General features: G+C 43.8%; 2 protein-coding genes across 30 annotated transcripts; one reads left to right on the forward strand and one right to left on the reverse strand.

The window, feature by feature from the left end:
* Positions 1–8,101: 8,101 nt before the first annotated feature.
* LOC136498340 (small ribosomal subunit protein eS8-like) lies at positions 8,102–35,209 on the forward strand. Of its 29 annotated transcripts, XR_010769595.1 has the most exons (12): positions 8,102–8,221; positions 8,344–8,416; positions 9,046–9,379; positions 10,126–10,301; positions 28,123–29,540; positions 29,646–29,881; positions 29,991–30,028; positions 30,118–30,331; positions 30,432–30,516; positions 30,961–30,982; positions 33,361–34,284; positions 34,588–35,209. XR_010769595.1 is itself a non-coding variant. In XM_066494285.1 (5 exons), exons 1-4 carry the CDS (start codon positions 8,218–8,220, stop codon positions 10,291–10,293), a joined length of 579 nt encoding a protein of 192 aa, XP_066350382.1. In that variant the 5' UTR covers positions 8,102–8,217; the 3' UTR covers positions 10,294–10,301; positions 15,621–15,745. The 29 variants fall into 29 exon arrangements, 3 of the variants coding, with proteins under 3 accessions (XP_066350382.1, XP_066350381.1, XP_066350380.1); XR_010769589.1 differs by having other exon boundaries at positions 30,118–30,982; positions 33,361–33,489; positions 34,175–34,284; XR_010769594.1 differs by having other exon boundaries at positions 30,118–30,516; positions 30,927–30,982.
* On the reverse strand, positions 10,802–12,786 carry LOC136495634 (uncharacterized). The gene is made up of 5 exons (XM_066491513.1): positions 11,943–12,786; positions 11,666–11,836; positions 11,460–11,578; positions 11,178–11,342; positions 10,802–10,969 (listed from the first exon to the last, which is right to left on the reverse strand). The coding sequence occupies exons 1-5, from the start codon at positions 12,784–12,786 to the stop codon at positions 10,802–10,804; spliced, it is 1,467 nt and encodes a 488-aa protein (XP_066347610.1).
* Positions 35,210–72,089: the final 36,880 nt, after the last annotated feature.

Below are 72,089 nucleotides of genomic sequence, written 5' to 3' on the forward strand. Positions count from 1 at the left end.
AACGATTATAAGCAAACTCAACATGAGGCAAGCACTCTTCCCACATTTTTATGTTCTTTTTCAAAACAGCCCTAAGCAAAGTAGATAATGTTCTATTGACAACCTCAGTTTGTCCATTAGTTTGGGGATGACAAGTAGTGGAAAATAAAAGCTTAGTCCCTAGCTTAGCCCACAAAGTTCTCCAAAAATGACTAAGAAATTTTGCATCCCGATCAGAAATAATGGTGTTAGGCACACTGTGCAATCGAACAATCTCACGAAAGAACAAATCAGCAACATGTGTAGCATCATCGCTCTTATGACATGGTATGAAATGTGCCATTTTAGAAAATTTGTCCACAACAACAAACACACTATCCTTCCCCTTCTTTGTTCTAGGCAGTCCTAAAACAAAGTCCATTGAAATATCTTCCCATGGTGCACTTGGAACAGGAAGAGGCATGTATAAACCATGAGGATTAAGGCGTGACTTAGCTTTCTAGCATGTTGTGCAGCGAGCAACGAACCTCTCCACGTCTCTCCTCATCTTGGGCCAAAAGAAATGACCAACAAGGATGTCCTCTATCTTTTTCACACCAAAATGTCCCATGAGTCCTCCTCCATGTGCTTCCTGCAACAATAACAAACGCACACAGCTAGCTGGAATGCATAGCTTGTTAGCTCTAAAGACAAACCCATCGGTGAGGACGAATCTATTCCATGTTTTCCCCTCTTGGCAATTCAGCAATACATCTTTGAAATCATTGTCATGTGCATATTGTTCCTTAATAGTTTCCAAACCAAAGATTTTAAAGTCAAGTTGTGAAAGCATGGTGTAACGTCTAGACAAAGCATCAGCAATTATATTTTCCTTCCCCTTTTTGTGTTTGATGACATAAGGAAAGGACTCGATGAATTCAACCCACTTGGCATGTCTACGGTTCAGTTTTGCTTAACTACGGATGTATTTCAAAGATTCATGATCAGAATGTATGACAAACTCTTTAGGCCATAAATAATGTTGCCATGTTTCCAAAGTCCGAACTAGAGCAAGCAATTCCTTATCATAAGTAGAATAGTTCAAACTAGGGCCACTCAACTTTTCACTAAAATATGCCATAGGTTTTCCCTCTTGTAACAGCACACCACCCAACCCAATTCCACTAGCATCACATTCAAGCTCAAAGGTTTTGTTGAAATCAGGAAGTTGGAGTAAAGGTGCATGTGTTAACTTATCTTTTAGCATGTCGAATGCATTCCTATGTGTTGCAGCCCAAGTGAATGCCACACCCTTCTTTGTGAGCTCATGTAGTGGAGCTGCAATGGTGCTGAAGTCCCTCACAAAGCGGCGATAGAACCCGCAAGTCCTAGAAAACTTCTTATTTGTGTGATCGTAGTGGGAACTGGCCAGCTATGAATTGCCTCGACCTTGGCTTGATCAACTTCAATACCCTGTGGCGTCACAACATAGCCAAGGAAAGAGACTCGATCTGTGCAAAACGTGCACTTCTCAAGATTACTAAATAATTGAGCATTACGTAAAGCATCAAAAATAGCACGTAAATGATCAAGATGTTCCTCCAAAGTTTTGCTATATATTAGAATGTCATCAAAGTATACAACCACAAATCTGCCAATGAAAGCATGTAAAACTTCATTCATTAATCTCATGAAAGTGCTGGGTGCATTAGTGAGGCCAAAAGGCATGACTAACCAATCATATAGACCGAACTTTGTTTTAAATGCTATTTTCCATTCATCTCCTAACTTCATGCGAATCTGGTGGTAACCACTACGCAAATCAATTTTAGAGAACACAATTGAGCTGCTCAATTCATCAAGCATATCATCTAGTCTATGAATTGGATGATGATATCTAATTGTGATATTATTAATCACTCTACAATCCACACACATGCGCTAGGATCCATCTTTCTTAGGAACTAAAAGTACAGGAACAACGCAAGGGCTAAGAGACTCACGCACATAACCTTTGTCAAGCAATTCTTGCACTTGGCGCTATATCTCTTTAGTTTCCTCCGAGTTGGTCCTATAAGGAGCATGATTTGGCAAGGAGGCCCCAGGAATGAGGTCAATCTAGTGCTCAATTCCCCAAATTGGTGGCAGTCCCAGTGGTACCTCCTTTGGGAAAACATCGGTGTACTCCTACAAAAGGTTAGTGATAGCAGGAGGCAAAGAAATAGGAATATCCTCAAGTGAAAACAAAGTTTCTTTGCAAACCAAAGCATAGCATATAGTATTGCAAGTATCAATCTCATCCAAATCAGATTTTGTGGCAAAGTAACAAGAGCCTTTTAGCTTGATCTCATTTTTATTATGATGAACAGATTTGCTAGACTTCTTCTTATGTTTCTCAAGTTCATTAGCGACAATCTGATTTTCACTAGCAATAGCCTGATTCTTAAGTTTGCTAGCTCTAGCAAGTTCATCTCTTAGAATAGCCTCAGGGGACATGGGGTGCAACACAATCTTCTTGTCATTATGCACAAAAGAGTATTGATTTGTTTTACCAAAGTGCAAGGAATCTTTATCAAACTGCCATGGTCTACCTAACAACATAGAGCATGCTTGCATAGGCACAACATCGCAGTCAATGGAATCATGATAAGAACCAATGGCAAACTCTACCCTTACCAATCGTGTTACCTTCACCTTGTTGCTGCTGTTAAGCCACTAAATGTAGTAAGGCTGCGGGTGTGGTTTTGTGCTCAACGAAAGCTTCTCCACCATTTTAGCACTTGCCAAGTTGTTGTAGCTTCCTCCATCTATGATCGCACGGCAAGAGCGTTCCTTGATCACACACTTGGTTTGAAACAAAGTGTGGTGCTGATTTTGTTCAGCCCTCTCCATTTGGGCACTTAGCACCCGCTACACCATAAGGCTCTCATAGTGCTCAGCAGCTTTAGCCCCAATGTGCTCTTCATCTTGTTGGAAATCATCTCCTTCCGCTACATTATTAGCAGCAAGCAAAGCATATGTTTCTTCATCAAAATCACTAGCAGAGGAGTACCCACCATCAGCTCACACAACCATCACACGTGTGCTTGGGCAGTCCTTGCGTACGTGGCCATATCCTTTGCAGCGTAGGCACTGAATATCCCTTGTTCTCCCCATGGATACCATCGAGGATGAACTCTTGGCAGATGTAGCCGTTGCTCCTCTAGTTGGTTCACTTGGGCATGGTACAGAATTTGTTGTAGAGGAGCGTGGCTTGATGGTCGAGGAAGATTGTGTGGGAGCACATGTTGATGGTGCAGCTGCATTGGAGGGTGTCCACAGGCTAGCATGACCTGCAGGAATGTTAGCCCTCATGCTAGCTCATCGTCCCTACACTTCTCGTTCAGCTTTACAAGCAAGGTGAAATAAATGATTGACAGAAATATATTCCTTGTAAGCTAGAATGTCCTGAATCTCCCAGTTCAGCCCACCCATAAATCTAGCTATGGCACCATCCTCATTTTCCTCTAGCCCACAACGAAGCATACCCATTTGTAGCTCTTGATAGTACTCTTCTACAGATTTGGATCCTTGCCTCAATTGTTGCAACTTATGTAAAAGATCACGGGCATAATAAGAAGGAACAAATCTAGCCCGCATGACCCGTTTCAAAGCATCCCAAGTTGGTGTGTTATTTGGGTTCTTACAATGGTATTCAGACCACCAAACAGAGGCAAAGTCAGTAAACTCACTAGTGGCAGCCCTAACACGTTTGTCCTCAGGGAAATCATGGCAAGTAAATTTTTGATCAACAGCTAATTCCCAACTAAGGTACATATCAGGATTATACCCGCCATCAAAAGCAGGTATGGTGAATTTAATCTTGCCAAATGAGTCATTGGCACATACCTCTTGCCATGGTGGACGAGGACCTATCTCATGGCGGCGGCGATGTTGTTCGATGCGTCGATGACCATTCACCTCCTCATCTAGCTCAGTGTCCGCTGCATATTCTTCTTCATCATGACCAGCAGCACTGCCCATGGTGTTGTTGTTGTGATTGTGTCATTCGAAACCATCACAGCGATTCTGTTCCATCCTCCAATCGCTCCAAGACACCTACAAGAGATGTATTAACAGAACCAAGAGTGCCTTCCAAGGAAGCCAACTTGGTGTTGGTCTCAATCTAAGCCATCTCCAATTGACCAAGGCGCTCATTGGTGACACGAACATCCTCATCAAGGTGTTCAGCATGGAGCCTCACTTTGCGTTCAAAGTGTTGCAGCAAGGCTTTCGATCGAGGTGATTGTGGAGGGGTCCTTTCACCTTCTCCTGCCATGGTTAGTATGTAGCAAGGGAAGCACAAGAAAATATGTCCTACCAACTAACTGAATTAGGTGACAATAATTTTCATTCTCTCAGCATGTGCAACCGAGTTCTTACATGTCCTTACCTTGCTATGCAGATGGTGTTGGCGACGACAAGAACAACACAAGTAGTAGCAAGTAGAACCATGTGACGTTGTAGATAATTTGTGGAGCTGTAGGTGGCTTAAAAAATCAAGGTACAGCTGGAACCACGTTAGTCAATGCAAGTTGAATAAGTGTTCAAAGATAGTACCATGCTGGTCCTAGGCTAACCCGTGCTAGAGACACGAGCCTAGACACAAATGTTGTCACCGGATAGTAGCAAACAATGGAAATGATGAGAGTAAATAGCATCAACTTAACCCTTCTTTTTTTGTTTCTTTCTTTCCTCCTTTTCCTTTCTTTTTCTTTTCTATTTTCTATTGTGTTTTCTTTTTTTTCTTTTCTTTTCGACAAGCAGCACAAACTGAACTTTTGTAATATGATTATAAGAAGAATGCAACAAGTAGCATAGACTTTCTTTTACTAGGGATAAGGATTGCAACAAGTAGTACAAATATGCAATTTGAACTCTCTTATTTTCAAAACTGAGTGTACTCAGATTTGCACCAAAAGGGTAGGTGCATAAGGTAGTGTTTGTGTAGGCGCGGCTAAAGGTGATGGTGGTGAGGGTTTCAGCGAAAAGGTCAAGAGAGCAGCGGTGCTTTTGGTGGTGGTGTGGTGGTATTGGTGGAGATTGCAGTGGCTGAAGTGGGGGGAAAGGCAACAATGGATTGTGTGGTGACTGAAACATGACAAGAACTCGAAACTCTAAAGGATTAGAACCTAAGAACCAGCACTTAACACCATGATGTAAACCACAAACAAAGAACTAAGCAGATCAGCAAGGGCTCAAACTTGTGTTTGGAATTTTAGTTCTATCCTATTTTTATATTTTTGGACGATAGGTAAAGTAATGAACAGTAAATCACTCACTAAAGAACCTTGCTCTGATACCACATGATGGGACAAGGGGTTGTTCCTGATCTTTTGGTGAGTGTGGATAAACTCGATTTGGGGTGGATTCGACGTTGGCTGTCCGACTACAACGACCACAAGGTTGTTGCGCCTTAGCAACAGGTACACCGGCTCCGATTGTGATGTTCTTGCCATGCCAAGAACACCATGAACCTACAAGCAACCAAGAACAAGCAAGAACAAGATGAACAAGCAAATAACTCACGGATTTAAGCCAAAGGCTAAATCTGAATCACAAGTTGGGGTTTTGAAACAAGCAAATCGGGTGGTCTAGTTGACACACGCGTTTACAAGGAAGAAGCAGCAGCTATCTTGCATCTAAACAAAACCCATCCTCATTCTGATGGCTGCTGGTTCTATTTATAAGGAGGAGAGCACAAGAGGGAGTGGGAAACCCTAATATGGGCATCCCTCAATGGGTTGTAGTCAGTATAAGACCTAGGCCCAAGCTATAGGTCTATGCGTCCTTTTGCTTGCTGCGCACAGCTTTGGTAGATTCTAATAGTGGGGTTGGACCCATCTGAAAGAGGACGATGCGCTCTTTCCAACAAGTCAAAACCTAGCTTCATTGGATCTCGTATCAAGGAGTTATGGTACTTTTGATGGAGTGTCTCCTGCTGTCTCGAGATGAGCTGAGCGCCCCATTAATGATGATTCCCACTTGTTCGGCTGTTCCATCCTCATCGTGGGGTCTAAACATGAGGCAATGGGGTCTTGACCAACATTCCTAAGAATAAGACAATCACCACCATGAGTTAGTAGCATCCAATTCTGAGACGAGTTTGTATGAATAGCGAGGAACGACTTTACCTGATAATTAAGTTGTCGTGCTCGAGCTCTTGTCATTGGATCTTGTTGTGCAGCAGGTGTGGTTGTATCAATGGAAGGGATGTCCTCATCAGATCCCAAGTCTCTGGTGGAAAAATCGAATGGGGTTGATGCTGAGATGTTTAGGTGTTATCTCCTATCGTCTCCTGGAAGCCTCCCCTTCCAGGGGTGTCCTGCTTCCCCTTTTATAGATGTAGGGGAAGATACATGTTACACGAGAGAGAGAGACATAAGCGAGAGGGAAGAAGGCTTCTGGCATTATGGCACCCTTCATTTCCTTCATGCGGGTCCCGCTGACCCTGTAGATCATGATGGGGACGGCACCATGTCGTTACTCTGTTCATCACTAGCGTTGTACGCTGATGTTGTCTGCTAGTTGTGGCGCTCCATCCCGTGCGGCGGGCGACATGGTTAACGGACACCCTCGCCGGAGGCCGTACGAGGATTAGGTAGCACAGCACCGGCACGCCGGACGCTGTTGACGATGTGTGCCCTTAAGTATGGCCTATCGTGGTTGCGGGTCATGTCAGGACGCGCCTACTCCCTTTTCGGTGTCTGGAGTTTGACCCAGGGTCTGTGCTCTAAGACCCATAGTGGTTGGGGACGGTACGGACCCCATCGAGCGAGGCAGAGTCCCCCTTCGAGGGGTCTAGCGAAGCAAAGTCTCTGCTCGAGGGACCTAACGGAACGAAACCCGTGTCCTCAGGGTCGGGGCGAGTCATAGCCCGCACCCTAGGGTCAGGCGAGATGGAGCCCACGTCCTCGGGGTCAGGCGCGACGTAGCCCGCACCCTCGAGGTCAGACGAGATGGAGCCCGTACCCTCGGGGCCGGGCGAGACCAAGATATGCTCTTGACCATCCGAGGAAGTTAACGTTCGTGGCCATCGGTAATCCTGATACCCGACAGATCTCTTGTATTCGTTTTTGATAAATCAATTGAAGTAGAAATATTTGACACATTGGAATTCTTCTTAGAAATAATAGCTGAATCTTGAGGAGCCATGGGCTCATCACAAACCCGGCATTGGATTAATGGTTGAGAGTGCTCCAAAGTGTGTTTCTCCTCTTTGCACGTGGCAGGACTAGGTGGGCATTGGGTTACCCAAGGTGGGGGCGCGTCGAACCCACCAAGTGGGCCCTGACCTCCCTGCCATGTCCACTTGCTTGTCCAACTTGAATTTGATGAATTTTTGAGCAAATTTGCTGCATTCGAATATTTTCAAGTAAAAGTGGAACTAGGTCATTTATAAACATTTATTTTCTACTTTTAATGTTGATTTACCTTCACTTTGGTGGAATGTTGATGATCATCATTGGTGTTTAGTGACCATCAACAATGATCAACATTGACTTACAATAGATAACAAAACTACTACCAAATAAGCAACAAAATGAGTCCGTCAAGATTCAAATAATTTCAAGCTACGGACCATAGGACAAAGCATGATTTTAGAAGAAAAATCAGAAAGTAGTTTCATAATTTTTGAGGTAAAACAAAATTTTAATGAATTTTTAAACTTAATGAAAATTTTAAGATTTTTAATCATGTTACTTTTCCATGTAAAATATTTGGATAAATTATTGCAAATTTACTTTTATGAATGTTTAGATATTTTTTCAAAATATTTCTAGTCCAATTTACTTCCCTGAACTTTGAACTTAGTCCGATTTAGAGGTTGTGGCATTACATCATCAAAACCATTTAAGTTGCAAAAATAAATTGTTTTAAAAGTTGAAGAAGATCAGAAAAATAATGTGTAGTTTAGAGAGAAACGGAGGGAAATTAGTTCTTTTTCTAATAATAAAATAGTACGTTTGTACTTGTCACAGGCCTGCTGGGCCGCTGCAACCTAAGAATGCCAGTCTCGTCATCTCCACCGTCAGATGAGCACACCCACCTGTTAATAAACCCTAACCCGCGGCCGCCGCCCCTATATAACTCGACGCCCCATGATTTAGCTCTCCTCTTAGGCTCTTCCCATCGAGACTCAACCAGACCAACGGCGGCGCTGGCTGACGAGGAGGCGGAGTAGAGCGGCCGGACTAACACGACATCGCCACCGCCACCATGGGTAGAGCTCCCACACCGTCATCTGCTTCTCGTTTTGCTTGCGCTGGCCTAGTGGCCGTGGTGGTGGTTCGGTTGGGGGCGGTGCTAACGGCGTCGCGGGTTGTTTCGGGTTTGTCCACGCAGGTATCTCGCGTGACTCGATGCACAAGTGCCAGGCCACCGGTGGAAAGCAGAAGGCATGGCGCAAGAAGCGAAAGTAATTGCTTGTCGTTTCTCTTCACTCCTTACATTTCGGTTGGTATGGGTATATCTGTAGATTTGCTAAGTGCTTTGCTGGACCAGGGTTTGGGGTTGGTAGATTTGCATTTCCATCTATCGGTGTGTGGTTGCGGCGGTAGTAATTGATTTGAGTCATTCACTTGACTGGTTACCTTTACCTCCAGTGTTTTATGCGGTTCAGCCTTATAGATTACCCCTTCAATCCTTAAATCATAACGTGATGCTTCTAATGGAACAGCAAACTACTTAAATTGTGGAAATGATGTATGTATTGTAATGAATTGTTACAAGGATCACTGTGGTCAATATTATGTATCTCTCCGTTTGAGGTTTTAATTTGGAATCTTTATTTTGTGTTATTATTACTAGTTATTCTAGTAGTACAGTTGTGATTTCTATGATGTGTTGAGGCAGGATTGTTTGCATATCAGACGTCTCTTTTATATATAAAGATAAAGATTGGACATGTAAGTTTTGTTAATGTGAATTGGTTCGGTCAGCTCATAGTGCAACTGCAAGCTAATAACTGTTGTATATTGTGTTAACCTTTTTGCTTGGTTATTGTGAGTTTCAGAAGTTAATTCAAGATTCTTGTTTGTCATAAAGGTATGAGCTTGGCCGCCAGCCTGCCAACACCAAACTGTCTAGCAATAAGACAGTGAGGAGGGTCCATGTCCGTGGAGGCAATGTGAAGTGGAGGGCTCTCCGCTTGGATACAGGTAACTACTCATGGGGAAGTGAGGCTCTTACATTCAAGATCCGCATCCTGGATGTGGTCTATAATGCATCAAACAATGAGCTTGTGAGGACTCAGACTCTTGTGAAGAGCGCCATTGTACAAGTTGATGCTGCTCCATTCAAGCAGTGGTACTTCACGCACTATGGAGTGGACATCGGTAGGAAGAAGAAGGCGCCTGTTGCCAAGAAGGATGCAGCCGAGGTATTATTCATGCAATTCAAGGTTTAATTGCTGTTTGCCCTTAGAATAGATTGAATTTAGGTTCATGTATTATTGCATTTGGCGAATAGCTGCTTGCTAGATATCTTACTAATTCATTGTTTTTAACATGTGCATACTATGTACCCCTAGCAGTTCTGTAGCTTGCAGTTTTTCAACGAATCTCTTCTTTTTATGACCAGCATGTTGTATTTCATCAGCTACTTTGTTTATGCTTGTTTTACATTTCTATGTGAAAAAAGACTAAAGTTACTATTTTGATTTTTGCAATCATTATCTTCTGATTCTTGGCGATAATTTTTTTGGAGAAAAAACAATAGTTAAATTAAATTTTCTTTGTGTTGCTCAACTGATAGATTAGGGGTAGCACCAATTGAAGAAAAACTTGTCCAACACCGGTTGAGATGGTTTGGACATGTCCAACGGAGACCTTCAGAGGCATCGGTGCGTAGTGGAATCCTAAGCCAGGATAGTAACGTGAAGAGAAGTAGAGGAAGACTGAAGTTGACTTGAGTAGAGGCAATAAAAGGAGACTTGAAAGGATAGAATATACCCAAAGATTTAGCCTTAGATAGGAGTGCTTGGAAAACAGCTATTCACGTGCTGGGTTTTAACTCTAGCCTACTTCAACTTGTTTGGGACTTAAAGGCTTTGTTGTTGTTGTTGTTGTTGTTGTTGTTGCTGCTCAACTGATGTTTCCTGTAACTGACCATTTATTGTTTGTGTAGGGACAAGAGGGTGAGGCTATAGCTAAGGAAACAAAGAAGAGCAACCATGAGCAGAGGAAGCTTGAGAAGCGCCAGCAGGGGCATGCACTTGACACTCATATTGAAGAGCAATTTGGCAGTGGAAGATTGTTGGCTTGCATTTCTTCCCGCCCTGGACGGTGTGGCTGAGCTGATGGGTAAGGAATACTGGATTTCTTTTGTGCTGTCTTAGACATTAATCCAAGGTTTTTAAGGCGGTAAAGCGAGGCGAGGCGACCAACTACCGCCTTACGCTAAAGCGAGTAAGGCGTAAGGCGAGGCGACGCCTTACGGCCATCCAACAGTAGTATAGACTAGAGAACTGGAAGCATGTCATACCTTGGTGTTGTCCTCTCCTGTGCAGCCCGCAGCCCTAAGTGTGCATCCAACAATACACTGCAATGGAGAGACAATTCAAGTTAGTACCTAGGTATTTCATAGGGAATATGGCACCAGCAAAAATAGAAATTAGTTGAGGGATAGGTAAAGATTAACGAGTAGATAAACACACTGCCACAAATAAAACCATTACATAAATAGTTCAACAATAGTCCACTAAACAAGATAACTAGAGTGCTCAGTGAGCACATTCCACAATACTACAATACTAGTGCATAAATAGTCTGGCACAAATACTCAACTCTCAAGCATCATTAAGTCAATAGAAGTCATCCTCCATCACAAAAGGATCTGAATTGCCACCACCAGCGGCAGCTTGATCACTTTCGTCAGCAACAATAGGTGCAATTTCACCATAGTCATCAACTTCCACATTATCAATCAGATATTCTTCATCAGAGTTATCATCTTTCATGTCTTCATCCTCCTGTGGTTCATAAGTCCTAATTGGGGCAGTAACTGCTGCAGACCGCCTACGAGTATAAGTTCTATCAATATTAGTTGCATCGTCGCGAGCTGCCCTAGGGAAATTACGACTACGATACATTTGGGATGCACCAACAGCCTCATCAACTTGATCCCATGTAATTTCAAGTCCACAGCCATTATGGACTGGTTCCGCATCCACATCAAACCCATTCATTGTTCCAATCAAAGTCTTCCAAACACAAAGGATCAAAGCTGCCTGCTCCTTTCTCATGTCGCTTTTGAAACCTCACTGCCATCTTTCGGTTGTATTGAACATAGACCAAATCATTAAGCCTTTTATGCTCTAACCTGTTTCTTTTCTTAGTATGAATCTGCAATGGTAAAAATGCAAACAAAAGAAATATTCAACAAGCATTAATAGATAGTAGATTTTATTTATTCCTTAAACTGGGATAATTGAGTACTTATGTAATTGACATATTACTTACTGACTCAAATGTGCTCCAACAACGCTCACAACCTGAAGCTGAAGCACAAAGCCCAACAACACGTTTTGCAAATCTTTGAAGCTCTACGGCTTTGCCACCATATGAACGCCACCATTCAACTAGATCAAGTGACCAAATAAACATTTTCATGTTAGAAATTAGGAAAGACTAAAAAAGTCAGATTGTACAGTCAGTGAATAACTTACTAGGAGACTTGATTTTGATGTTGTTGATTGCAATTTTGTTGCTGAAGCTACCCCTTAAGTCCTCATATTCCAAAGCTTGGTCATCAATCTTGTTTTGAAGATCTTGGTCAGGCACCATTTTTGAAAGAACCTCAGTAAATGCAGACCTTAGCTTACCAGCCATAACATCATCTGTTTTCAGGTCAAAATACTTGTTTGGGGTTCAAATATAGTGTTGCCCCATATAATGGTTGGTCCACTTGATCTTCCCAACGCTTCTCAATGATTGCCAAGATACGCTTAAGCAAGTCTGCCTTTTCCCTAATAGGGAAATTTTCTTTAATCTTTTTCTTTGCATATTCCATACAAAACTGAACCTCTAGCATTGCTGGCCTCTCATCCCCATCAACTATTCTCAGCAAAACAATAAGGGGCTGTGATGCTCTCAGGCAGTCCTCAACTGAGTTCCAAAATTCGGTTGAAAGAATGGTGTCATGTACTTTCTTTCTTGCTTCTGTTCTTGCCAATTTGGACTTAGTCCAGTCATCACTTACAAATAGAAATTTCAGAGCATCCTTATGAGTGTGTAGGCTGCGCAAAGTGAGGAAAGCAGTAGCAAAACGAGTTACTCCTGGTCTAACAAGATCTCTACCTCCTGTCTTCTCCCTCATTGCATCAAGAAGCCTCCCGTGCCTATAAATAAAGGTAGTAACTTGTCTTGCACGTGCAATAGGCTTGCTAAACTCCTTCATTTTGCTAATGTCCTCTAGCATGAGGTCCAAACAGTGTGTTGCACAAGGGGTCCAGAACAGTGTTGGAATTCTTTCCATAAGAAGCTTGCAAGCTGCCTTATAATTAGCATCGTTGTTAGTGACCACTTGAACAACCTTGTCTCCTCCAATTAGATCAATTCTCTGCTGTAGTAAATCTGTCAACATTGGTGCATCATGTACTTCACTGGATGCATCAACAGACTCCAAGAAGAAAGTCCCCTCTGGACTATTGACTAGGAAATTAATGAGGTGACGGCTATCTGTCCACCCATCTGACATTAGTGTACAGCCATATTGCTTCCAAGTAGCCTCATGCTTCTCCTTTATTTTGTTGACCTGTTCCATAGCCTTTCCAAGCAATGGCACCATCGCCTCATGGTAGCTAGGAGGTCTATATCCAGGTCCATACTGCCCAATGGCCTCACACATAATCTCAAGGCTCCTTGAGTTGATAGCATTGAGTGGTATTCTACACTCATAGAAGAAATTGGCCACATGCATATTGACTTCATCTCTTTCTTCCTTGGTCCTGATCCTTCCCTCCACACTGCTTTGTGCAGGTCCATAGAATGCCTTTCCTCAACCACTTCCTCAGGTTTTTTCGGAAGCATGGTAATCACTGACTTTTCTTTCTCTTTTGGTCTAGGTGGTAGATTTGCAAATTTGAGAGCAGATTGCTTCCTTTTGGATGCTGTCCCTAAACTTAGATGTTGCACAGTTGTACCAGATGACTGAGAGGCAGCATTAGCATTGTTTTGAACCTCCACCACTTGAACACCATCATCATCATCATCTAGGTTTAGCGCTCTCCTTCCCTAAACTAGTGCTGCTTCCATTTCAACAGCAATTGCTGTTGTTGTCTTCTCACATTTGAGAGCATCTCCATATCCACCTACAAGATGCTCCTTCAATCTCTTGATTCCAGACTTTACTTGAGTTCCACAGAGGATACACTCAACCAAATCTCTGTTGCCAATTTTTAGCCAGAAGCCATACTTCCACCCAGGATCACCAGACCTGGCCTTCCTTTTTGGACCTGTCCTTAGATCATATTCAGCAGTACCTGAGCCTACACTTTATGGACTTACAGTGTCTTCTGTTGCCATTTAGATGGACTCCTGTGAAACACGACAAGCAAAGTAATTATTAATTAACATTATGCACTAATGGACAACTGGACAGTGGATGAAAGCATCTAGGCCCCTAGTTGGATTTCGGTGATTAATGTCAATACAAAGATTACTATGACTAACGTGTGTTTTGCAGAGACAAGTAAGTTAGGTCATGGTAATGGAGATCGATTGGGCAATCGAGGTTGTCATGCCCCTACGATGGAAATCGTTTCGGTTTTCAAAGGATGGACGACAAGGTTAAGGATGACTAGTTCTAAGTGTCGATTGGAGTTGGAGAGACACTTAGAGTAGTTTAGGACTTTGTTTTTCCTTTGGCCGTACTATGAAGGGGGGTATGAACGGGTAGCTTGACCTAGTTGAGTCTAGTGAGTTAGGTGTGGTGCACACTTGTTAAAACTAGCTCTAGGTAGCTCCTATGAATGCCCAAGATCCTTTGAAGCAAACTTCATTCACATATGTTCGGAAGTTGGAAGTGAATGGAGGGTCAAATACTGATCGGACGCTGGCTCCGGTGCGATCGGACGCTGGCCGCAGGGTCCGGTCAGTTCATTTGACCGAGAAGATCAAGTCTGGTGTGACCGGACGCTGGGAGGTCATGTGATCGGACGCTGAGGGCCAGCGTCCGGTCAACTCCAGTAAGGGTCCAGACTTGGAAAAGTGTGACCGGACCCTGAGTATCCAGCGTCCGGTCGTTTACAGTAAGCATCCAAGAGCGACCGGACGCGTCCGGTCGGTACTGACCGGACCCTGACAGCGTCCGGTCATCACTTGAATGCTGGTTCGCGGGTTGAACTGACCGGAGCGTCCGGTCATCACGACCGGAGCGTCCGGTCATCCCGCAGAAGCTCATAACGGTTCATTTTTCAGGCTGGCTTATAAATAGAAGCTCCACTCGTGAGTGGAGTATCCTTTGCTCATTCCAACAGCTGAGAAACACGTTTGTGAGTGCCAAGAAGAGCAAGATCCTAGTGAGGTGTTTATGATTTGAGAATCCAAGAGAGTAGCCTCACTAGCAAATCAAGAGTAGCAAAGTGTGCATCCATCTTCTCATTAGGCTTCGCGTGGTCAAGTGAGAGTTCGTGCTTGTTACGCTTGGTGATCGCCATCACCTAGACGGCTTGGTGGTGATTGGGAGTTTGGTGTTCACCCGGCGGAGTTTGTGGGTGACCCAACTCAAGTTGTGAGCGGCTTTGGGTGATTCGCCGCGACGGAGTGTCGAAGAATCAACCCGTAGAGAGCACTTGATCCTTGCGTGGATCAAGGGGGAGCTACACCCTTGCGCGGGTGCTCCAACGAGGACTAGTGGGGAGTGGCGACTCTCCGATACCTCGGCAAAACATCGCCGCGTTCCTTTCTCTCTCTACTTACTTTGAGCACTTACTTTGAGTATTTACTTTGAGCAATTCAATACTTGTTTTACATCCATAGAATTGCTTGCTAGAGTAAGTTTGGAACATAGGTTGAGAGGTTGTTGTGCATTAGTTTGATATAAACACTTTTTTAGGCACAAGGGGTTAATTGGGCTATTCGTAGGATTTGATTATTGCAAGAGAATTTAGAATTAGCCCAATTCACCCCCCTTTTGGGCATCTTGATCCTTTCAATTGGTATCAGAGCCTCGTGCTCACTTTTTAAGCTTAATCGCTTAGAGCAAGATGTCTCACGGGGATGGACCTCCTCCTATCTTTGAGGGAGATGATTTTCCATATTGGAAAATCCGCATGGAGGCATACTTAGAAGCTCTAGATGTTGGAATTCTTAGAGCCGTCTCTCAAGGGTTCCCCGCACCTAGGAATGCTGCACAACTTCAAGGGGATGAAGTGAATTATGAGAAATGGAATGCAAAGGCTCGCAACACCATTTTTAGAGGCCTTTGCAAAGAAGTGTTCAATCGTGTAAGGAACCACAAAGACGCCCATGCTCTATGGTCGGACGTTTGTGCGCTCTATGAGGGAACCAAGAGTGAGCGTGAGGAGCGCTATCATCTTGTGATTAAAAAGCTAAATTCTTTTGAGATGTTTCCCAAAGAAAGTGCTAATGAGATGTATTCTCGATTAAATGTTCTTGTAGAGGAAGTCAATGGGCTTGGACTTACTCAAATGTCACCATCCGATGTTGTGAGAAAAATCTTGAGTGTCCTCCCCATTGATAAATATGGACACATTGTGACCGTGCTACTCAAGGTGATCTTTCCACCGCTACACCCACATAAATCTTGGAAAAGATCAATGCTTATGAGTTGTACATGCACATCACACCACAAGATGGCTCATCCTCTACAAAGAAGAAAGAGAAGGACTTAGCATTCAAAGCGAGCCAAGACAAGGGCAAAGCAAGACTTGAGTATGAGAGCTCAAGTAATGAAGATGATGAAGAAAGCCTTGCCCTCATGGTGAAGAAGACCACAAAGATGCTAAAAAGGCTAAACAAGAGTGGCATCAAGTTCGACGGCAAGAAGAAAAAGTTCTTCACAAGCTCAAGAAGAAAGCCAATCTTCGAGATGGATTGCTACAATTGTGGTGAACTTGGCCACTTAGCTCATCAATGCACAAAGCCCAAGAAAGACAAGTTCAAGAACAAGGGCAAGAAAGATGATTCAAGTGATGAAGATGAAAAGAAAAAGAACAAGCCATACAAGAAGAGAGATGGCAAAAAGAGGGACTTCTACAAGAAGAAGAAGAGTGGCAAGACCTACATTGTCGGTGATTGGCTCACGGACATTGATTCATCAAGTGGATCATCCGATGATGATAGTGACGATGAAAAGGTGGCCGCCATTGCTATTGATCTTGCATCTTCACCGCCACCATCGCCATCATCCTCTACACACCTATGCCTTATGGCCAAAGGTGAACGCAAGGTAACTAAGAGTGATGATAGTAGTGATGATGAACATGCTAGTGATGATGATAGTGATAGCGATGATGATGACTCACCCACTTATGATGATCTTGTCAAAATACTAAGAAAATATACTAAGATCATTAGAAAGAGTAGAGCTACAAATGAAAAACTTGATGCTAAAAATGATTCACTTTTAGCTAAGTGTGATACATTAGAAAAGGCTAATGATGAGCTCAAAGAAACAAATGATTCTATATCATCCAAACTCAAGGAGCTCAAATCTTCTAAGAAAGAGCTTAAAGATAAAAATGATAAACTTGAGTGGGTGCACAATGAGCTTGTCACTAGTCACCATAAGCTAAAAGATGAATATACAACTCTAAAGATCAATTATGATACCCTTATTATTGCACAAGAATTCTTACCAAATGAGCCACATGATGCTACTAACCATGTTGTTAAGATTGATATAGCTACCTCATGTGATGATTTAATTGATGAAAGCATTGAGCATGGATCTAGTAGCAAGGGCAAGTAAGTGGTTGAGTGCAATGACTATGATGAGTATGTCAAGCTCAAGAGTGACAATGAGAAGCTCATGAAAGATCTTAAAGAGATGAAAAGTCACAACACCATTGTGCTAGAAACTCTTGATCATGACAAAGAGGTGATCCTTGAGAATGAGAAGCTAAAAGAAGAAATCAAGAAACTCAAGGAGGAGAAGAACAATGATATTCTCAAGGAAGAGAACAAAAAGCTCAAGATGGAGAAAGAGCATCTCAAAGTGGGATTGAGCAAGTTTGCTAGAGGCAAGCATCTCCAAAGTAAGCTACTCATGAATACCGTCATGAAGATGGATAGAAGTGGCATTGGATATATGGCAAGTGTAGAGAAGAAGAAGGCTCAAGCTCAACACCAACAATCAAAGCCAAAGCCAAAGCCAAAGAGATGTTTTGAGTGTGGACAAGAAGGTCACTTTGCTCATGAGTGTCAAACTCCACCACCACAACCCTTGCCCAAGCATGCTAGACCCTTTGCTTTCAATGCTCACTACATGCTTAGAAAAGATTCGAGTGGAAAGATGAAAGTCATGTTCTTAGGTCCCCCCAACAAGAGTAGGCCTAAGAAAGTTTGGGTGGCTAAGTCACTTGTTGAGAAGGTGAAGGGCCCTCAACAAGCTTGGATCTCTAAAGCTTGAATCTCTTGTGTGTAGGTGAACTACAAGACCGGTGGAAGTCATTGGGTTATTGATAGTGGTTGCACTCAACATATGACCGGTGATCCTCGTATGTTCACCTCACTAGATGAAGAGGTAGATGGACAAGAGAAAATAACATTTGGAGATAATTCAAAGGGCAAGGTTAAAGGATTGGGCAAAGTGGCAATATCAAATGATCATTCCATCTCCAATGTGCTCTATGTTGCTTCATTGAGCTTCAACTTGCTATCCGTTGGGCAATTGTGTGATCTTGGCTTTCAATGCTTATTCACTGAGAAGGAGGTGGTTGTATCCAAGGTTGATGACAATCAAGTGATATTCAATGAATTTAGATACAACAACTTATATCTAGTTGACTTCACCTCCGAAGATGCAAACTTGAAGACTTGCCTATTCACCAAAACAACACTTGGGTGGCTATGGCATAGAAGACTTGCTCATGTTGGGATGAGCTCACTCAAGAAGCTTATGAAGAATGATTTGGTGAGAGGGTTGAAGGATGTGAAGTTTGAGAAGGACAAGCTTTATAGTGCATGTCAAGCCGGCAAGCAAGTTGCAAACACTCATCCAACCAAAGCTTTCATGTCAACCACAAGAGTGCTAGAACTCCTACACATGGATTTATTTGGACCAACAACATACAAGAGTTTGGGAGGAAATCTCTATTGTCTTGTGATTGTGGATGACTATTCAAGATATACATGGGTGTTCTTCCTTCATGACAAATCTGAAGTTGCATCTTGTTTCAAGAAGTTTGCCAAGAGAGCTCAAAATGAATTTGAAGTGAAGCTCAAGAAGATAAGAAGTGACAATGGCAAAGAGTTTGACAACACAAATATAGAAGCTTATTGTGATGAAGTTGGAATCAAACATGAAGTCTCCGCAACCTATACTCCTCAACAAAATAGTGTAGTTGAGAGGAAGAACCGGACTTTGATCACTCTTGCAAGGACAATGCTAGATGAGTACAACACCCCCGAAGCTCTATGGGCGGAAGCAATCAACACCGCATGTTATGCATCCAATCGCCTATTTCTTCAAAAGTTCCTTGTCAAGACTCCATATGAGTTGCTCAATGGGAAGAAGCCGGACGTCTCCTTCTTTAGGGTGTTTGGTTGCAAGTGCTACATCTACAAGAAACGGCAACACCTAGGAAAGTTTCAAAGGCGTTGTGATATAGGTTTTCTTGTTGGTTACTCATTGAAGTCCAAAGCATATAGAGTATTTAATCATGCCACCGGCTTGGTTGAAGAAACATATGATGTGGAATTTGATGAATCTAACGGCTCCCAAGGAGTACATGAGAATCTTGATGATGTAGGTGATGAACCATTGAGGGAGGCTATGAAGAATATTCCGGTGGGAGACATCAAGCCAAAAGATGATGAAGATGATGTACAAGTCATTAATCAACCCTCTTCATCAAATGTACTACAAGATGGTGAAAAAGTTGGAAGAGTAGAAAATGAAGATACTCATATCTCCCATGAGCAAATGGTGGTACAAGCACAAGATGTTGATGCCCCACAACCTCCTCCTCAAGTGGTCAATAGAAGAAATACACCTCTCCTACAAGATCATCCTCAAGATCTCATCATAGGGAGTCCAACGAAGGGGGTGATGACTCGATCTTAAAAACTTACCTCATTTATTGCTCATCACTCTATTGTCTCTTGCTATGAGCCTACCAAGGTAGAAGAAGCTTTCAAAGATCCGGATTGGATCAATGCCATGCATGAAGAGTTGAACAACTTCACTCGCAATGAAGTTTGGAATCTTGAAGAGCGACCAAAAGGAGCAAGAGTCATTGGAACGAAGTGGGTGTTCCGCAACAAGCAAGATGATCAAGGTGTTGTTGTGAGGAACAAGGCAAGACTAGTAGCAAAGGGGTTCTCTCAAGTTAAAGGTTTAGATTTTGGAGAAACCTTTGCACCGGTTGCAAGATTAGAAGCCATCCGTATCCTTCTTGCATATGCATCACATCATGAAATGAAACTATATCAAATGGATGTGAAAAGTGCATTCTTAAATGGCTTTATTAATGAACTAGTCTATGTTGATCAACCTCTCGGGTTTGAAGACCCTAGATATCCTAATTATGTTTATAGGTTGTCCAAGGCACTATATGGGCTTAAGCAAGCCCCAAGAGCTTGGTATGAGCGCCTTCGGGACTTCCTTATTGAGAAGGGCTTCACCATTGGGAAGGTCGACACCACACTATTCACCAAGAAGCTTGATGGGCATATCTTCATTTGTCAAGTGTATGTTGATGATATTATCTTTGGATCATCAAATGAAGACTCATGCAAAGAATTTGGTGAATTGATGTCTAAGGAGTTCGAGATGTCAATGATTGGTGAGCTTACATTCTTTCTTGGTTTTCAAGTCAAGCAAATGAAAGAAGGCATCTTCATCTCTCAAGAGAAATACACAAAAGATCTTCTCAAGAGATTCAAGATGGATGAATGTAAGCCAATCAAGACCCTAATGCCTACCAATGGACATCTCGACCTAGATGAGGGAGGTAACTCGGTTGATCAAACTCTCTACCGTTCCATGATTGGTAGCTTGTTATATTTAACCGTATCTAGGCCTGACATCATGTTTAGTGTGTGTATGTGTGCTAGATTTCAAGCTAGTCCTAAGGAAACTCATTTAATTGCCGTAAAAAGAATCCTTAGGTATCTTAAGCACACACCAAGCATTGGCCTTTGGTATCCCAAAGGAGCTTTATTTGAATTAATTAGCTATTCCAATTCGGATTACGCCGGATGCAAAGTTGATAGAAAGAGCACATCCGGAGGGTGCCATTTGCTTGGTAGATCACTTGTCTTGGTCCTCCAAGAAACAAAATAGTGTGGCTTTGTCCACCGCCGAAGCGGAATACATTGCCACGGGTGCTTGTTGTGCACAAATATTATACATGAAACAAACTTTACTAGACTATGGAGTAGCTCTAGAGAAAGTACCTCTTTTGTGCGACAATGAAAGTGCGGTAAAACTTGCAAATAATCCGGTTCAACACTCTCGCACCAAGCATATAGATATCCGCCATCACTTTCTAAGAGATCATGTAGCTAAAAATGATATATCACTAGAAGGTGTAAGATCCGAAGATCAATTAGCGGATATCTTCACTAAACCGCTAGATGAGGCTACATTTTGTAGATTGCGGAACGAGCTCAATGTACTTGATTTTAGTAACTTCACTAAAAATTGAGCTTGTGTTGTCCCTTGCATTCATTGTAATATACAACATGTTTAATTTGTGGCAATGCATATAGGGCTTGTTTAACATGGTTAAGATAACCGCCGAAAAGCGTGTGAAGAAGCTTAACCATGGATCAAACTTGACAAGCAACTAGATTTACTTACAAGCATTACATATGCATGAATGTTGTTTTGTCGTTTTGTTCCATTTGCCCTCTTGTTGCCTAGTTTCTTAAAAAGAATTATAGCCTAAGGCAAAATATTTTGAAAAATATGAGATTTTGAGAGAGGTCACTCACATCAGTCCCAATTGGTGTTTATTTGGATCTTATTCAAGTTGGGACTTGATTGGGAACAGGCAGCGCAAAGGAAGGTTGAAGGATTGCTGGAAAAGGTGCACCGGACGCTGCACCGGACGCTGCTGTCCAGCGTCCGGTCAGTTCACAGGAAGTGAACTGCTGTTGAAGGAGTGACCGGACGCTGCGTCTGTGCGTCCGGTCAGAAAGGGCTCAGCGTCCGGTCGATCGGAGGATGACAAAGTTAAACTGACCGGACCCTGCCTGCGTCCGGTCATGGACCACCGGACGCGTCCGGTCGCGATTCCAGAGGATTTGGACCTCTCTGGAATCGACCGGACGCTGGGTGGTAGCGTCCGGTCGCTACCACCGGAGCGTCCGGTCAGTGGATCTCGCGCGACTTCAAGTCTTTTTTCGGTTTCCTTTTCTGTCGCGTTTGGGGAATTATAAATCCGGACCTTCGGTTCACCTGCCTTACCAGCGCCTCCGTGAGCCCGCAACCAAGCCGCCACCTCCTGCCTAGCCGTGCCGCCGCAGCCTCGCTCGCCAGCCCTAGCCCGAGCAGCCGCACGCCGCCGCAGCCTCGCCGCGTCACCACGCCTGCCCAGCCGTGCGCCTCCGTGCCCCTGTCCCGCGCTACCACCGGTCCGTCGCAGCCAAGCGCCGCCGAGCTCCGGCCCTGCCTTGCCTCTGCTCAGTGCCTCGCCGGCCTCCTCGCGCCCTAGCTCGTTGCTTCATCGTTGCCAAGGCTGCCAATCTTCGCCGCTCTTGCCCTATCCTCCCATTGTTTGGTAAGGCAAATCTTGTGGTTCAATCTTGATCTCCAATTGTGACCTAGATCAAATTCTAAATACATTGATTCCCCATTGCATTCAGGGCGTTTGACCTAACCCTAACCGGTTCCGAGATCCCCCACGTGACGTCTTATCTATTCTCAGATCGCTGATCGTCAGGTAGAAAGCCACTCGATTCAAGTTCGCATCTAAAATTGCTTTCTCTATTAGGATTTCGCATCTATTAGATATATGGTATTTATTTGTATATCCATCTATTCTATCGTGCAGCGAGTCGGTTCCGTTGTGTTTCGTCTGGCAGTTGGCAGTAAACTCGGAGCCAAGCTCGTGAGTAAGGATCGAGGCCAAGCCTCGAAAGCAGCAGTTTGACAGTTGATCTTCATCAGCGACAGTTCACCATCTTGTCAGTTCAGATGGCTCGCACCAAGAATGTTGGTGGTGGCCCAGGTGAAGATGATCGGAGGCCCCCGCCTCGTCAGCCAGCCGGATCCAAGGGCAAATCAACCAAGCAAGTAACATCCAAGAAGTGGAAGTACCCCGACGCAGAGACAGCCAGAGCAGCAGCTGTTGCAGAGGCCGCAGAGCGTGCCGAGAGAGGTGGCACCCGCAGGGGAATTGTCATTGCAGATCAGCCAGTTTCACCCGCAGTCAGAGCTGCGATTGAGGAGGTTGAGCATCGTCATGGTAGTCCAGCTGGGACTGCCACGTTTGCAGGACGACGGGTTGCCATTGAGGAGAGTCCGTCAGCACAGCAGCAGCCTCCACCAGCAGAGCCTCAGCTAGCCTAGGAGACTCAGGAGAGTCAGGAGACCGAGCCGGCACCTCAGCTACGCCGCTCGAGTCGTACTAGTGCTGCAGTTCCACCGAGGCCAGCTACACGGCGCAGGGGTTCACGCCCTCCGCCCAGACCACAGGGTCCGCCTCCAGTGGTTCATCTCGACTTGAGGGCCGCTATAGCCAGGCAGGTTCAGCAGCTGCGGTTTGTTGAGTTTGAGGTTTGGTTCCCTCCGAGGAGGGATGAGAGAGTAGCTGAGGGGTTCTACACGCCACTGCAGGAGGATTTCTACAATGCATATCTAAACAGTGGGGCAGTGTTCAGATCACAGAGGGTCTGTCCGATAGAGTCCATTATGGCAGCAGCCGGAGAGGGCATTCGGCAATACTTGTCATATTTGCCAGGACTGTCAGATCTGATTGGACGGACAGGGATATATGTACCTTCTTGGGTTCGTCAGTTTTATGCCTCGCTCTACATTGATCCTCATCACAGATTCATTCACTTTGCCTTCAACGGCAAAGACTATAGAGTGACGAGTAGCAGGGCCAGAGAGATACTGAGACTATAGGAGCAGCTTGTAAGGTTGCATGAGGTTTGCTATGGACATCAGGAGCCTCTCAGGCGTCCTCATGGAGGGTTGGTGCCCCCTACAGACTTAGTGCGCTATTGCTTCAAGGAGCCGTTTGGTGAGGGGTCGAGCAGGAACCCCAGTGACTTGACTCCTATAGCGAGGATACTAGAGGCCATCATCAGGAGGACATTGCTTCCTAGGTTGGGATACAGGGAGGGCCTGACTCGCTTACAGCTCTGGCTTCTCAATGCCATCATGCAGATGACAGTGTTTGACATCTGGGACCTCCTTCTTTCAGAGATGGAGGATACTATAGCTGAGGGATTCAAGGGTCGCAGGCAGCTTCCCTATGCTCACTGGATCACGTTCCTCATCCGCAGAGTTGTGATTGATAAGCCCCCTGGCATGATGGATGAGTATACAGGTGCCACTACAGAGTTCCCAGCTTACAACCTGTCACAGAGGATCAGACACGCCACTCCTCAGGCACCCAGTCAGCCTAGCCGTCGCCCCGATGTGCCAGTCTGCAGCTCAGCAGGACGAGATCATCAGAGGGATTGCAGCCACTGAGGAGGAGCTAGAGGCACAGCAGGGAGTGAGTGAGTACAGTGACAGCTCTAACGACGACTACCATCCTATACCTCAGATGCCTCCACGCAGACACGATGCAGAGGCCGGTAGCTCCAGTTCTGCTCCACCTGCTCCACAGACAGACCCCGCTCTCATTGCTATTCTTGAGCGGATGCAGCAGGATCAGACACGACAGGCACAGGAGACAGCTACAAACTTCGCTCAGTTTCAGGCTCGTCAGGACGAGTTTCAGCGGCAGCAGCAGCTCCTTCAGCACCAGCAGTTACTCATGCAGCAGCAGCTCATGGGATTCATGCAGCATGTAGTGACAGCCATTGGGATTCCACTGCCACAGACTTCGCCCCAGCTTGCACAGCCTCCTACCACTTCGACGACTCCAGCAGTACAGCCCATCGGGCTTCAGAGTCAAGGACAGCCTCCAGCTCAGTTTACTTCACCTCCTGTACAGGTGTCCCAGTGGTTAGCTTCACCTGGTGTAGTCCCGCAGTTCACTCCTTATCACACGGGTTTCTCACCAGAGCAGACTTCCTCGCTATTCGTGCCTGAGTCGTCAGTCTCCAGGAGTCTTGGAGCATCATTCAGCGAGTTGACCGGCATGCCTACTCCGCCTCACATGCATACTGCCGGTCCGTCTACAGCAGCTCCAGCTATCATGACTACTCAGAGGCTCCCCTCGTCTATCGCCTCGTCAGATCCTACGACAGACATACTTGCAGCTTCACAGGCAGCACCAGCCCCAGCTCAGACCCAGACCGCTTCAGCGACACTTCCTGCTTCAGAGGGTCAGTCAGTTCAGAGCTCAGGGTCAGATGATGATGGCGCCCAGTTCCATCTTGCTCCACGTACTTCAGCGCCCGACTCGTCCGCTGCAGCCCCGTCGACCGACCCTTAGGTTTTGGTGTTTGACGCCAAAGGGGGAGAGGGTTTGTGTATGTAGACTTAGGGGGAGCGAGTTTTAGGGGGAGCTAGTTATCTAGTATTATCTTATTATATATATTTGGAGTTTTATTTGTGTGAGACACTATTACTTATGCATTCGTGTGTTTTCTTTCATGCATACTATTATATATACATGTGATATTGCTATCTACATGATTGTGATATTTGACATATGTGATTTCTACTTTGCTTTATCTATATGTCATATCACTTGTGGAATGCTCATTTGCTTTTGCTTCCGCGTTTTTACTTCGAAGCAAATGAGCCTTTGTTATTAGTACTCATGCTTAATTCATATTCTTTGAGTACATTGTGTTGGCTTGGGTCATATAAGCGTGACTAACTCTCTTGTTCTTATTGACAAAAGCTTATATGAATCAAGCCTGTCAAAAACCTCACTCCATAACATACTCGAGGTGGTATTGTCATCAATCACCAAAAAGGGGGAGATTGAAAGCATCTAGGCCTCTAGTTGGATTTCGGTGATTAATGTCAATACAAAGATTACTATGACTAACGTGTGTTTTGCAGAGACAAGTAAGTTAGGTCATGGTAATGGAGATCGATTGGGCAATCGAGGTTGTCATGCCCCTACGATGGAAATCGTTTCGGTTTTCAAAGGATGGACGACAAGGTTAAGGATGACTAGTTCTAAGTGTCGATTGGAGTTGGAGAGACACTTAGAGTAGTTTAGGACTTTGTTTTTCCTTTGGCCGTACTATGAAGGGGGGTATGAACGGGTAGCTTGACCTAGTTGAGTCTAGTGAGTTAGGTGTGGTGCACACTTGTTAAAACTAGCTCTAGGTAGCTCTTATGAATGCCCAAGATCCTTTGGAGCAAACTTCATTCACATATGTTCGGAAGTTGGAAGTGAATGGAGGGTCAAATACTGACCGGACGCTGGCTCCGGTGCGACCGGACGCTGGCCGCAGGGTCCGGTCAGTTCATTTGACCGAGAAGATCAAGTCTGGTGTGACCGGACGCTGGGAGGTCATGTGACCGGACGCTGAGGGCCAGCGTCCGGTCAACTCCAGTAAGGGTCCAGACTTGGAAAAGTGTGACCGGACGCGTCCGGTCAGTGTGACCGGACCCTGAGTATCCAGCGTCCGGTCGTTTACAGTAAGCATCCAAGAGCGACCGGACGCGTCCGGTCGGTACTGACCGGACCCTGACAGCGTCCGGTCATCACTTGAATGCTGGTTCGCGGGTTGAACTGACCGGAGCGTCCGGTCATCCTGCAGAAGCTCATAACGGTTCGTTTTTCAGGCTGGCTTATAAATAGAAGCTCCACTCGTGAGTGGAGTATCCTTTGCTCATTCCAACAGCTGAGAAACACGTTTGTGAGTGCCAAGAAGAGCAAGATCCTAGTGAGGTGTTTGTGATTTGAGAATCCAAGAGAGTAGCCTCACTAGCAAATCAAGAGTAGCAAAGTGTGCATCCATCTTCTCATTAGGCTTCGCGTGGTCAAGTGAGAGTTCGTGCTTGTTACGCTTGGTGATCGCCATCACCTAGACGGCTTGGTGGTGATTGGGAGTTTGGTGTTCACCCGGCGGAGTTTGTGGGTGACCCAACTCAAGTTGTGAGCAGCTTTGGGTGATTCGCCGCGACGGAGTGTCGAAGAATCAACCCGTAGAGAGCACTTGATCCTTGCGCGGATCAAGGGGGAGCTACACCCTTGCGCGGGTGCTCCAACGAGGACTAGTGGGGAGTGGCGACTCTCCGATACCTCGGCAAAACATCGCCGCATTCCTTTCTCTCTCTACTTACTTTGAGCACTTACTTTGAGTATTTACTTTGAGCAATTCAATACTTGTTTTACATCCATAGAATTGCTTGCTAGAGTAAGTTTGGAACATAGGTTGAGAGGTTGTTGTGCATTAGTTTGATATAAACACTTTTCTAGGCACAAGGGGTTAATTGGGCTATCCGTAGGATTTGATTATTGCAAGAGAATTTAGAATTAGCCCAATTCACCCCCCCTCTTGGGCATCTTGATCCTTTCAGTGGACACAAATAGTTAATTAACACTGAACACTGATCAGAAGAGGCTAAGCAATAAGCACTGAGCAGTGAGCACTGAGCACCAAGCAAAGCAAACATAAACAAATCAGCATGCTGCTGTCCTGCTCGAGAGAAGACAGAAGACGCTAGAAAAATACAGAGCAGAAGCAGAGTACCTGGCTCGAGGGAAGACTGGAGGAGGCAGCTCGGGTCCTGCTCCTGCTCGAGGGAAGACTGGAGGCGGCGGCTTGGGTCCTGCCCCTGCTCGAGGGAAGACTGGAGGAGGCGGCTCGGGTCCTGCTCCTGCTCGATGTTCACCAGAGGAGGCGATGGGGAAACAGCAGTCCGCCGGCGGCTGCTCCTTGCGCGTGTGGGGAAGAGGGAAGGGAGGGGCGAAGCGGCTCGTGTCCTACTCAATGGAGGACCAGAAGAGGCGACGCGGAAACAACAGCCCATCGGCGACTGCTCCTCGCGCGGATAGGGAATAGGGGAGGGGGAGGCGGAGCCTCGGCGGCAGCAGCTTCTACCGGCGGTGCGGGCGAACGCGTTCGCGCGGGTGAGCAGGTAGGTTCGTCTTCCCTGCGAGCGCTCCTCTCTCTGCTCTCTGATTTCTCCTGCGCTCCTCTCTCCCCGCGCGCCTAATCTCCCGCGCGCGTGATGCTTCCCCACGCACCTACACTTTCCCCGTCCTTTCTCCCGCGCCCGCGTTTTCCTACCGTGGCCATCCCCGTATGGCGCCCGCCTTGCTCGATTTCGACGAATCGGACGCCAAATCGACGACTTCCGGACGCCATGGTAGTAAGGCGGACGCCATACCAATCCGAGGCGGGTCGTCCCGCCTGTAGCGCCTTGCCGATTAGGCGACGCCAAAGCGACGCCTTAAAAACATTGCATTAATCCTCATTTTGTGTTTTGGTCCTCACCATATGCTAACCATATGCCATTAGCATATGGAATTGAGATATTGATTAGCATATGGAATTGAGATATTGATGCCTGTGGATCTTATATGTTTGGGACTGCTTCACAACTCTGCTACACAAACTTCACTCTAGAGCAGTTCCAAAGAAAACCTGAAGTTTGTGGAGCACCCCTTTAGGTGCTTTCACCTTTTATGCTGGAGTAGGGTTGTGTAGAGCTAAACCTGTTTGGTTGAAAAATGTGGAGTGAAGCAGTCCTAAACACCCACTAAGGATATGTGCAGCTGCAGCTATGCATTGTCACAATTGGACCATTTCACCTCGCTTAAGTAGCTTATATAGTTTCCACCTGAAATTTCCAGACAGTTGCTGTCAGCTAACCTACAGTGGCATTTCCTTATATTGGCAGCTACATCCTTAGGGTAAAGAGCTCGAGTTCTACATGAAGAAGCTCCAGAGGTAGAAGGGCAAGGGTGCTGCACCTTAGAGCATTCATTTTAAGGCCCCGTTCGTTTCGCTGAAAAAACAAGTCGAAACATTGTTCCGGCTGATTTGTTGTGAGAGAAAAACACTGTTCCGGCTGAAAAAACAAGCTGAAAAAGACGAATTATAAGAGAAGCGGCAGAATATCTTCTACTTGGGTTTTTCTTTTCATGTCATTTGCAGACAAAATGAATACTTTATAAGTGAATCAACTCACTTCAAAGAATTGAGGATTTTCACATGCGGTGGTTGTAATTGTGATAGGTTTGCTGTTTATTGAAGCTTTCTGTCTAAAGCAGTTTTAGTTTACCTTGAACATGGTTGTTAGAAATGGAATTATGAGATCCTATCCAATCTCTATTGTTGTTTGGTTTTCACCTTATAGCTGCTAACATTTGACTAAATTTGTTTGCTATAGGAAGGTGGTGTTTGGATCCAGTGACTAAAATTTAGGAGGTCGAGAGAACGTTGCATTGGATGTTCGGATACTAATAAAAAAATAAATTACATAATTCGTCAGTACTCTATGAGACGAATTTTTTAAGCCTAATTAATCCATCATTAGCACATATTTACTGTAGCATCACATTGTTAAATCATGAACTAATTAGGCTTAAGAGATTCATCTCGTAAATTAGTCGCAAACTATGCACTTAGTTTCGTAATTAGTTTATATTTAATACTCTATGTATGTGTTTAAACATTCGATGGGACAATGACTAAAATTTAGGAGGGACAACCAAACATCACCTAAGAACTGGTGATGCGTCCGACAATATCTGTCATGAGAGACCTAACTAGAGTATTTTTTAGGAACACAGAATTTTATAGGACTTACTCCCTAACTAGAGGTTTTTTACAAAGTGAGGCTAACTTTTTTTTTACTATTATAATACAAAGTTTGGTTAGATTTATAATAAAATGTATTATTGAATTATCATATACTTATAAGTATAAACAATATAATATAAAAATAATGAAAGTGTAATTTGAAAGATTGTGTTATGTTCAACTGTGCTTTATAAAATGTAACGGGGAGTTTGGTAGCACTGTGGTGGCTGATTTGCAGTGTACCTGCAGACATTTTGTGTCTTGCGCTGGCAGGCTGATTTGCAGTGTACCTACAACGCCGGCAGCCACAGCATCCCAGGTGTCGTTCGGCGGGACTGAAAAATAAACCAAAATACTGTTCCGACGGATTGTTGTGAGAGAAAAATATTGTTATGTCTGAAAACACTGTGCAGGTGAACAGTACTTCCGTGAGTGGGCTGGCTAGCCCAGCCCCAGCCGGCCAGCCAGCCGAACACTCAGCCAAACGGCTGGCTTCAAGTGCAAGTGAACAGGGTGGGTCCCCAAGCATTAACGCATCCACCTACGCTCATCTGGCCAATTTCTCTCCAACATTCATCTCTTCTCTTTGACTGTCCCTCTCTTGTACACTCATATTAGAAAAACAACGAAGAAAACATCGAAGATCCTGGCGGTGATCTGCGGCAGCAACTTGTGGTGCAGCGACGTCGGCGGAGCGGGGCGGAGGATCTGGTGTGGCGCCAAATTCTCCCTTGCGGTCAACGGCGATCCGCCACCGCCGCCAACCCTACCAGGGATGGGGACATGCGCTGCAGCGGTCAAGGACTCGTGAAGGGTGATTAATCGGAGACGGAGAGAAGGTGCCACGCTAGAAGGTGAGTCATCAGTTCCTATCTCTTGGAAGATTTTTCGCATCCCCCCAATCACCATGTGAAATGGCTTATTTCGTGTGTTTTTTCTGAGATTTTTGGTGGATATTTGAAGCGCATATCAAGAAGAGCCGAGGATTGAAGGGCATAACGGTGAGTACTCAATTTGTGTGTTTGGGAATTTTTTTTTATGCTTTGCTCATTCAATGTGACATCTGAATTATATTTTGCTCCTCGTGAAGAGCGGCATAGATCAAGAGGAGCAACGCTTAGCAAGTTGAGTACTCGTTTCATGTTAATGGAGATTGATTTCACGAACACTTCCCGCTTAAGCAGATCATCTAATATTCTGTTTGTTGTTATCGAATTTTCTGTGGCGAGGGAAGTTCAAATCAGTGGTTGGGTGACGACAAGCTTGGAGGAGATGCTGCATCCAGTCATATAGGGTTTAGTTTAGTAAGTTATGAATTTGATTAGTTGATTAATCACTGTATGAAGCATTGGCTTATATAATAACCTCTATCGATTTGAATCAGAGCTATTTGTTCATTTCCAGTTTTCCAACTCCCAGTCGTAGCTTCATATGTTCAGCGAAAACTCAAAGCCAGTACGGGCGGCAGATCAAACACCATTTCTATTCAGCTAAGATTCTTATGACTCTTGCTGATGTTTCAACATAGGCGCCATTTCTTTGATTGCATTGTACCATTTAGTGGTCTTAAAGATTGTATCTCAGCGTTCCATGGCATAACAGGACATAAATAGATATGTTAATTTTGTTGCATTATACATTCCCTCAGCGTTCCATGGCATAACAGGACATAAATAGATATGTTAATTTGTTGCATTATACATTCCCTATCCTATTTTACTTTAGCCAGTGATGCAGGTACGTTGATAACTGTTTATTAAATAGCATTTTAAAGTTTTAGCTAAAAAACATTGCAAACCTTATAAAAATTGCATTGCTTGACACAACATGGAATAAAGAGCTATATTAATGTTGTTTTGGCCTACATGCCTTAATATTTTAATTTGCCACCTTGTGTAGCTTTTGGATGATAATATTGTTTCTACGGGTGCAGTCACAAGGGTTGGAAGGCATATGTAAGTGTCTTCTTTGGATTTGGATTTGCTTGCTTTTATGGGTTGGATTTGGATTTGGATTTTACCCGGTTCCGTTGAGCACACCTTAAGGGAGAACCAAAAAATCCTTATTTTTCTATCAGGGTTACAAATGGGAGAATAAAGATTACATGATTCTTAATTATTTCTTACATTACTTTCTATGTAACATCAGAGTATAATATTTATCATTTATAATAGCAAAATATCAACATGTGATCAGAGTTATGAACAATTTAAGTTAACAACAGAATATAAACATATGATCAGAATTATAGCGGAAATAAATATCTATTCATGACATGATGAAGTATTGATATATAAATTATGACAATAGATTATAAAACTTCCATTTATACAAACATTGAGGGAGAGTTATAAATAAAAACTATGATCACAGCGTAAAGAAAATCCTCTCTGAACCCACCAGGAGGAATCCACACACAAAGGTCAGCTCTAGCTTCCACCTGTCACCTGCAACAGGAGGAAATAAAACCCTGAGTACTAAATTGTACTCAACAAGACTTACCCGACAAGGGAAAAGAAAAGACTGCCAAGGATATGCAAGGACTATCTGGCTTGTGGGTTTATTGTATCTGCAGGAAGCATTACTAAGCGTGCGTCCTTATATTCGATTTTATTAGCAGTCATCATTAGTTCATTATCAACCATTCTATATAAGCACATGTGCTACTTTCAAGCAGGTGGTAAGCAATCAAATTTCCTTTTACCATCTTTCATCTTCTAGTTCTTACTACGATGCTAGAGTTTAGACAAGTCGTACCGACACGGCGGCGATCCACGAATTAATGAGCCTAGCTGGATACCCCAAAACACACACCCTGCTTGTACCCCAGGCACAAGCAGGACCAACCCACTACCCTCCTGTCACGGGGTCTATGTCTCCGTCCAAACTAAGACTCCAAGCCTCCGCCCCTAAGTCCTGGACTCAGTGCGGTGCAAGGACCTCCACCCAAAAACTACCCTGACAGTCGGTCCGAAAAGAGTCAGAACCCATGATAAGAGAGTAACAAGTCTTCCATACGCCCATACCCAAGTATGTGCTCGGGATAATAAGTCTGTGACTTGCCTAGAGTCCAATGCAACGATCGGTCCTTAACCTGATATAGACAGGGAAAACAGTGTAACCAAGCTATGCCCCGTTGGCCGCAGGACACAACCTCTTACACCCATCAATACCCAAACCATATCCCTGCCCGGTCTCTATTTTACTTTCCACCATTTTATATATATTCCAAGTGATAATAATACAGTAATATATTTTCTATCTCTCGCGAGTGACAGGCAATTACTCGACTTCTATCGGAGTCCTGTAGCATAGCAATCTATACGATCCTGTCATACTAGTAAGACTCATAGGATAAAGATATATATATGCAAGTGGGTTTCATTTAACTCTTTGAAACTTAATGCACAAATATAATTTAAAGTACAGAAAAGTAGGGATTATGTACCGGGGCTTGCCTGGGTAAGATATATACTAAAAAGTTAGTATCTGCATCTTCAGATCGTCCACCATCAACTGAATAGAAAGCCCATTGCATCATCTCATAAAGAGAATACCATTACACCATCTTCAGATTCCCAATCATCCTTCAATTGATCTGTTGATCCATCATCGTACCTATATGATATGCATTGATACAAATGATGCAACAGATAATTAACAAGGCAACAACAACTCTCAAAACATAGGTCATACTACGAACTAACAAGCTAGCTCTAATGACTAACGTACTAGTCTATGTATCAACATACTAGTATATCTTCAGTGCTGCCTGACCTTGCGGGTATAGTAGGAAGGTGCAGGCCTGGGGAATTTCGTGCACAGCTCAAAGGTGTTTCCCGGTGACTGTCCACTGTCATATGACATACTAGGTATATCCTATATAAATTTAGTTGTTGTGCACTTACATAATTACTAGCCTGCATAGCACAGTCATTGTGCCATTCCTTAATAACTGAGCATGAGTCGTCCATAGCACGTAGCTTGCTCTTCTATGAATTTTTGCTATTCGTATAGTTGCTAGCTGAACCTCAATTTGTCTTGCTCCAAGAGCAAGACCATATGTGTGTGAATGACGATGTGCTAACTGCTAGGTATCTTCATCTGCTGCTCCTGAGTTGTGCCTCTGATTCCACTAACCAGATACTGATTGAGTGCTCAAGAGATGCCTCATGTCAGCATGCCGAATAAAGTGTATAAAACCACTGAGTATATACACTATTATTGACGGAGACTATGTGGCAATGTCATATGCTATGTTTCGATACACCGGTTATCCATCATTTTACTTGCTTATTACACTTATGCATTCATTTCCTTTCTATAAATACAGACAAGATGCAGCTGTTGCTTTATGGGATGATCAAGCAGAGGCCTTTTCAGATAGGGTGGTACATGGATATGGCAACCAAGTATCCTGTCAACTTCCTCTTTGTTGCCACAACATCTCGGTTGTTTCAATGTATTCAGTTAAACTCATGCCAGTGCTACCCTGGATCTATTTATTTCACTGTATAATCTACATGACCTCATATTGTTTGCCAGACTCATTAGCTTCATTTCTAAATAATCCACGGTTTACAGATCATACACTTGATGCGGCTGTTGTATTAACGAATATGTATGTACTAATTTAAATTTTACTATAGGCACTTAATGCTAATTTTTAAGAACTCCATGATCACAACTATGATCTAGACAATTCCGGAGGCTACCTGGAGCCAACAAGAATTGCAGTTAATGAACTTGCCAAAAGTTCACAGTCCGCATACTATCCGCCGATTTTTACATGAATGTTTCATCGTTGTTGCTTTACTTTCCCATTTCTCTATATGCCTTGTGATGTTTCATCTTATCACCGGAAGAACAAAATGTTCTATAAAATGCATGGTCCCATTTAGTGGTTATTATTTTTTGAAACAGTTCTGAAAACACTGTTCTAGAATTTTTTTAATTGGCCGATATGCACTGACTACGCCGAAAAAATCATTTTCTCTGCAGTTTCAGTGCTCTCCAGCACGTAGGCTGCTACTTTTTTTTTTACAATTTCATTATTTTCATTCTGCTTATAACAACTAGATGTAGAACCCTTTAATCGGTGTGCTGTGTTTTTCATGTTATATTTCATTCGGCAAACAACTACACAGATGTTTCTGAGGAAAGACTTGGGCCGCAACTCATTTAGAAGTTGAAAAAGGAAGGTGTTAATCCCAAGCAGTGGAGACTTAGAAATTTCCAGTGCATGTTATGCCCACAGGTATGGAGCATCTGTTCTTTACAATCTTGTTCTACTGCTTCCAGTTTAGTGTCTTTTTCATGAATTATATCAAGCTTTACAATCAAGCAGTCTAATTGATTTAAGACATGAATGATAAGAAATTGCTTCCAAGAAGTGATGCATCTCTAAATCATCCATTCAAATTGACTTGATTCAAGATAACATTGCAACTCACACGCAATACTGTTGTATCATTTCTTTTTAGTGATCCATTGCATTTCGGATCTTTGAGCTATCCAGCGACAAATAACGAACTATAACTTACACCGGCCCTCACGGTAGGTTGTCTGCTATTGCTTCTTACACTGGACAAGACTGGGAGTTCATTGGGGAGCCTGCTTCGACACATCGTGAAGATATTCGGCTAGGAGAGGATAGAGATTTAGATTTTGTTTGTTTCATAAGCTTTTCTGAAATAGACATGTCCTCTACTTGGTGGGGTTGCAGGTGAGGATGCACGCAATCCGGACGGCGCACGAGAACATTGACATGACCATCAAGGCTGCTGACAGCATCCTCTCCCAATTCGACCTTGCCCGTCGTGTGCGTTCGCTGTTCCTCTGTCAATCAAGATGCTAGACGTTTAGCCGAAAATCAGAGTGAATCGGATAAAGTTTTCATGTGGCATGGTGTGGATCTAAGGGCGTTTGAATGAATGTGCAAAAAGGTTAGGTGCTTACGATGATTTATTGTTGAATTATCAAATATTTTGGTAGATTTAAAGGATGGAGTTAATTGATATAACTCCTCTTTAAGGCTTATATGTTGTTTAGGGGAATCACCGTTTATGATATTAGATTGAGTTACCATAATTATAGCGTTTCTATTGAAAGGGATGCAGTTTTGTAAAAAATTCATCTCTAAAAGTGTTAAATTGATGGCTAGCTGAACTCATTGCGTTGAGAATATAGTAATCTTGCAAGTTATTGCTGTTAGCTTTTGGTCAGGCTCAAGTTCAAATGTTACGATTTTGCACCTCCACTTAGTTTGTGTGATTTTTGGCTTCATGCTTTAGGCTTCATTGTATGGCTAAGTGACAAATTAAAATAATATCTCTCTCCCTCTCCCTCCCTAACTCCCTCCCCTTTCTCCCCCTCTCTCTCTCTCCAAGAACCTTATATCTCATTCTATGATTTATACAAAGATATACATTGCCTTTTGCTTATTTGATTTGTATTATTATGAAATATCATGTAGCCTTAGCACGTAAAAGGTCTATACAGTAAGTTTGTGAGCTTGTGACGTCACGCTCTCCGTGATTATTAATTTCACGAACTTTGGTTTTTAAATTAAATGTCATTTTAACAGTCGATATTTAATTTCACAGTATTGTTATCTTATCGTGCGATCCATGTGTTTTTAAGTATAAAAGTTTAGCAGTCCCGTAGCAACGCACGAGCACGCTACCTAGTCTATTACTAACTAAGAGGTAATATGTGAAATATATATTTATTTAATTTTTAATTTTAGGAAAATAGAGTCAATAAAGAAAGTTCTAGATATAAAGATCTTTTTAGATCTAATTGATACATACGAGATCTATTGAATATATGGTAAACCTTTTTTTTTGCAACTTTAGATATAATTTAGTTAGCATATATAAACTATCTACTTTTTATGTATATAACTTGTGCTGACGTGCCAAACATACTAAAACGTGTACGTGCCTAAAGAACGTTGGCGTACGTGCCCAACATACTAAAATGTTGCCACTTTACATGCTCAATATATATACGTGGCAACTACGTGTTTTATTAAAAGGCTCAGTTTTAATTGAGTTAGCTTATATATATGTGTGTGTGTGTGTGTGTGTATATATATATATATATATATATATATATATATATATATATATATATATATATATATATATATATATATATATATATATATATATATAGACACACACACTCTCTCTCTCTCAATTATGTAACGTGTTCCTGGTTCAATTAACACATTATTTGTTAAATATTGTTCATTTATTATGTAACTAATTTTTAACTGAATATGTAACACAATCGGTGTACAATTTTAACATGACTTAAATATTATAAAAAAATTGACCAATTTTAAGTATATAAATAGACTAAAGTATTTACTCAAAGGTATTTAGTTGAATACCCATTATTTTTGCCAAACAATTATATACATATAGTATATTAGCAAAAAAAAAAGAAAATATAACTAAAATAGCAGGGCAGGGTATTCACGTTGAGCACAAAAGGAAGGGGATGTGCGCATGGAAAGGGATGAGAAGGGCCATGCGGTGGATTCTCTGTTCCGTGATGTGAGGATTCGACCATGTATTTTTTTTTCTTTTCTCAGGTTAATTAATTAACCCAAATACTTCTTTCCGGCCGCGCACGCTCATGCTACTTGGCAAGCACACTAATGGGGTGTTTGCATTTAGAGATTAAAGTTTAGTAGAGGTCATGTTAGGTATTTGAATACTAATTAGTAAGACTAAATATAAGCTTAATTAGGTTTAATAGATTTGTTTCGTAAATTAGTCTCAATTTATGCAATTAGTTTTTTAATACTCCATGGCTCTGTTCGCTTATCTTATAATCCGTACTTTTCAGCTTGTTTTTTCAACCGGAACAGTATTTTTCTCTGACAACAAATCAGCCAGAACAATGTTTTGGCTTATTATTTCAGCGAAGCGAATGGGACCCATGTATGTGTCAAACATTCGATGTGACAGGGACTAAATTTTAGTAGGAACCAAACTACTCCTTTGAATCTACGGTTCGTTAGCTGAAAAAGTACGACATATAAATCCAGCGAACAGTGCGCAGGAGCTTTTGGTCTCCATCCACACGGTGGGACCCAGCAGCCGCATGTGCGGCGGCGTCAGATGCCATAGGGATCATCGCTGCTCGCTGATGGCGTCATGTGCGGCACGCACGTACAGATACGAGCGGATGCGTGCGTTGACTTTGGACGATCACAGGTTAATTAGGGGATGAGCAGTTAGCTTAATCGAGCTGCTTCCAGTTATGGTGTAAGGGAAGGAGCGGAAGCAGCTTACCAAAAAGGTAATGTGCAGTCGGATCGTTCAAAAACGCACGCGCAGGCTGTAGTAAAATCCATAATTAATTAGTTAATTCATAAAAGCTACAAATCAATTTTTCTTGTAATTACACAATACGACGTATACATCCACAACACGCTCACGTACGCAAGTCTTACCTCTATAAGCGTATTCGAAGGACTGAGCAAAGCTTACCCCTATGAGTAACTCCGAATGACTGAGCCGGTAGATCTCGAGATTCACGAAGTCACGCCCCACTATCGACGGGGACGTCGCCTACCACTAAAGTATATCGTCATTAAATCCTATAATAAATCCTAGAAAAATACGAGCACTCGTACCAAAGTCGAGAACTTAAATACGGATGGATAGGTTCCACTACAAGAAACCCAACTAACTGATCTATGATCAATGGCTTAGATTTATTTAAGGTATTACTTTTTATTAAGTAAAGAGAGTGCCGTAACATTGTCCTTTAGATATATCCAGGTGCACAAGACACCTCCTAATGATCCACATCTTCAAATAACAACGGAACAAGTATGATTTTATTCACTTTCTACCGACTTGAACTAAGTATAAGTTTTTCTATTTAAAATAATTGCAAACATACAATATTTGTCGGTTGCCATTCGAGTTAATTAAAGAAGGATACATTGCTAATCAAGCACTTGACTTAAGCATAGCCAAACATACCTCGGTGGAATAAAATACATGTGAGGGTTACCTGATATTGTGCTCATCATTGATCAGCAAAAATAATATATAGCTCTTCAAGAATGTCTTATTTTAGCCATTCCAACTATGATACAACAAATGGTGATCCGGATCCCGCAACTATTCTCGTTCCAGCCAATGATATCGATAAAGTTTCAATTCGACGGATGGCATGAAAAGGAAATGGTTTGATTAATTAATAAATGGAAGCATAGGCAAGCACCCACTCAACTAGAAGCTAAATAAGGAATTGCATTTTCTTGTTTAGCGTACCTAGCACTCTGACAACCCATTAGCTGGAAGGCAATCACCAACTTAGCACACTAGAGCATACAACGACCTTTAACAACCTTTTCTCGAGCGAGACTCTAGTAGGTCAAGCCTGCCACAGTTGGGCAAGCCAACAGGGCGGTAATATTATATGTAATACATTACAGTAGGGCAAGCCAAAGTAGTGAAACAGCAGGCTGTGGGTAGGCGCTAAGCGGTATAGCAGTAAGGTCAAGTAAGGTCAAGCGGCAGCCTTGAAGTTCAACACGAATTTCCATCCAGTCGACGAATTACTAAGGGTGTTTGGTTCGAGCTACTAAACTTTAGTAGCTACTAAACGGTTTAGTCACTTTTAGTAACTCCAGAGTCAGTAGAGAGGACTAAAGCCCTTTTAGTCACTTTTAATCATAGTGTTTGGTTAAAAAGTTACTAAAATGACTAAAAGCTACTAAATTTAGTAGCTACTAAACGAACCAAACAGACCCTTACTTTAAGATCACTAGAGATGTTTATCCATAGCGATCGTGTTTGCCCAAGATATGAGATATATTTCTTCTCCAGCTACTATCTAGTTTCTTCTCCTGTTACTCTAAAATAAATCACTTATCTATAGAAATTACTTATTATAAGCTACATAAATAAATAACTTATTCGAATATTTCCCGAGTGTTTAATCAATCCCCAGGCTACTTTTCCTTAAGGATCAGATGAGACCTGTATGTCTTGCTTTGTACTTAGTGCTCGCAGTGGCTCTGGAATTTCAGCTAGACCTTGAGCTTTCCTTCTTTGAGCATGCTTTCCTTCTTCGCTTTTCTTCCTCTGGGCATCAAAGCAGGACGTTGACCCGTTACTTCTTACTATGGTGGAGGGGATGCCATGATTCCAATGCGTATTGACTACATCATAGGAACAGCGATAGCGATTGCGTGGGAACACCTTTCACTCGAGGAGAGTCAATTCAAGAAAACAATACTACCAGTCTTGTCCATGGAATGATACGCAGGTGTTGATTCCTTTATTGCTCTCTATTACCTAGCCATACACACTCCTATTACTCGCTAAAAACACTCCTTTCTTTCCTATGCAAGTATCATTCCAGATGCATGTATTAGCATACATATAAGAAATCTCTTACTTAAATACTGAGATTGCCCTTCTTCGTATATCGATTTGGGAAGTGTTCCAGAACAAAATGAATACTCCTGTTGCTAGTAGGTGGAAAACATGGTCAATTGTGGTTATGTTGATCCATCTGCTTCGGGTGCTTTTGCTAATGAATCTTTTCCTTCTTCGTTCTGATACGACCCGACCCATGCCGTGGATATGATCAATGTAAAGATTGGATTTTCTAGTTGTATACCACATCATTAGATGAACGATATGAGGCAGTTGCCAATTGCACTCTTGTTGCTTGTAAAAGTGAATTCAAATCTAGACACGATTGGACACATATAGCCGAGATACGCTAAGGTTGAGGCAATCTTCTCTTTCTATTCTATAAAAAAGGCTCCAGTATGTAGTCTCACAAGGAGTCCGTCCAGCTTAGTTGTGCACTTTACCTAAACCAATGTAACACATCTTTTTATACCTTTCCCCTATTCCTTGTATACCTATTTCGTGTGCCACTCTCCCTTGCCTATTATGTATTTTTTATTAGAGTCGTCTTCCATTCATTTCGATTTTGGTCTTTCTGCACCATATTTAGATCTTCCCTTTCAACGATCCGAAATTCTCAGCAAATCCTTGACTCCTCGAATACGATGGGATTTCACACCTGACGAACCTTTCACTCTACCTCCTCTGACTAAGACTATAGAATGTTCCTACGAATTATGACCTTTGCCTAGAATGTGAGCAAATATATCATGTCGATTGCTCAACCGTACTTTTGCTATCTTAGGTAGAGCTGAATTAGTTTTTTTTTTTGGTGTTCTCGTCCAAACACGCAGGCATACTCCTTGCTTCTAGGGACATTGATCCGAAGCTCGAGTATGGTCCATGCGCCGTTTTCCTTCTCTGCCATGACGAATCAATTGATTTTTTTTGTAGGCATCCCTCTTTCCTATGTCCTTCCCCCCTTAGCCCTTTCACTAGTAGTTACTCCCGATCCAAAGCACCCCTTTTCCATTCATAGAGAGATCCAATCTTGTTGGAGGTACTAGCCCAAGGAAAAGAAAAGGTGACTTCCGAATCACGGATAATAAATAAAATAGGAACTGGATAAAATCGTATATCGAAAACGACTTCTGGCATCACCGGAGGGATCAAAACCACATTTGTAGGCCGATAGTTTTTCTAGATAGGTCGAACTATTGGAAGCAAATGGAAAAGGAACACCGAGTGGAATCAAAGAAACTAGCGGACTGATCACTAAATAGATACAAATAGGTGCAAATTCCGACATCACCAAAGCCCACTTCGTTCTCTCGCTCTCCTCGCGGCGCTCCTTGCTCGCGGAGCGGCATACCAAAAAAACACTCAGATGTGGATTCGAACCACTGAAGGATTTCAAGGGCAATGCCCCTTGCTCTTCCCACTGAAACAAGCAAAAAAGGATTTTCAGTCCTTTGCTCTAACCAGCTGAGCTACCAGAACCACTTGCCTAAAGTCTCTTTTCTTCATCTATGAGCATCCTACCCGCAGTGGAGGAGCTTGCTTGTTGGTGGTTCTTAGCATAAGCAGAAGGAATCCGCAAGTGCATGGATACACCATTGTAGCACTTTACCCGAAAGTATTCAGGGTATCGTATTTTCCCAAAGGAATAGATGTGTAAGTCTACTAGCTAGTTCACCTAACGAAAACAAGAAGAAGGGTAACTTGGGTAGTGAGGTTTTTCTAAGGATAGATATCTTAAGCGAAGATAACCTTGTCACTATAGACTTGCTTCGGGCACCAGGTAGCACTTGGTCTGCCAAGTGAGCCCGAACTGTAGCTCTACATCGCACCCGAATGTGGGGGATTACAAGGGACGGACATGGCTATCACCACCTACTGCCTACCCCTCAACCGTGGGAAACGAGGCAAATGAAGGTAGGGATGGACAATACTGTCACTACCTGCCGCCTACCCCTCAACCGTGGGGAACGAGGCAAACGAAGGTAGCCTCTAGCCTAGACACCACGTCTACACTATTGACTACTACTCTAGCGCGCTAGCAAGGGTTATCCGTCTTTATTAGGGCCCTTCTACTAGAGCATTTGCCACAAGGACGAACGACGAACCTGCAAGTAAATAATGAACAAAGATAACTTTCTTAAGATATTAGTACCAAAGTAGAACATGAACTTCTTACTTCAAGTAGTAAGACGATCATAGAGGTACAAGTGGAGGAGTCACTAGCTCCGACACTCATTTCGCTAAGTGTAGCGAGTACACTAGGGGAGGTTACCGACAACCCTGGCACTTCTCCAACTCTTCCCTCTCACTCCCTATATTATTCTAGCTAAAAGCTAAGATGAGTGGAGCCCTTCTACTTCTCTTCTTGTGTATTGGAATTGAATGCCTTGTGAAGGAGCCTCCCCCTCGCTTTTATAGCCACCCTACGTCAGTTCATAGGAGGAATATCTCTAGAATACCAGCATGTACCATCTCTACATGGCACCCAGACACCGCCTCACGAAGGAGTGGATGAGCGGCTCCCGGACCCATGGTGCGGCCGCACCCTGACTGGCTCCAATCACCACCGCCTTCACACGGTGGGCTCTTGACTAGACCTGGAGCATGTACCCATGGTACTTTCGGTTCAGTTGTGTCAGGTACATGTCCATTGCTCTTTTTCTCCTTGCTTTGCTTGGGCTGAATTGTGTCGATGTTGTATTTTGGGCCCATCTTGATTTATTTTCATGTTTGTCACTTGCAAACAAATATTTCACCAAAACTTATGGAAATGATTAGTTGATAGTCCTATTTCTAGTTTTGTTGATTGCTTTCGATGAATTTTATACAAGTGTTGGCGGTATAAAAAATGAGTTAAGAACCGCCAACATTGCTCAAGAACTTAGAGATGGCTAGGGACTAGACGACGCTCGTTTGGAAGGTCTTCTTCGCTAGAGACGCCACCAAGAATAAGAAAGGGGCGCTCCGTCCTAGTCACTAAGTAGTGCTATTCTGTCCAATGGCAGACTACATCAATCTGAGGTTCTTTCTCTCACGTAATTTCACCCACCCATTCAACTTATGTGCTAGAGGAAATGGGATTCGAACCCACAATACAATCTTCTTGTATGTCGATTTAGCAAACCAATGCCTTAAGCCACTCAGCCATACCTCCATCCAAGTTGTTGATCGGAATTGGATCAATTTGGTTGCCCGAAGATCCACTGCGTAAGCCGTAGCGCGCGTACTCTTCTTTACTGAGCGAGAAAGACTCTATCCAGATCTATGGATCTCCCCAGCGTCCAAGCGAGACGAGACCCCATCCAAACCAAATCCGCCACTCGTTGGGCGAGGCCTTGCTTTCTATGAACACCTCACCACTGAATGAGAAACTTAGCCTCCGACCCGACCAAGAGAGAAGACAGGGTCAAGCCGATGTCGCCCTTCCTCACCTGCTTGAATGGAATGAATATCTCCTACATCTAGTCGAGAAGGGAAAAATCTCGGCGGGGAACTAGACCGTGACTCTTCTAAACCATTACATGACGAAGAAGTCCATTCTCGTCATGATCGATCCATGTCCTACCATAAGTGCTTGGAGAACCAGCTTGCTTAGATTACCAAGCTAGCTTACTAAGCTAAGCGCGAAGGAATTTTTCTAAGATGGTAGAGCTAGCTAGAAGGTAGCCTAGCTTGCTTCTAGAAGATTCTATAGTGATCTATAGGAATCGATCTCAAGTGATGCCTCCCTAGTTATCGAAATATTTCATCCCTCGGTCGTTAAGGAGCAAGAGGATGCGTGTTAGCGCAATGACTTTCGCGCTAGTTGCTCAATCCGTTGCTTGTTTGGTTCGAGGTTGAGCTCACCTGCCGCCCTACGTCAGTAGTCTTCCTAACTTCTATTCCCTCTTTTTGCTCTAAGGTAAGGTCCTTCAAGAACAGCATTGCGGTCGCAACTGGGGCTCTAGGTGAATATTGTTCGCCCAGTATGAGCCAGGCTATGAATATTTATTGGCCGGGGTCTTTACTGAAAAACCACAATACGACACTACAACAATTTTAAGAAATCCTCAAGTGACTATAATTTGAATTCACTAGTCGTGTTGAGTTGAGGCTTATTTCAATATAACAAATCTACCAATCTCGATATTCCCACATTTCATTTTGGTCCAGTGTCCATTCCTAAATGAAAGAAATGAGCTTTTTTGCCCCTTCAGTCACTTCTGAATGACTCCTTTAGGACTCCTTTTTTATATAAAAATAGATACAGTTTACCTTTACCATACCTTCCAACCAAGCAAGAGTGTTTTGCAAGCTTTTTATAGCTGCTCTTCCTAGGGCAGGGCAGCAAGTCTCTTATCCATATTAAAAGCAGAAGTTTGAAAGTTTTGATAACAGGTTCTATGAAAAGCTAGCAATCCTGTGAGTTTTCCAAAAGTGAGGCTAACAATAAGTCTACTCTTATGGAGATGATTGAGTGGAAGTTGGATAAGGATTGGAGTCAGATAGGGTGGGCAGTAGGTCCAGCCGAGAGGACCATAGGAGTGGTCTAGACGAGCTTACTCTTAGCCATTGGAAGTAGTTGCTGATGGAAAAGTAAGAGTTGCTTAGGTTTAGTGTTAACTATTATGTTTTACTCTAACTTGAAATTCAATCTTTAGAAATCACAACTAGAGGGTTAGTAGTTGGATCGAACTCTCGGCTTTGGGGCATTTTTTCTACCTTGGGTGACCTAAGGACAAAGAGTGATCATCAGTCTGAGCTATGGTTCCTACATTGAAAGGATTCAAATAACGTACAAGAATATGTACAATGACATCTTCATTATCTGTCTATATTGGAAGAATTACTGTCAAGGACTTACCTTTTCTTTCTGAACTCATTCTTTTCTTCCCTAGTACTGTGCATTGGATCAATTAGAACAACAAATGTGCTTCATCTTTTGTAGGTTCTGGGATTGCTATTCTATTTGAAAGAGGATGGAACAATGGACAAACTTGTCATGCTTTTTGATCAAGATCACGTACACCCACATACTTATGCTATTCCTACACTGGGAATACGCAACCACATGCTTTCCATATATTATTGCTCTATGAGAATCAAAGTTACCTCTCTAGCTATTTTTCATCAAAAGAGAGGCATGGGCTATGAAAAAAAGAGAGAATAAAGAGCAAAAAGCTCTTGTGGTAAAACAAAGAGAGAGAAGAGAGTGAGAAAGAAAAGTAGCCATGCCCTCTCAAAAAGAAGCTAGAGGAGGGAAACTTCTCAAAGGAATTACCACTTCTACCAAATATACCATACACATGCACATCTTGATCAATTAGTATGATTTGTTGCTCCTTGTGATACAAGTGTTTGACTTAGCAATATATTCAATTCAAGTAGGCTATGCTTTTACTCCCTACCTAAAGCTCCACATAAGCTTTAGGATAGATGTTAAGGCTAAGATGCATGGCCTTGGTGAGGTTTCAAACACCATTGAGAGACTTGAGTGAACCATCTGAGAAACTTAGGCAAGTTTCCTTTTCAAATCTATTGAAAACCTCCAGGAAGTTTGAGCTAATCCAAAGTAAGGAAAAAAAGTATCTATCTAGCTACACAATCTTACAATTGCTTGTGTCAAAGTGAAAGCTATAAGCCCCACATTGCTGAGATGATGATGGATTTCTAAATGTTAACATGTTCAATTCAAAAGATAGTATTTGTTTGTATATAAGTTTTTGCAGGGCGTTACATAGTAACAACTCTTGATCCAACACCTATGCCATGCTAAACTCGCATCTTTGCTCGGGATGAGCAAAGGGGTAGCTTGGGGGAGCTTGTTGATGGTCACTAACACCCATATTGACCATCAACATTTCACCCAAAAGCTAAGCAAAGTGAGGTAAAACATCATCACATGTATTGATTTTGCTTTATAATTCACCTAGCTCCACTTGTACATGGAAAATATTTGTATGCAGGAATTTTAGCAAAAATGGTGAAAAATACACACAAAGGAAGTAAGTGGATGTGGCAGGGGGCCAGCGGCCCACATGCCACATCGGCCGGCGCCACCTAGGCACCGCTCGACGCCCCATGTGCCTCTGCCACATCACTAATCTATGGGAGAGGTCCTCCAAGGCTTCTCCACTGTTGATCCATCATCGGTTTGCTCCAAAGGCTAAGATGGAGAGGTCGTGGATCCCTAGGTCCACTATCATATACTTGGAGGCCTCCAACCAACCTTGGAACCAACTTCTTGTCCAAATCTTCGCATGTGTTGTCAACACAACTGCCTTTGGGAGCTAATCAAGGCCCTACGATCATAAGGCAGTGGCATCCAACGCCGGCCAATGGCCCCCTACATCGCATGGTGCCCAAGTCACCTCCACCAACCTTCTCCACCCTTTATAAGTACCCCCACTGTCTCTAAACACTATAAAAGGGGCAGTGGTGTTCGGTGGAGAAGTGCCCCCATTCAGCCCCATTCATTTCCAAGCTTTCCAAGCTTCTCCAAGCTCTCTAGCTTAGCGTAGCTCTGGAGTAGTAGGTTAGTAGTGGAAGTAGAGCTAGAGCGGAGTTGTCTTTAGAATTCGGAAGATTCTTTTGGGTCTGGTATAGCTCCTTTATAATTCTTTCATTTAGCATTTACTTTATTCAGTACTTTATTTTTAGTACTTTATTTAGTATTATTGCTTTGCTTTGTTCAAATCCTTGTTCATTATTATTCATCATTAGTGAGCTTAGGTGCTTGTGTCTTGGCATTAGTATCATAGGTGTTGATACTTCTTAATGACTAGTGGAGGGATTCCACAAGCGCACAGAACTATCGCGTAGCACATCACTCGGTGAGTACCGAGTGTCGAATTTACATTTTTCCCAAAGGAAGGCGGAAGGCTGATTTATATTTATTAGTTAGGATTGCTAAAGGAAAGCCTAATTGTATCCTAAGTGGTTAAATGATAATGGTGGTTGTGTGTAAACTAATCACTAAACTACTAAACAAGCTAAATAGAGGTAGGATAGCTAGGTGGGAGAGCGAGCAATTTATCTTTCAGCAACAAAGGGTAAACAAATGACTAGGAGAAATGTGCTAGTACTTGGGGACACAGCCAACCTACGAACTAGGAGAGCTAAATAGACAAGGTCTACCATGAGCCCTATAATTTAGTAACTATACCTAACGTGGTGGAATACAGAGGATGGACAAGGCTGTCACCACTTGCCAACTACCACAATCTATCCGGAGGCCTAGCCGTATCCATAGGTAATTTATAGCCTAAGCACCTCGCTTAATCTACAAACTTACTACTTCGATCCGAGCTCCAATGAAATGAGATCAAAGCATTCTAACCAGACGGTGGAACCGGTACTAATGAAAGACTATTAAACAAAAGATAACCTATGATACTAATGCCGAGAGCAAGCACCTAAGCTCACTAATGATGAACAATAGAACTTGAACTTCAACTAAGCAAAACAATAATACTAAATAAAGTACGAATAAAGTAAATGCTAAATGAAGGAATTACAAAGGAGCTATACCAGACCTAGAAGGCTCTTCTGAACTCCAAGAAACTCTGCTCTTGCTCTACTTCCACTACTAGACTACTGCTCTAGAGCTAAGCTAATTTGGAGAGCATGGAGAAGCTTGGAGAGGTTGGAAATGAATGGGGCACTTCTCCACCAAGCACCACTGCCCCTTTTATAGTGTGGAGAGATAGTGGGGGTACTTATAGTGCATCAAGTAGGTCAGTGGAGCAAACTTGTGCGCCAGGCGGTGCCAAGGGGCGTTGATCGGCCCTTGATTCCACCGCCTCTTGATCCTACAGCGATGGATGGCTCCCAAAGGCGGTTGTGAATCCAGCGCATGTTGAAATTTGGTAGGTAAGGCGGTTCCAAGGTCGGTTGGAGGGATCCAAGTCCATGACAGTGGTCCCATGGATCCAAGGCCACTCCATCATGTCCCTTGGTGCAAATCGACTTAAGATCAGTGGTGGAGAAGGCTTGGAGGACCTCTCCCACAGATTGATGATGTGGCAGGGGCAGGTGGGGCTCCAAGTAGTGCCTAGGTGGTGCCGGCCAACATGGCCAAGTGGGCCCAAGGCCCCCTGCCACGTCCACTTGCCTCCTTTATCCATATTTTGCACCATTTTACACAAATTTTGTTAAAATTCCTGCATACAAATAATTCTCCATGTACAAGTGGAACTAGGTGAATTATAAACAAAATTCAACACATGTGATGATGATTTACCTTATTTTATCATGCTTTTGGGTGAAATGTTGATGGTCAAAATGGGTGTTAGTGACCATCAACAATAGGTTATCTTTTGTTTAGTAGTCTTTCGTTAGTACCGGTTCCACCGTCTGGTTAGGGTGCTTTGATCTTATTTTTATCAAAGCTCGAATCGAAGTAGTAAGTTTATAGATTAAGCATGGTGCTTAGGCTATAGATGACCTATGGATACGGCTAGGCCTTCGAATAGATTGTGGTAGTTGGCAAGTGGTGACAGCCTTGTCCATCCTCTGTATTCCACCACATTAAGTCTAGTTATTAAATCATAGGGCTCATGGCAGACCTTGTCTATTTAACTCTCCTAGTTGGTAGGCGGGTTGTGCCCCAAAGTACTAGCGCATTTTTCCTAGTCATTTGTTTACCCTTTGTTACTTAGATAAATTGCTGGCTCTCCCACCTAGCTATCCTACCTCTAGTTTAGCTTGATTATTAGTGTACCCATTAATTAGTTCATTCACAATCACCATTATCATTCAACCACTTAGGATCAGATCAAGCTCTTCCTTTAGCAATCCTAACGGTCATATATAAACTAGCCTCCCACCTTCTTTGGGAAAATATAAATTTGACACTCAGTACTCATCGAGTGAAGTGCTACGTGATAGTTCTGTATGATTGCGGAATCCCTCCACTAGTCATTAAGAATTATCAACAATGAAGACGGTCTATTCCTTGCTCTGGTCCCAGGTTCGACTCCTAGGTCTCATGGTTTTTTTAATTAGATTTTATTAAATCTCGACGGCACATAAGGTATAAGTGACACAAGCCATTGGGTCCCACAGGTCAGATGGAGATGGAGAAAGGTCTCATAGGTACATGTGACACATAAGCCATCAGGTCCCATAGGTTGAATGGTGAAGGGTCCACAAGTGACATGCAAGTCATCGGGTCCCATAGGTTAGATGGAGATGGAGAAAGGTCCCACAGGTACATGTGACACGTAAGCCATTGGGTCCCACAAGTCGGATAGAGAAAGGTCCCATAGGTACATGTGACAACAAGGCGTTGGATCCCATAGGTCAGATGGAGATGGAGAAAGGTCCCATAAGTACATGTGACACGTAAGCTGTCGAGTCCCACAGGTCAGATGGAGAAGGGTCCCACAGGTACACATTGGATGGAGAAAGGACCGAGCAGAGACTTTTATGATGAATTGCAAGCATCATAGATGAGTAACTATAGGTCCCATAGGTACACGTCGGATGGAGAAGGGTCCCATAGGTACACATTCGCTGGAGAAAGGACTAAGCAGAGACTATGATGAATTGCTAGCATCACAGATGAGTAACTGTAGGTCCCACATGTACACATCGAATGGGGAAAGGACCATGTGGAGATTTATGATGAAGTGCTATTTGTTATAGATCAAATATTATTCATCACAGATGTGTAATTAGTTCAATGACGAAGCCCTATTTGTCACAGTTTTAAAGAAGATTGTCACAGATGAGCAGGAATAGTCACGCGAGTGATCTATGATGAAACCCTATGCTCTTCTATGACATTTTTGTGATGATATATGATTTCATCATTGATAGGGAGGGTTTGAGGATCGTCACTGTAAGGAAAATGGACCCTTGGCCCATTTACTTTGGATTTTGGTGTTTGATGACCAACACAACCAAATTGGACTAATGAATTTGCAAGTGTCTGTTTTGTAGTTCAAAAGGGTGCAAGACGTAACTTGGACGAAGGTGATGTGATGATCCGATGATCAACACCTCAAGCAAGACCTTAGGAGCACAAGAAGAAGACCCAAAGATCAAGCAAAGTCCAAGCATGAAGATTGGAACCAAGCCGTATGAAAGATCGCAAAGAAATGAGCTCACTGTGGTGACTAGATGCAGGACCGGACGCTGGACAAGCAACCAGGACACTGCGACTGGACACTGGGCAAGTGGCTCGGTAGATAGGCGACCGGTCACTAGACCGGACGCTGGCGGCAACCGACCGGACGCAGGACAGCAGCGTCCGATCGATTACAGTAAGGCTCTAGAGCGGCAAATCTATGACCAGACATGTCCGGTGGCAGGCGACCGGACATTGGCCAGTGTCCGATCAGTAAATTGCTAGCTCAACGGTTGAGACGACCGGACGCGTCCGGTCAGGACGATTCAGCGTTCGGTCAGTAGTAGTTTCGTGGGAATTCGACCCTAACGGCTACTTTCTTAGCGGGGCTTATAAATACAACCCCCAACCGGCCATTTTAGTAGTGTGGAGCTAAGGAAACATACCAAGGGTGTTGATACACCATTTTAGTGATCTCCACATGCACAGTGCTTAGTGTTTTATTAGGTGATTAGCATAAGTGCTTTGCGAAGTGCTTAGGTTGATTAGACCACCGCTTATGCGCTTGCTCTAGGTGTTTGCCTAGTGTTTAGTGAGGTTTGCATACCTCTTTCCACCCGTGCTTGCGAGCACAAGTGTTGTACATCGGAGGCGCTTGAAGTCTTGCGAGATCACACCAACCGCGTTTGTGGTGTGGCCGCCACCGTGTACCGGAGGGAACAAGGCCCTTGGCGTTTCGGCCAAAAGCTTGATAGTGAAGACGACAGGGAGCATCCAAGAGAGGCTTGCTGAGAGGCACATCGGAGACCCACTTGCGCAAGGGGAAGGCCCGAGGCTATCCACAGAGGTACTCGACCGGGAGCTTGGCCCTTGTGAGGGATTCCTTACGAGGGGCTCCAATGAGGACTAGGGGGAAGCTTGCGCGCTTCTCGATACCTCGGTAAAAATACCGGAGTCGTCGATGGGAGTTTGCATATCTCTACCTTGCTCTTTAGCTTCCGCATTTACATTGATTACTTTACTACATTTGCGGTAGAGATAGCAACACACTAGCAAAACCATAGTTGCACATCTAGATAGCTTATCTATTGCATAGGTTTTGCTAGGGTTAGAAAAAGAGGCCATAGTTTAGAGTTAGAATTTTAAGTTGCCTAATTCACCCCCCCTCTTAGGCGTCATAGTCCCTTCAATTGGTATCTGAGCTGGTTGGCTCATATTTGGACCCTTGGCTTAACCGCCATTGAGCCGACATGATTGTAGAGTGGTTGGGATGGATACCGCTAGGCCTCCACAATTTGACGGCACTAACTTCCCATACTATAAAGCTAGAATGGCTTGCCATCTTGAGGCAGTTGATTTGGGTGTATGGAGAGTCACTCATAATGGGATGAAACCCATCAAGAATCCCGAAAAACCCACAAAGAGTGATGACAAAGAAATGCACTTCAATGCTGGAGCTAAAAATTGCTTGTTTGAATCACTTAGTATGGATGTTTTTAACCAAGTATTCACTTTAAATACGTCACATGAAATTTGGTTAAAACTCCAAGAGCTCCATGATGGCACAAGCAATGTCCGTGAGCAAAAACATTGTCTAGCAAAGCAAAACTATGATTCCTTTACTATGAATGATGATGAGCTTGTTCATGATATGTATTCTCATTTAAATCTAATTATCAATGAGCTCCATTCTATTGGATTATTAAAGCTAGATGATGCGGACATTGTGAGGAAGATCATCTCGGTGCTACCACAAAAGAAATATGCTAGCATCATCACCATCCTTCACAACATGGAGGACTTAAGTAATATGACCCTGGGCATAGCCATTGGCAAGTTAGTGGCATTTGAAATGTCACGTAAGATGGGGCAAGAAGAAGATTCTTCATCAAGCAAAGGCAAAGCTCTCGCTTGTAGCGAGAAGAAAAAGATGAAGGGCAAGAAAGTTGAGTCAAGCTCAAGCTCAAGCTCCTCAAGTGAAGAAGAAGAAGATGAGGATGATGATGAACAAGAATCAAGTGATGATGATCAATCTTCCTCCTCCACCTCCAACCTTGATGAAGAATCAATCAAACTTATCAAAAAGGTGGAGAAGATGATCGTAAGGCTCAATGTCAAGGGTGTGCCCATCCAAATTCAAGACCTCATTTTCACTAATCAAAGAGACGAGCAAAGAAAGAAAGGATGCTATGGATGCGGTGAGTTGGGGCACTTTGTGGAAGTTTGTCCAAACAAGCCCACACCCAAGGCAAAGAAGAAGGTGTGCAAGAACAAAGCCCTCACATCAATAAGGTCATGGGATGATTCCTCAAGTGAAGAAGATCATCACAAGAGGTGAGGGCGCAAGCACTCATCATCAAGCTCTTCTCGTGTGTGTCTTATGGCATGAGGTAATGAAAGCTCATCCTCTAGTGAGAGCGATAGTGATGATGATTTGCCTTCTTATAATACAATTGTGCAACAAAATCTTAAATATGCTAAAGTTTGCACTAGTCAACAAAAGAAGTTCAAAAATTTAAAAGAAGAGCTAGGTAGTTCACAAGAAGCATACAAAAGTTTGCTTGAACAATATGAAAACTTTGCAAATCTCAATGTTGAACTATCTACTAAAATTGAGCAACTTGAGGCTAGTGCAACAACAAATACATGCCAAATCAATGATGAGCAACTTTTAAAGAAAAATGAAAAATTAAAAGAAAAGTTAGCTAGCTCACAAGAAGCATATAATAGTTTGCTTGCTAAAATGGAAACCATGTGCAAACATTGTGATGAGCTAACAAATAAAGTTGCTAATCTTGAAGCCGTTAGCACAAACCCCACCAAGGCATCTAAAAAGAAAAGTTCTATCTTTAACATGTCTAAAAAGGATGCCTCTACTTCTTGTAATGATTTATGTTTAGACTCACCTTTGTGCAACCAAGTTTGTGTTGAGAAAGTTATTGTAGATACATGCACACAAGAGGTTGCAAAGGAGAATGAGCAACTCAAGCAAGAAGTAGCTCGCCTCACCAAGGACTTGACTCAAGTGAAAGGCAAGGCGAAGCAAACCCAACTTCATCAAGATAACACCATCAAGGGAGTGAAGAAGCTTGATGAAGGATAAACCATGGTTTATTATGTGTGCCACAAGGAAGGTCACAAGTCCTATGAGTGCAAGGTGAAGAATGGGGGAGGAGCAAAGAAGAAGGAGAAAAAGCAAACAAGCAAGCTCTCCAACACCTACACCAACAAGGTGGACAAGAAGGCCTCCACACCTTATCTCTTGAAGAAGAAGAAAAATGACAAGGTGGTGGCCATCAAGGTGAACAAGCAAGCTAACAATGGGGTCAAACGCTTTTGGGTGCCAAAGGAGATCATTTCAAACATGAAGAGCACCAAGAAGGTTTGGATCCCGAAAGGGAAGTGAGAAGTCCGTCGGTCTTCGGGGAATTTGGAGACTTGGCAAAGTTTGGGTGCATTTCATGGGGTGCATCATGATGGACAAAATTATTGCCAAGTAGGTTAGTGAATACTATGGACCCAATTTCCCCTTCCCATGTTAGGTAACTAGATGTCATTACTTTCAATTAGTATTCATTTCAATTAGTATTGTTTTTCAATTGATATACTCTTAAAGCATCTAGTTATTTTTCATGCCTATGTTTGCATTTACATGCTTAAATTTTTTGTTATGCATTCAATAGGTATATCATATGGTAGGCTTGCTCGGTTTCTTTATCAACCCTTGGAGCAAACCTACACGGTTTAAAATTGTTTAGAAGCACGACACATAGCTTGCTTTACAATTATTTATCTAATATGTGCCAAAGACCAAATTGTAGATAATCTCTCCCAAATATCATCTTTCAAGTGGTATTTTGATACTTAAATCAATGTGCACAAATTTTACAAGTATTCAACACTTGTGTGCACATATTTAGGGGGAGTAATTCTACAACTTGGATGCTTTGAGACTAACACTTGTTCAAATGGTATCAATTTTTTCAAAACCTATCACATGTGTAGTAGTCTCATTGTAAGGAAATTGGAGTCCCCGGAGTTAAGCATCATTCTTTGATTGGCATCATCATGTTGATTTCATTTCATATTTATATGCTTTCTCCATGCATTATATAGATTAAACTCTCTTGTACAATAAATTGTTAATTATGCATATGCTTTGCTTTCTACCATATGTATGCATATATTTAGGGGGAGCTTAGTCTATATAATGTGAAAGTCAAATTTTGTGATCCACTTTCACTCTATACACAAAGTATCACGAAATTTGACCCTCCCTTGTGCTACAAATGTCTTCCTTTTCGGTGTTTGATGCCAAAGGGGGAGAATGTGAAGGACCAAAGTCAAGCATTTAGTTACTAGTAGTAATGGTCCGAGAAAGGGAGGAAAGTGAATTGTGAATTATGGGTTAGTCTAAGTAATGGGAGATTTTTTTTAGAAAGCTAGGCTTTAATCCACAATATCACAAGGGGACATTTGCAAGGGCAAGACAAGCTTTTAAGTAAAATTTTAATTAGTATCTGCCAATTAGTATCATATAACCTTGCCCTTTGCAATGCATCCTAGCAAGTAGGTAGTTTTTAACTTCCAAAATTCTTATTATTTGCTTGCTTTGGTCGTGTTGGCATCAATCACCAAAAAGGGGGAGATTGTAAGGAAAATGGACCCTTGGCCCATTTACTTTGGATTTTGGTGTTTGATGACCAACACAACCAAATTAGACTAATGAATTTGCAAGTGTCTATTTTGTAGTTCAAAAGGGTGCAAGACGTAACTTGGACGAAGGCGACATGATGATCCGATGATCAACACCTCAAGCAAGACCTTAGGAGCACAAGAAGAAGACCCAAAGATCAAGCAAAGTCCAAGCATGAAGATTGGAACCAAGCCATATGAAAGATCGCGAAGAAATGAGCTCATTGTGGTGACCGGATGCAGGACCGGACGCTGGACAAGCAACCAGACGCTGCGACCAGACACTGGGCAAGTGGCTCGGTAGACAGGCGACCGGTCACTGGACCAGACGCTGGCGGCAACCAACTAGACGTAGGACAGCAGTGTCCGATCGATTACAGTAAGGTTCTAGAGCGGCAAATCTATGACCGGATGCGTCCGGTGGCAGGCGACCAGACGCTGGCCAGCGTCCGATCAGTAAATTGCTGGCTCAATGGTTGGGACGACCGGACACGTCTGGTCAGGACGATTCAGCGTCCGGTCAGTAGCAGTTTCATGGGAATTCGACCCCAACGGCTACTTTCTCAGCGGGGCTTATAAATACAACCCCAACCGGCCATTTTAGTAGTGTGGAGCCGAGGAAACATACCAAGGGTGTTGATACACCATTTTAGTGATCTCCACATGCACAGTGCTTAGTGTTTTATTAGGCGATTAGCATAAGTGCTTTGCGAAGTGCTTAGGTTGATTAGACCACCGCTTATGCGCTTACTCTAGGTGTTTGCCTAGTGTTTAGTGAGGTTTGCATACCTCTTGCCACCCTGTGCTTGCGAGCACAAGTGTTGTACATCGGAGGGGCTTGAAGTCTTGCGAGATCACACCAACCGCGTTTGTGGTGTGGCCGCCACCATGTACCAGAGGGAACAAGGCCCCTGGCATTTTGGCCGAAAGCTTAATAGTGAAGACGGCGGGGAGCATCCGAGAGAGGCTTGCCGAGAGGCACATCAGAGACCCACTTGCGCGCGGGGAAGGCCCAAGGCTATCCACGGAGGTACTCGACCGGGAGCTTGGCCCTTGTGAGGGATTCCTTGCGAGGGGCTCCAATGAGGACTAGGGGGGAGCTTGCGTGCTTCTCGATACCTCGGTAAAAATACCAGAGTCATCGACGGGAGTTTGCATATCTCTACCTTGCTCTTTAGCTTCCGCATTTACATTGATTACTTTACTACGTTTGCGGTAGAGATAGCAACACACTAGCAAAACCATAGTTGCACATCTAGATAGCTTATCTATTGCATAGGTTTTGCTAGGGTTAGAAAAAGAGGCCATGGTTTAGAGTTAGAATTTTAAGTTGCCTAATTCACCCCCCCCCTCTTAGGCGTCACTGGTCCCTTCAGTCACCACTGATCTATGACGAAACCAAAATATTCGTCATAAAAAGCGACCCTCTATGATAGTTTCAGGATTCGTCATTATGATTTTCACCATAGAAGTGCATATTTCTACTAGTGTGAATTGAGTGACTAATCCTTTGAAATATGCTTGTGAAATGCTAACACACAAGCCCATTGTGTTGTACACTTGGTGGTGTTGGCACATTTACAAAGGAGAAGTTGTTGGAGTTGAAACAGATCAACTTAGAGAAGATTTGGAGGTGATCAGTGTGATCGGACTCTGCATAGCAGAGGTCCAATCCATCAAGCATGGGTTTGGTCGCTGTCTTTTGGTCTCAGACATGGCTAGCCTTGCACCAGACCCTGGAGTCGCGCTGGACCGGACTCGGGTCTGGTCACTTGGCTCTAGCGGCAGCAGTAGCATAGGCTACTCCAAACCTAGGAGGGGAATGGGACTAGACCCTGTAACACCCCCGATGTTACGTACATGTTTAACAATAGTTTATGGCTTAATAAAACTAGATAAATAGGTTTACCTAGGTTTGGTGATGAACTCTTGCGTGAAATGATAAGTACATATCTGTTGGAATCACTTTTGTGAATAAAGTCAACATGTGTGAGGTCAACCAACTTTGTTTTTGTGTTTAAACATCTCTAAATGAGTTTGCGGACAAAAGTTATTTGGGGTTCATGTTGGAAAAATGTGGAGAAAATTATTAAAAATGCCAAAAACCTTACCTTGTTTTAATTGCTCAATAGCTTATTGGAGAATAAATAAATAATTATTTTATATAGAAACTATAAAATATGTTGGTGTGGAAAACTGAGATAAAGTTTTGTACTTTGTGGTAGAGTGCTTGTTCATGCCTAGTTTAATTGTTTGATAGGTTAATTAGTGCATCAAAGTTTGGATAAAATATTGTTTCCTAGGAGAAACTTTCTAAGTGCTTAGTGTTTTCGCTGGCACTGCTAACTTTGGCCCTAATTACCTACTAATCTGCTGCTCTAGTGATCTTGGTCCCTTAATAAGAGTGGAAGTTTAGCATTTGGTGAAGATCTTTTGTATAGGGCGTGGGACCTAGTTCTTGACCAAACTCGCTGCACCAGATGTTAAAGAGGGCCACATGGCCACTGTGCGCCCACACCCTGCTCTAACCTCGCTCGTGCCCTGGCTACCCATGTCATGCATAGGTGCACCATGGCCGCCCATGCCCTGCTCGCCCACTCGCCCATGCCTGCCTGCCCACCCTAGCGCCTTCAAGTGGAGGCCAATCCCCTCGCAAGCCTCACTTCCCCTTTGCCTCCCGCTCGCTCTGCTCTCCCTCTTGCTTGCTCTGTGTCTCGATGCAATGTCACCATGGCCGGTCGAGAGCTCCTGCTAGGTGGTGCGCTATGTTCCACCATCACCAACTCCACCTCGGGCCTCGATCTGCCGCACACACTCTCGCTGAGCCTGCCGAGGCCAGAGCCCCCTTGCCATAGCCGCTGTAGCGCCGCTTCCGCCATGCAGTCGCCCACCTCGACTGTCGCATGCATGGTCGGGCCACCACCAGCTACGCTTGGTCAAGCCGCCACCGCTACCGCCTTCCACTGCCTGCGTTGCCCCTCCCACGCTCCTTCCCTGTGTCCTCTCCGGTAGCCACGCCCCACAGCGCTGCTACCGCCTGCTGCCGTAGCCGCTGGCCACCAGCGTCTACGACTGGACCGCCTCGGGCCACCTCCAGCGAGGCCATAGATAGCCCCAGATTTCTGTGGGACCCACACACCCCTCTGCCCTATTCATCACCACCGTGAAGCCCTCCATGGCCGAAAATCAGTCCTGCCGTGGCCCTCCTTTGCTCGGTGAAGACGAGGAACAAGAAGAGAAGGACCTCATGCATAAATAGAAGCTTTTCTAGGGTTCCCAATGTAAATCTCATGACACATGAATAGTACTGCTAGACTGTGGGTTGATTCAAGAAAAGATCAGGGGCCTGTAACATCCCTGATGTTATAAAGTACTTAAAAGGTGATCATGTCATCATTATGCATAATCATCATGTATCAACTCATGAATGCATTTCATGTTTAATTTATAGCATGTAAATGTTGTTATGAAGTGTGTTATATGTTACATGAAATAATAGTGATTAAGAAACTTTGTGAATTTTAATGTGGGAATCTATTAAACAATTCAAATTCTTCCTTAATAAAAGTTTAATAATTTTTGTTGCAATGCTTGGTGTGAATATTGTTTTATGATATGTGTTGACTTGTATGGTTGAATCAATTTCAAAACAATTGTGTTGAATTGAATTTTCGAAAACCCGAATTTTCAGCATTTAAGTTTGACCCCGGAAAACCTAATTCAAAATCTAAGCACATTTTGGGGTTGAGCCTAAAAGCAAAAGTGTAGAGTTTATCATGAGGTACAAAGTTTGTTTTTGGAGTTTTCAAAGTTGTTTTATGAAATTTGAAGTAATTTGAAAAGGCGTGATTCTTTAAATATTCCCTTTTTGAATTTAAACTTGCATTTTAAAATGTATACCGAATTTGGGAATCGTTATAAAAGCAAAGTTGTAGAACTTTAAATTTTGAGCAACTTTTGTTTTTGGAGATTTTTGAGTTGTTATGAAAATTTGGGAGTAATTTGGGATTTAAAGCGAGTGGCAGTTCTGTAATTCTGGTGAACAGTGCCCGCGGCAGACACCTCACCGACGGCGTGCTTCTATCAGCTTCCAGGCGCGACTGTGGCCGCCCTCGGCGTCGCGCTGGCGTGGGAAAGGCTCCTGCGTGGCTTCTTCGTCCTTCTTGGCCGCATTATAAAGCTTACGACGTTGCCGTTCTCCTCTTTCTCCTTCTCTGTTTTTCTCGTCGCCATGGCCGCCGCCGCCCAGCTTCCGTGCCGCCGCTGCTCCCTCTCCTACAGCCCTCTTGCATCTGCACTGAGTGTCGCTACGTGTCCAACGCCTCACGCCGCCCCTCCCGCGCCCATTTTCCAGTCACCACGGCCGTCGTATCACCGTCGCCGCCGGAGCAGCCGCCGTCGTCCCGCCTGCTCGTGCGGCCAGCAGGCCACAGGCCACCTCTAGCCATACTACGGTCATCCTCTAGCTCGCCTCACCACCCTATAGCTCGACCACCCCTTCAGTTGCCGCCTACGAGCATCAGCCGGCCGGAAATCGAGCTTCTCCGGCGTCCTCTGTTCTTCAAAATCGGGACCAGGGACTTCAGCTTCAAATTCGAGATTTGTGAGGGGCTTTTCTGTGAACTGTAGACTCATGTGAATAGTGCCTTTTGGACCTGTTTGCTTTGAAATCGGTTGAAACTTTGAAAATTCATAGTAATTCATAGGAAATTCGTATAATGGCAAAAGAGGACTTTTTGGAATCCTTGTGAAATTGTCTATGCAGTAGATCTATAATATGGCATGTTTTAGTTTAAAATTTTAGCTGCAAAAATAGATTTGTGCAGTAAGGTTGTAATGCTAGTTGAATTTGTTATTTTCCATAACTGCAAATCTAGGGCTCCAAATGAAGTGAAATTTTTGTGGCATGCTAGTTGAATTTATTATTTTCCATAACTGCAGTAAGGTAGTAATTCATAGTTGATGTGTGGTAAAAATTTCATGAGTATTGGATGAAGTATGAGTGAGTTTTTGGTTTATCTCGCTCTCACATGATTTCTTGCAATAGCAAATTGTCTTTTTCATAGAGGCAGCTATACTTATGCAAATGGTATGAAATTTGTATAGTACACTATTGAGAGGATATGTGAGCTACTATAATTTTTGTAGAAGTTATTGTGCATTTTTGGTATATGTTCATAAATATACCTTGATGTCTAAATAAATTAAGAAATGTTTTAAGAAAATTTATTTAGAGGTGAGCACCATGATTTCTGGTGTTCTTTAGTCATGTGTGAAATGTTGGTAAAGTTGGTTTTGCCCAATTATGTGTTTGCAATATAAGTTAATAATTATTTTCTTGCCGACGTGGTTTATGGACAGATCTAGGAACTTAGCAAAGTTCTTTATGATAATTTGCTTTGTTGTGAAACTTGTTTATACAAAAGTTGTAGATAATTCATGTATCTATCTGCTGTTAAAATTTGGTGGTATTTGGCCTTGTGGTTTGTGAGTTATGCCTGTTTAAAGTTGGGTTTCAGAAATGGCTGCTCTCTGTCATTTGGGGACCAGTTTCTGTAAATGGGTATAATTGACTTAGTTAACTTGAGAATCATGCTAAGATGATTAAAGATGAGTTGTAGAAAATTTCATAAGCTTTCCAGAATGTCTTGTTGCATGGCTATTGGATTTGTATAACTCTAGTTATGATCCAAACATGAAGCTGTTGTTTCCAGTCCTGAAATAGACATATGTTAGTTAAATAGTAAACCTTGATGACTTAGGTTTTGTTTGAAATTTTGATTGAGTGATGACCTTGGGTCATTAGCATAAGATGATTCTTGGTACTTAAAGTAAGTAGTTGGGTTTATAAAAAAGGTTTAGTTAGTTTTGACTTGTAACTGTACCGTGAAGGAAAGTTGTATTCAAGTTAGTTAATCTTTTATGCTTTCACCAATGCACCTCCATGCATCATGTCATACAATCCATCATGCTAAAGCATGCATTATTTATTTACGTGTAGTGCATACGTGAGTGAGAAGGTTCGCGTTGACTAATCTTTGGATGAGTGTCATCATTCAATGGTGCTCGTGTTGATCAAGTGTTGGAGAAGGTTCATCCATCAATGGTGATGTTGTCAAGTCTAACTCTGTAATCTCTCTGTGGAACTAACCTTTTCTGCCAACCAAGGCAAGCCCCGGATGCATTTAAACCCTACCTTGTGTTTTACAAATTGATTTCGCTTTTGCTTTCATATACTGCATTAAGTGATTAGTAGTTAAGTAAGAGCCTAATTGGTGCATTACCACCCTTGTTATTCCATATTTACCATATTACCAGTTCTAAACTCGTATATGCCTAGTTTTGCTTAGCTATGCATAGAACGATGAAAGTCGGGTGATTACCTGCCACCTGCAAGTTTTTAATGGAACCTTGGTTACTTATGTTATCATGTGATATGGGAATTTGGAGTAATAAATCTAGACCGGGTGGACTCGGTGTGTGTGAGCCACACGACCTGGTAATGTCTTGTGAGCGGGTTCTTTCCGCCTGTGTCGATTAAGGCCCATACCGTTGTTGAATTGCATGAGGTAAGAATTTGTAGTACTAACCACATACTCCGGTAAGCCTTAACTTGGTGATTCTATTATGAGAATGGCTACTCGCGCACTGGGAGTGGAGAGATGGCGAGAATAGCGTGTACCCACGTGGCAATGGGCTGGATTGGTGGAGTACTGTATTCTCGGGTGGCGCGGACCCATTCTTGTTTTAGAGGATCCGAGGGTAGGTTGATATATGTGAGTCGAGGACCTGCATATGTCATGTGGTCTGGAATCCCCAGCTGGGTTTAATCGGTTCGAATCGTCGTTGCTCCTCGGTTATGGAGACTCAACTCACTGTTCATCATCGTACTAATAAATAACTAGAACTTGAGGATGGTCTGTGAAGGTGTTGGTTATGAAGTTTCATGATCTCATTACGGATCGTGTCAGCTTTGTATATGATCTTATGAGGTTTTAAATGTTGACATAAAGAATTTCGTTAAAGAGCTTTTACGCAAAAGAACTTTGATTATTGCTAAAGCCATACCTTGAATCCCTAAGCCTGCATTCCTGAGTTCTATCAATTTTTATTTCGGTTAAGTCTTGTTGAGTACTTTTGTACTCAGGGTTCGTTGACCCTTGTTGCAGGTGAGCCTCATGAGCAGGTCTGTTTTGGGCCGTGTTGCATGGCGGTTGTTCGATCCGATGATGATAAGTAAATTTGTGGCCCTTGGGCAGGGCAGTTTAATTGCATGTTTTGTATTATGTTATAATGCCACTCCACTACTATGGTTTGGAATATTAATCGAGCTTAGTTTATAAGGTTTGAAACTACTGTTTTGTAAACTAAGTTATTGTAAGACTTCCGCTATATTACTCTGATGTATCTATTTGAATAAACTGTTGTAATACTGCAATGACTCTGTAATGGGATCCTGCTCGGAAATCGTGGATGATTCGGGGTTCCACGGGGACACCCGACAGTCTTCTTAAGTTACTAGGAACATATGCATAGTCGTCAGAGGTCGTTGGACAGTGACAGGTGCATGTGGGTCCTATAATTTAGGAGGTTCTTGATGTGTACAGGCCCGATCTTCCGAGAGGTAGCCGGTAAGTTCGATTTGTGGAGATCTCGACGTTGGCGATTCGGCTTCAAATCAGACACGATTCGAACCCTGCAACCGTTACACCACTGCTCTGTTGGTTATCAACCAAGCACAACTTGATTGACCTCGCCAAGAAGGCTTTTCCTGCAAGCGAATCGAAGAGCACAAGCAAGAAGGTAAAACACGCAATCTAAAATTGCAAATATGAATGACGCGGATATCAAAAGAGGATTCAAGAACTCGGTTCCAAAGGACTAATCGACATAGTGGAGGAGATCAAGAACGGGGGCCCTGGATCACTGTAAAAGGATTTGTCACCACAGTTACAATGAACGATTCAGTTTCTCGATGGAAAACTAAACTCTAAACAAAACCCAATTGTGTAGCAGCGGCGACGGCTGTGTTTATAGTCTAAGACTCGACCTAGGGTTGGGGACGGCCAGGGGTTGGGCGCCCACAACTTGGGATTAAGGCCCGACACGATACATGGCCAAGTTGGCCCAAATAGGTGACGCAGCACCTTGCCGTGGTCGCACAGAATGATCCACAGACCTTCTAGAGTTGGGACCAGATCTAAAACGACGGCATCGTCGTCCCCTTTCCAACGCATCCAAGAACGGCCCGTTTCAATGTCGTATGAGGAAGTTATGACCGAAACAGTGACGACGTGTCTGCTGAATCCGAGGACGACGTGGCAGCTGAGTTGGAAACGAATTGCAACTTGGGGAAGACCATGGCGTCGATGTGTCTAGCGTGGCGATGTCCTCATCATCCTCCCCTTCTCGAATTGGAGTCGTCCTCGACTCCATCTTGGCGATGTCCTCATCATCCCCTCCTTGTAGAATTGGAGTCGTCCTTGACTCCATCCCATCATCAGCGAACTCCTGCAAAAGGTTAGTGACAGCAGGCAATGCACCAAACATAAGAGGTTGACAAAACATAGTATAACATGGTGCATCAGGATTATCACATAACTCAGCAGTAGCAGGAGTTGTAGCAAGAAAAGCACCTCCTTTTAACTTAATCCCATTATTTTTAGCAATGTCTGTTGGAGGTTTATTTTTGATCTCATTAGCATGTTTAATAATATCCGTAGGAGACAAAGGCAGCAATGTAATTTTCTTGTCCTTATGTATGATAGTGTATGTATTAGTTCTACCATGGTGTAAAGCATCATTATCAAATTCCCATGGGTGACCTAACAAAATGGAACAAGCTTGCATAGGGACAACATCAAAATCAGCAGTATCATGATAAGAGCCTGTGAAAAAGCTAATGCGTGCCGATTTAGTTATCTTAGTCTTACCACTATTATTGAACCATTGAAGTTTATATGGATACGAATGTTGTCGTGTGGTCAAGCCAAGCTTGTCAACCAAATCTGAACTCACCAAGTTGTTGCAACTCCCGCTATCAATGATAGTGAGAACACGACAACCCTACACAATGAGATACATGTGGAACAAATTGTGGCGTTGGATCTTCATCTCTTCTTCATGACCCACACGTGTACTCAACACATGCTGCACAAGAAGGCTAGGGTAGTCCACGGCAGCAGCCACAGAGTTAATGGTGATGGCCTCCTTGTCATGATCGCCCTCGGTGGGATCTGCATCAATGTTAGCAGCAAGGGCTAAATCATCATCAACATCACTAGCACTTACATATCCATCCTCGGTAGCAATGAAAGCGCGACGACTGGGGCATTCCTTCATGACATGTCCCATGCCTTTGTATCGGTGGCAAATGATTTTAGAGCTGGACGAAGAGGAGCTAGTAGAAGCACCTGGAGTGCCACCTTTCTTCAGCTGTGGAAACTGCACATTAGACAATTTACTTACCCCGGAAGAAAATGGAGGTGTAGATGGCTGTGGTGCAACAGGAAGCTTAGGCGTCTCCGGCTCGGAACGCTGCTGAAAATTCCTCCCATTGTTAGACCTGAAAGGCTGGTGTTGTTTGCGTCCCTGTACTTCTCGTTCGGCCTTAATAGCAAGATGATACAATTGGGAAAAATTGCGCCATTCTTTGTAATCAAGTATGTTCTGTATATCATGGTTTAAACCACCAAAAAATCTAGCACTAGCATCATCATCATCTTCATTTATACCACAACGTGCTAAACCAATAAGCAATTCTTGATAGTATGCTTCTACTTCCTTTATCACCTTGTTTTAAAGTTTGTAGTTTCAAACGTAAATCACGTTGGTAATAAGGAGGAACAAAACGAGATTTCATACGTTGCTTTAAAACATTCCAAGTTTGAGGCACAGCAGCAGCATTATTGGCATTGCAAAGATCACTCCACCAGAACAAAGCAAAATTAGTAAACTCACTAGTAGCAAGTCTAACTCTATGCTCAGCAGGAACATTATGAGAATCAATTTTTGTTGAACAGCAAGCTCCCAATCTAAATATGCCTCTGGATCAACATTACCAGCAAAAGGAGGTAGACTAAATTTAATTTTAGCAAAAGGATCATTATTACCATGATTATCACCTGCCATACCACGACAATTGAAGTTGAGGCGGCGACGGGCACCACCGTCAGTATACACATCTTCATCACCAAAAGCATCCGCATCTTCATCATTAGCACGATAAGGTGGAGGGTGTTGCTCAAGCTGTTCAATGCGGGTGACCAGATTGTTCACGTTGCGCGTCAGCTCGGTCATAAGATTGCGTTGTTCAGTCATGAATGTTGCAAGCTCGCCCTTGGACACGCACTCATTGAAGTCCGTCGGAGTTCCTGCCATGGTTAGAAGATAGAAAAAGACAACACCAAAGTATTATCCCTATCAACTAAAAGGAAACAAGTGGTGGTGATGGTGGTGAAAGTGGAATGCAAAATCACAAGCGGCTTACCACCGTCTTGCCTGTATTCTTACCAACGCCAAATAGGAGCAAAACCAAAGTGGCGAAGCAATCTGTTGTTGAGCGTGGGTAACAGTTGCAAGATGAACCTGTGCTGACAGAAGAATATGTGGAGCTATGGGTAGGCACACGATATGACAGCAAGGATTAGCAATTAACGAGTGCAGAGTAGCGATTGTTCAATCTGGATCCAAAGTACAAATCACAGGTGCTGGCTAAGACGTGTCGAGACGTAGCGCAACAAGGTGAAAACAAAGGACGATCGAAAGAACTCACAGAACAAGCAAATAGCCCAGATATCTCCTTTTTCCTGAATTTTCCCGAATTTTTCCAAAAGGCACTAGTAGGAAACAAACTTTTTTTTACTATTTTTTATACTTTTCTCTGAACAAGGATCACAAAAGATGCAACCACAAAAATTGGCACCTACAACTGAGGTGGGATGTGGTCTACAGAAATTCAGCACGTTCTCTAAAAAGCGTGCAAAAACTTTGACAATTTTTTTTCTATATTTTCCTGAATTTTTTTGGCAATTCTGATGAAACCAAATAGGGCAAAGCCAAGTTTGGGTCGGGTCCAAATGGTGTCAAGAAGATGCACAAAAAATTTCAAATTTTTCTGATAAACGAGCGAAAAGTTATGCCTGTTTTACCGAAGGTATCTCAAGGTATGTTTTCCGGGAGGCACAACACGGCGGCGGCAGTTAGGGCAAAGCGTCCCTAAACTCTAACACCGATCATAGCAGTAGGTATTCGCCTGATGATGTAAGGAGGGCTGCGATGCAGGCAAAATAAGAGCGGCTGGCAACCTATCTAGGATTTGCGCGGCGGTGAGAAGTTACACAAGGCGGCTAGCGGGGCAAGTCGAGTAATGTGGTGGCTTCGACTTATTGTTTGGGAACGGTGGATGGGATAGCGGCAGAAAACAAAATCACAGCAACGAGCGATTGAACTACGACCACGAACACAATCCTAAACCAACAACAAGACTCGACCACGGACACAAACTCAACAACACGAATCTGAAACAAAATTGCAAAGGCACAAAGGGCGATAGGACAGCGGAAATTGAAATAGTTTTGGGCTTTTTGTGGACTCTAGGTAATGAACAAATATGAATCTAAGGCAAACGAGATTATACCTTGCGGTAAACCTGAAATATCTGATACCAATTGATGTGTACAGGCCCGATCTTCCGGGAGGTAGCCGGTAAGTTTGATTTGTGAAGATCTCGACGTTGGTGATCCAGCTTCAAATCAGACACGATTCGAACCCTGCAACCATTACACCACTGCTCCGTTGGTTATCAACCAAGCACAACTTGATTGACCTCGCCAAGAAGGCTTTTCCTGCAAGTGAATCGAAGAGCACAAGCAAGAAGGTAAAACACGCAATCTGAAATTGCAAATATGAATGACGCGGATATCAAAAGAGGATTCAAGAACTCGGTTCCAAAGGACTAATCGACATAGTGGAGGAGATCAAGAACGGGGGGCCCTGGATCACTGTAAAAGGATTTGTCACCATAGTTACAATGAACGATTCAGTTTCTTGATGGAAAACTAAACTCTAAACAAAAACCCAATTGTGTAGCAGCGGCAGCGGCTGTGTTTATAGTCTAAGACTCGACCTAGGGTTGGGGACGGCCAGGGGTTGGGCGCCCACAACTTGGGCTTAAGGCCCGACACGATACATGGCCAAGTTGGCCCAAATAGGTGACGCAGCACCTTGCCGTGGTCACACAGAATGATCCACGGACCTTCTGGAGCTGGGACCAGATCCAAAACAACGGCATCGTCGTCCCCTTTCCAACGCATCCAAGAACGGCCCGTTTCGATATCGTATGAGGAAGTTATGACCGAAACAGTGACGACGTGTCTGCTGAATCCGAGGACGACGTGGCAGCTGAGTTGGAAACGAATTGCAACTTGGGGAAGACCATGGCGTCGATGTGTCCAGCGTGGCGATGTCCTCATCAGTTCTGCCATAGGGCCTCGGTGCAAAGTGTTTATCTTTTATGGTTTTTCCTTTTCTTTTATGTTTTTTTGGCTGAAACTTTGAAAATTTATAGTAAATTGTAGAAAATCATAAAAATGTCAAAATAGTTTTGTTATACTCCACACAACTAGATCTATGTATTAGATACATAATATGATATGTTTTAGTACAAAAATTTTGCTATAGATATTTGCCTATACTTTTAAATGCTAAATTCATATATGTTGTTATATGAATCCAACTGCTGCAAAATTTTTATGGTAGGTTACTTGTTGCATGCTTGTGCTATGGTAAAAATTTCATGTGTAATGGATGATTATTTACTAAGTTATTGATTTATCATGTGTCACATGCTTTTATTGCCTTTAAATCTTAATTAACTGCTAGTAAATAATTAGCTTATCCAGGAATTATGAAATTTATGTAGTAGTTATGTTTAGTTAAGATGTATCACCCATAATTTTTCATGTCCAAAAGAGATGTTTGGTGCGCCACCTTTTTATTCCTTAGTTATAATTATTTAAGCTTTTATATATATTAGGTGTTTAGATTAGGGTTAATATACGTTTGTCTATACTACTTGTTTTACATGATGTATAGGCAAAGTGGGTTTAGTAAGTAGAAGTGTGTTTGGCATGTTATGATAAGCTTTCACTTGTATGTTTAAAATGCAAATGGTTGTTTTGCTCGCTCATGTGATAATAGTACTCGCAAGTAAGTTGCTAGGAGAGAATGAGAGTCGAACCTCTAACGTTTAGTTACCCTTCACTGTGATGATGTGTTACTTGTCTTGTAGTGTTTGTCAATGTCTTGTTATGCTTGTTTGACTGAAGCATGCATTGCATCTATGCATATCACTCAGGTGTGTTGGTGGTTGATGGATCGATTGATGGCCTATGAAGTTGAACTAGAAGCCGGTGTAATGTGACCATGTCCAGATGATGGAGGTTGGATCACGTCCCAAAGATGGAGAAAACTTAGTATTAATAAGTTACCCAGGCAAGCCCTAGCGCATAACCCATATTTTTCAAGCACTTATTACTATGTGTGTGCATTAAGTTTTAGGAGTTATGTGGGGGGTACGACCCCGGATACCCATGGCAGGTCACATGGGCTATGCCTCCAGGGGCGGCCCAGCCTGCAAGAAGGAGACTTGCGGGGCACGATGCTGCTCGGCGACCCCCGCAAGGCACGGAGAGGATATCCTGAAGATGTTACGAGATCTGATAGGATATGTACGATCCCATGTTTCTTGTAATCTGTTATTACTTTCCGGTTATCTCTTAGATCTAACCAACTTGTAACCATGCCCCCTAGACTATATAAGGCAGGCAAGGACCCCCTACGAATGGACGACAAATCATATGATAGCTAATGCAAACCAACAGACCACAGGAGTAAGGTATTATGTCATACCAACGGCCTGAACCTGTATAACTCGTGTGTCTCTGTTGCCTTCTTGTTCTTGATTACACGCTCCTCTACCGATCAATCTACCATCGTGGGGTGCCCCTCGGTGGACTGCCGACGATATTCTGTCGACAGTTGGCGCGCCAGGTAGGGGGGTGTGTGTGCTGTTTCCTTGTCGAACAAGATGGTTTTTTCTGCAGGCTCTTCGTCCCTCCCATAGCTCGGCCAGATCTTCACGGTCGGATCCATCACGTGGGTCATCAACACCGATGGAGTTGGAGAGCTTCTCGAGCTGGTGCAGATCTATTCTGCACCGACCACCCTCGCACCAATAACTGCAGATCCAATCTCAGAACCACTTCTAGGGTCAACTCCATCAGCCACCCGCCGCTCGCTTCCTTGCTACTAGAGGAGGCATGTCAACAATGACGATCTGATTGAATCTATCGATCGGGTTGGCCTAAAACTCGCCGATTGCCTCTCCATTGCTAAGTCGGCTCTAGACACCCTTGTTCAGCACCGAGCACCCTCTGATCTCGATCTGTCAATGTTCAATGCTCGACAGACTCCAGGGCCCACCGCCCTGCCTTTCGGGCTCGCCAACACCGAAGCTACATATCAGGACGCCCTGAGGGGCAAATTTGCTGACCAGCTTGCCGACCAGTTTCCACCAACCATCAACATGCTGCACACCGGCTAGGGTCTCAGAGCATCTCTCCAAACTATCCTTGAGGAAAATCTGGACTCCAAATCTTAAGGATCCACCGAGCCCCTCACCGAGACCTTCACCAAGTAACCTCCTCTCCTACCTTTCCGGGGTGGCATGATTTTCAACGTCAGTATCGACAGCCCCCCCCGGAACGGCGAAACAAACGAGGAACGCGCCGCCCATGAAAATAGGAACGCCAACCACGTACAATGGCATGATAATGAACGCGCCATCACGATGGCTGAGGCCGCTCGTGATAACCAGTTTGATTCACAAGGAAGGCCCCTCCATCGCAACCTCAATGAAGAATTCCTCCACGTTGACAGCCACGACGTTTTTAAGACTCCGAGCGCTAATTTGGCCGTGGCCGCCAACAAACTTGCTCACCTCCTGCATACGCCCGAGCTCGCCAAGGTCGCCGCTATGCTTAAAGTAGCACACTGTCAAGTTAACGAGATCCGAGAGGTTCAGAGACCTTCATGCTCCACAAGCATGATCCGCCGATCAGTTGATCCTAGATCTAATCGCCGCCCCAGTCAAAGCCACTTTGCCGACTAGTCACCACCTCCCCAGGGGGGAGTTGGAGGCCATCCGCGCCGAGCATCATCGCCAGCACGACCAAGAGGTCGAACAGGACGCCCAAGTGCACCTCAGCAACCTTCGGGACGCACGACGGCGTATCGACCAATGACATTTTGGGCGCCATGAAGATGAAGTACGACATCGCCAGGAGTACGAGTAGGAATACGGCAACCCAGACTCAGCTCTGGAGCCGATCGTCGCTGGCAATACTACTGATGTCGGTCCCGGCAGCCCGGAAGGGCCCCCTGCGTTCACCAGGGCACTCCGAACCCTCTAGTGGCCCCGTGGTTTCAAAATCACCGGAGTCGAGCCCTATGAAGGAAGGATGAACCCAACTTAGTGGTTGTAGGCTTACGCCACCGCCGTCCGCGCCGCTGGAGGAGACACCAACGTCATGGCAATCTATCTCCCTGTCATGCTCACGCCAGCCACCATGAGCTGGTTCACAAGCCTCGCCCCGGACTCCATCGGCTCTTGGGAAGATCTGAAGAGAGTTTTCACCGACAACTACATGGCCACTTGTAGGCGGCCAGGCACCAAGCATGATCTCAACCGCATCAACCAAAAGCCGTCTGAACTACTCCGCAGCTACATCAGACGCTTCTCCGAGATGAGGAATTCTATTCCCAACATCATAGAGGCCAAAGTCATCACCGCCTTCGTCCGAGGACTTCATCATTGAGAACTCCATTCTAAGTTCAATAGAAAGCCACCTACCAGCATCGGCGAGATGATCACAACCGCCAACCAGTACGCCAACGCCGAGGAAGCGGAGGTGCGTTTTAACAAAGATACGGGCACTAATCGCCCGCCTCGCTGCCACAACGACCGAAACGACGACCGACAGCACAACGTTCGCCGCCACGACGACCGCAACAACAACCGACAGTACAACGATCGCCGCTACGACGACCGTAGTTTCCACCAGGACAGTGGACGTGATCGGCAAGATGGGTTCAAACTTGGTCAGAATCGCCGCCGCCGACCAGATCACTTCGTTGCCAACGTCAATGAGCCGTGCGCAAAGTGTAACTACGATGAGCAGTACAAGAAGATCCTTAACGGTCCATGCCCCCTGCACAAGAACGCCAAACACAAGATGAAAGATTGCCTTGGTTTGGCTAAGGAGTTCCAGGAGAAAAAGTACAACGATGACAATGGTGGGAACGGAGGACGCCGACCACCTGGGGATAATAATAACGCCTTCTGGGACCACGACAAGGTAGTCGCCACCATCTTCGGGGGTTTCGGCTCCAACGAAAGCAGAAGGGAACGGAAGCTCACCGCCCGACGAGTGCTCGCCGTAGTCTCAGAAGAAACTACCGCCAACCCCAGCTATCGTCCATGGTCCAAAATCTCCATCACCTTCAGCAGGGCCAACTAGTGGGTGGACATACCCTACACAGGGCGTTTTCCCCTCATCCTTGACACGACTGTTCAGAAGGTGCTCTTCAAAAAAGTCCTCATCGACGGTGGGAGCGCTTTGAATCTACTCTTCACCGGGGCCCTAAGGGAGCTCGGACTGAGGACAACAGACCTCACGCCCTCAGACTCCTCCTTCTGGGGCGTGGTACCTGGCAGGGCATCCAGACCACTTGGGGAAATTACCCTACCAGTATAGTTCGGCACAGCAACCAACTACAGAGTGGAGCATATCAACTTTTATGTCGTCGACTTCGACACCGCCTACCACGCCATACTAGGGCGTCCGGCTCTAACCAAGTTCATGGCCATTCCGCACTATGCGTATTTGGTGTTGAAGATGCCTTCGCCTGCAGGAGTCCTGTCTCTGTGGGCCAACCTCTCCATCGCCTATGCCTGCGAGACAAAAAGTCTCGCCCTCACCGAAGCCACCGACCTCTCCATCCAAATGGCCAGCGTGGTTGCCGAAGCCAAGACCACATCTGCTGATGACATGGAGATCCCAGAGCCTCCACGGGCCTCCGCCAAGTCCAAGGAAGTCAAGGAGATCGGCCTCGGCATTGACGACCCTTCCAAGACGGTGAAAATTGGGGCACACCTTGACCCCAAATAGGAAAGCACGCTTGTCTCCTTCCTATGTGCCAACGCCGATGTGTTTGCTTGGAAACCTGCAGACATGCTGGGGGTACCACGGGAGAAGATCGAGCACTCCTTGAATGTCTCGCCGACCGCTAAACCGATCAAGCAGAAACTTCGCCGATTCGCGCCGGACAAAAAGGAGGCTATTAGGGTAGAAATAAAACGGCTTTTAGCTGCCGGATTTATAAAAGAAGTGTATCATCCAGATTGGTTAGCTAATCCTGTTCTTTGTTAAGAAAAAGAATAAAGAATGGAGAATGTGTGTTGATTATACTAATCTTAACAAACACTGCCCTAAAGACCCCTTCGGCTTGCCTCGGATAGACGAGGTCGTAGACTCCACCGCCGGCTGCGAATTGCTCTCCTTTCTCGACTGTTACTCAGGCTACCATCAGATCTCCCTCAAGGAGGAAGACCAGGTTAAAACATCGTTCATCACGCCTTTTGGCGCATACTGCTAGACCACTATGTCCTTCGGACTGAAGAATGCCGGCACGACCTACCAAAGGGCTATCCAGACGTGCCTCGACCAACAAATCGGCCGCAACGTCGAAGCCTACATCGACGATGTGGTCATCAAGACTAGAACCATCGACAATCTTATCACCGACCTTGAAGAAACCTTCTCCAACCTAAGCAAATAC

Source organism: Miscanthus floridulus, chromosome 12, assembly GCF_019320115.1.
Source record: "Miscanthus floridulus cultivar M001 chromosome 12, ASM1932011v1, whole genome shotgun sequence".
NCBI classification, from domain to species: Eukaryota; Viridiplantae; Streptophyta; class Magnoliopsida; order Poales; family Poaceae; genus Miscanthus; species Miscanthus floridulus.

Bases quoted from the DNA above. Each gene is read 5' to 3' on its own strand.
- LOC136495634 (XM_066491513.1), bottom strand. From the start codon at position 12,786: ATGGTGCCATTGCTTGGAAAGGCTATGGAACAGGTCAACAAAATAAAG. The intron at 11,837-11,942 runs GTATCTTGGCAA...ACCTGAAAACAG, and splicing joins AAAGGCAGACTTGCTTAAGC to ATGATGTTATGGCTGGTAAG. The intron at 10,970-11,177 runs GTTTGATGTGGA...TATGAACCACAG, and splicing joins TTGATTGGAACAATGAATGG to GAGGATGAAGACATGAAAGA.
- LOC136498340 (XM_066494285.1), top strand. The intron at 8,417-9,045 runs GTAATTGCTTGT...TTTGTCATAAAG, and splicing joins GCATGGCGCAAGAAGCGAAA to GTATGAGCTTGGCCGCCAGC. The intron at 9,380-10,125 runs GTATTATTCATG...TTGTTTGTGTAG, and splicing joins CCAAGAAGGATGCAGCCGAG to GGACAAGAGGGTGAGGCTAT.